The sequence below is a fragment of the Rana temporaria genome, chromosome 1 (genome assembly GCF_905171775.1).
Source record: "Rana temporaria chromosome 1, aRanTem1.1, whole genome shotgun sequence".
Taxonomy (NCBI): Eukaryota; Metazoa; Chordata; class Amphibia; order Anura; family Ranidae; genus Rana; species Rana temporaria.
Window position 1 is genome coordinate 411,747,205 of NC_053489.1, and position 58,313 is coordinate 411,805,517.

General features: G+C 44.7%; 1 protein-coding gene across 1 annotated transcript; it reads right to left on the reverse strand.

Moving 5' to 3' along the window:
- Positions 1–1,368: 1,368 nt before the first annotated feature.
- Positions 1,369–31,394, reverse strand: DCTN6 (dynactin subunit 6). The gene is made up of 7 exons (XM_040324607.1): positions 31,276–31,394; positions 28,431–28,495; positions 27,845–27,950; positions 22,881–22,969; positions 19,038–19,085; positions 5,913–6,055; positions 1,369–1,633 (listed from the first exon to the last, which is right to left on the reverse strand). Exons 1-7 carry the CDS (start codon positions 31,314–31,316, stop codon positions 1,535–1,537), a joined length of 591 nt encoding a protein of 196 aa, XP_040180541.1. The 5' UTR covers positions 31,317–31,394; the 3' UTR covers positions 1,369–1,534.
- Positions 31,395–58,313: the final 26,919 nt, after the last annotated feature.

A 58,313-nucleotide genomic window follows, 5' to 3' on the forward strand; every position in this document is an offset into this window, starting at 1 on the left:
TACACCTGTACAGTACATGCTTCAGCTATACTTTTTATATTCTCCTTGATCTTAAAAAAAAAATCCAACTGATAGAAGCCCACTTACAATGGCCACAGGGAGTGTACAGACCTAAGAAAATAAACACCACCACTAATAGAATGCCGATAGGTAGAAGACATTTTCTGGTGGTTTAACTCCCCAGCAACTACTAAAATATGAAATATCATGAATGGCTGAAGTTTGCTATCCCTCATTACAATGCGCCTAAATAAAGAATACATCCAATAAATTCTGTTATTATTGTATTAAAGTATATCCTCCACTGACCTCATTATACTGCGCAAAAAGAATGGGATGGGGTGTAGTAAAAATAAAAAAAATCCACAACCAGCATTCTGTGCAAAGCATTTTCTGATTGGAGAAGGTAGAGAGGCAGGGTGGTGCAGTCACGATCTCCACTTTTTCCAATGAGAGAATTGTTTGTATTCATTAAGAAAATCACAGTGCATTCTCTGAATGAGTGATCAATCCCCTCTGGTTACTATGAAGCAGGGCAGTTGCTCAGCATGGGACCCAGAAGACAGAGAATCAATGTAGTACTGGTGGCTACTACAATGATTTGCCCGTTTCCCAGGGATTAACCAGGCATAAAATATCTGGTGTCAGATCCCTCATCCACTTGGATGGATGGATGGATGGATGGCTTAGTTGCCTGACCAAAGAGTACAATAGGCTGCCCGGGGTACAGACCTGTGGACAAGTAACCTGCTGGCTTATGGAGCAAGACACCTGAAAGTCCGAGCTGAGATCCGAATGAGCGATGCCGGGAGTGGAGCCAAGGGGGATGATCCAGGGACCGGGATTGTCAGGAGCAGTTGCAGTGTAGAGGTAGAAACAGAACACCCCTGTGTGAGCACCAGAGGTGTGTGATACACGTTATGCACAAGGAACTCTTTTTTTTGGAAGAACCAGTCTCAAAAAGGAAACAAATGGTGTAAGTTTAAAAGTGTTAGCTGGAGTTCAGATTTATTTTGTTTAATCAAGTCCTTATAAATCCGTGTACCTAATCCCAATAGCGACCAGCAGCTTTGGATCCATGAGCTGACAAGATGGCTGCTCGGCAACTTCCGGGACCAGCGTGGAGCAGGAAGTGACGTCACACCGGAAGGGGCGGTAATGCATTTCCGAGCATGCCCAGTTCGCTCTTTTGTCAAACCGGCGCTCTTTTACAGCACATGCTTGTGAATGCTTTCAATCTGAATTTTATTGTAATAAACTTTTCGCTAACGCTTTTCCTTTTTTATATACCGCATTTAAGGACTAGTAAACTGCATTACCATTTATGTTTCTGGGTTTGCTTTAAAATATTGCTTCTATCAAACAGTGTGCAATTTCAGCAATTCATGTGCTTTATTTTAAACCCATCTTTAGACACATAGAACAGAAAAATATAAATAATTAGTATTTCAACAAAACTTAAGAATATTATGTAAAAGATAATGGTTAGGGAAAGGCAACCCACATAAAGCACATAGAGTGTTTTAGTGCATCTTCAGTTTTTCATTGGAGCTGAACTTATTTTTGTGGTCTTCTTAAGATGGTGATAGTTCGGTAGAATCTTCATCAGGAAGTCCAGCTGAAGGGTCTGTGGCTGCATTGAGGAAAGTGATAAGTGTGACTGTATAAAACATTACAGTCAATTGTGTTTAAAAGGCATTAGGCTCAATTTATAAAACTAACAAACCGGGATAAGAATTTAACAGGAAATTACAGTTAAAGTGACAGTTATTTTCAGCTGACTCCGATAAGAGGTTGATCAGTAATGTGGGGGTACACACCAAGCTGGTCTTTGTTCAACCCGATGGGCTGAACAAAAAATAAATAAAATACAGATAAGCAATGTTAGTGCGGCGATCTTCCCCGCTGTGCTATTGTGTTCCCCACCCCACCAGAACACACCGATTAGTGCTCACAGCCATTGGCTTGAAAAAAATAAATAAGGGAAGGGAAGGGACTGCTATTATAGAAAAGCAATACCCATAATGCAAACAGAGCATAGTTTGAAGCTGCTTCACTGCCAAGTGGTGTACAGTGAAAGGTGCTGGCTGAGGATTTTCCATCCCATCACAACTGAAGCACTCTACTTTATTATGGTTTTTGAAGCCCAAATCTGGACCCCCGACTTTTTTTTGTTAACTTACTGTACCTTTGCCAGGTGTCTCAGGTCTGTCATGTGATGCTTTAGGGTCCTCTTCCTATTCTAATCGGTGGCCCACAATAACAAAGAGAGCAGAGCGAGTCACTATAGTGATGCACCCTCAAGGTGTGTGTGTGTGTAGGGAGGCATATTGACAGCATGTGCTCATTCTGCCAGGTTGAATGACGTCTGGTGTTTTTCAACCTGGCAGTGAAGACATCTAGCGGTGAAAAACGATAACTGTGGGGCACATAATTGGAGAGAAAGTGAATAGTGTAACTGTAACGGGAGGGACCGTGGAACCCAGAATCTCTTGTAAAGTATGAGATATTTTTGTTTCAGCTCCCCATGCACCTCTTATGTCTAAATCACCCTATATCCATTAGGGGCATAGGGTGAATGAGAAAATATATCTTGGACTACCTCAAATGGCACAGTAATATTCATTAACCTCTTGACCACCGCCCCATGTCAAAAATACGTCCTCTTTTTAAAGATGGATATCTCGGTAACGGAAGCAGCTGCTGCCACAACCGAGGTATCCATCTCTTCAGTGGGCGGTGGTGTACACGATAACGGCGGTCTCCGCAGCAGATTTGCCGCGAGATCGCCATTATTGGTGGCGGGAGAGGGCCCCCCCCCTCTCGCCACTCACCGGAGCCGTCTGTAGCGGAGGAGGCGAACGGCTCCGTTCGGCAGCTGACTGGGGATGCGAGTGAGGAAAAAAATCGCCCCCACCCCTCCCCATAGCTCTGCTGGGCGGAAGTGACGTCAAAACGTCAGTCCCGCCCAGCGTCTTAAAGAAACATTTTTTTTTTGTCATTTGAAAAAATGACAGTTTCAATTATTTTATTTTTTTTGCATTTAAGGCTAAATATGAGATCTGAGGTCTTTTTGACCCCAGATCTCATATTTAAGAGGACCTGTCATGCTTTTTTCTATTACAAGGGATGTTTACATTCCTTGTAATAGGAATAAAAGTGATAAAAAAATTTTTTTTATTTCAGTGTAAAAAATTATAAAACTAAATAAAAATAAATAAGCAAACAAAAAAAATGTTTTTTTAAAGCGCCCCGTCGAGCTCGTGCACAGAAGCGAACGCATACGCGAGTAGCGCCCGCATATGAAAACAGTGTTCAAACAACACAAGTAGGGTTGTCCCGATACCACTTTTTTAGGACCGAGTACAAGTACCGATACTTTTTTTCATGTACTCGCCGATACCGATACTTTTTTAAAAATGTATCCATTGGTCCCCAAATGCAGCTGTATGTCCCCAAATGCACAGCACCTGCAGGGCACTAAATAGGAAAGCTGCTTGGCCTGCATTCCCCAGCGAATGACAGCTTAGTCAGGCTCTGGTCTTACAGGGCATGAACGATTCTGACTGACACTGCATCTGCTGTGAAAATCATTTGCCCAATGAACCCTGATGGATGAGTTATTATGGCACACTGATTAACTGCAAGAAAATAGCTGCCCCCCCCCCTTTTGTTTTATGGGTGATAATTTTAAGTTTTTGCTTTGGGGGTTTCCCAAAGCACAGCTTGTCCCTGGCTATCCGTTTTTGGAGCTGCTGATTGCAGCACACTGCTGCATTGTTTGAAAGAAAAATAAAAGTGAAAACAAAAGTGGAAGAATGGTGTGCAATGTAAACATTATATTATATCACTAGCACACTTTGTCCTGTTCCCATAGATAAAGTTAGGCCTATTATATTTATATATGATTAAAGCTGACCTGCTGCTGGTCACTGCTGTAGCCTCTGCGTCTAATTCATCAGCGCTCGGGGGAACATACATACCAGCTTTCATTTGAATAGCTGTGTGTTCCCCGCCGCGCGTTATAAATAGCCCCTCCCCCTTGTCCAGGCACTTTGACAGACAGATCACCTGTCCAATCCTGGGACGGGTTATCTGTCTATCAAAGTCCCCGGACAAGGGGGAGGGGCTATTTATGACGACGCGCGAGGGGGAACACACAGCTATTCAAATGAAAGCTGGTATGTATGTTCCCCCGAGCGCTGATGAACTAGACGGCGGCAGCAGCAGCAGAAGCAGCTCTCCTCCATTAGTGGTATGTAGTAGCCTGTTTTACATACCGGAGGACTGCTCTGCTCTCCGCCTCCTCAGTCCGCTCTCCGCCTGCTCGCCGCCCCCTCTCCGCCCACTCAGTCCGCCTGCTAGCCGCCGCACTCCGGCCCTTTCAGTCTGCCCTCTGCCTGATAGCCACCCCCTCTCAGCCCGCTCTCCGGCCCTTTCAGTCAGCCCTCCGCCTGCTAGCCGGGTGAAAAAAAAAAAGTATCGGATCTGGCATCGGGAGCATTTGCGCGAGTACAAGTACTCGCGCAAATGCTCAGTATCGGTCCCGATACCGATACTAGTATCGGGACAACCCTAAACACAAGTGAGGTATCGCCGCGATCGTTCAAGCAAGAGCAATAATTCTAGCCCTAGACCTCCTCTGCAACTCAAAAAATGCAACCTGTAGAATTTTTTAAACGTCGCCCATCAAGATTTTTAAGGGTAAAAGTTTGACGCCATGCCACGAGCGGGCGCAATTTTTAAGCGTGACATGTGGGGTATCATTTTACTCAGCGTAACATTATCTTTCACAATATATAAAAAAATTGGGCAATATTTATTCTTGTCTTATTTTTTAATTCAAAAAAGTGATTTTTTTTCCCAAAAAAGTGATTTTTTTCCCAAAAAAGTGATTTTTTTCCCAAAAAAGTGCGCTTGTAAGACCGCTGCGCAAATACGGTGTGACAAAAAGTATTGCAATGACTGCCATTTTATTTTCTAGGGTGTTAGAAAAAAATATATATATAATGTTTGGGGGTTTTAAGTAATTTTCTAGCAAAAAAAAATGTTTTAGTCTCGTAAACACCGAATTTGAAAAACAAGCCCGGTGGGAAAGAGGTTAACAAAATCTCTCAAGAAATATGAAGATGTGTCCCCTGTATGCTGTGAGGTCTATGCACAGGAAGTAACTCCTAATATGGGCATTCTAGGATATGTAATAACTGACTGATTCATGCTGTTAGAAGGTGCTGATGTCGTCGACTCCGGCCACCTGTCTGCCTGTAGTAATGTAAAGAGTCCAGGCTAACTTCTAAGGTTCTTTTCATTGTGGCTTGTGCCAATTGACCCTGTATTGTATGAAGGAGTCCTGTGATAATGTCTATTGTAGTTTAGGAGACAGCCAGGCTGCTTAAAGGGATTAGTTAATTAGGTCTGGTCACAGGTGTATTTTCAGAGTAATATGAGCAGAATATGACTGTGTATAAAACTTGTAGTCTTTTCAATAAAGATTGTCAGTCCTGCTTGAACCTCAAGACAGAGCTTCGTCTCGTTATTGAGGGAGAATTATTCTTATGGGTCTTGTTCGCCTGACTGGAGTGTCGGTAGCTGCCTTGGTGTTCGGAAAGGGAATGTCCTAAACAGCTTTAACCCCTCTCATACTCGGGGTGTCATTACAGTAACCCGAGCTGCTTTTCTATGTAAACACCTGCTGGGAAACATTTAACAAAATGAGTTGGGTTTTAATGCCGAGTAGGAAGTTCCCAGGTTTCAGTATAAAAGGTGCATATGAGATGAAGCCCTGATAATGCCCCAGTGCATACACCTTTAAACACACAGCAACCACACATAAATTGGTTTAGTCTAATAATCCTAAAGTTCACAAGCACATTAGAAATCACATAGATGGGTTTTGGGAGGTTCATACTGACCTGCGGACGCTCAGTCTGTACTCTGCGCAGACAGTCAGATCCATATATGACCGTGTTCTCTGTAATGACCTCACAAGTGTCCACCTGACAGCAAGCACCAATGATGCAACCACTGGTCAGAATGACGTTCCTGCCAACAAATGCTACCAACACAAATACAGGTAAAGAGACTGTTCAATGAACACAATGGATGCCACTAAATATGCACAAACATTTTAATAAAACAACCATGGCTGTATTTTTTTTTTCTTTTTTAAAGGAGTGTAAAAAGCCGATTTCAAATATAAAATAATGATTTTCAAGTTTTTATACACTTGAACAAATTCAATTTACAGTTTATCTAACATGGCTTCCTAGACATTTTACAGAGCAATCCTTTTTAATTTCATGCATAAAGATAAGGGATGGAACGTTTGCATCATTCACTATAAATCTATAGCGCATACAGAGTTTAGAGAGTATATCAATGTTCCAAAAAGACACTAACTTATGCACCATTAGAGTTTGCGCTGTCAGAACACAAGGGGACATGGGAGATACAATTTCCAATTTGATTTAATGATATAGGCATGGCTGAAATTAAAATTTAGGAATAGTGGCCCATTGTTTGTGTCAGTAGTAGGAATATTGCCCCACTGTTGATGTCAGTGGCAGCAATTATGCCCCATTTTTGGTGTCAGTGGGCAGAATAGTGCTCCAAGGGCTGGCTAAAGGAAAGCAAAGGGTCACATCTGGCCCCCAGGCTGCAGGTTGGAGACCTCTGTTCTATAACACAGTTAGTCTGGTTGAAAAAATACACAAATTCAACATGATCTCGCTCTCTCTCTACAGGGAGTGCAGAATTATTAGGCAAATGAGTATTTTGACCACATCATCCTCTTTATGCATGTTGTCTTACTCCAAGTTGTATAGGCTTGAAAGCCTACTACCAATTAAGCATATTAGGTGATGTGCATCTCTGTAATGAGAAGGTGTGTGGTCTAATGACATCAACACCCTATATCAGGTGTGCATAATTATTAGTCAACTTCCTTTCCTTTGGCAAAATGGGTCAAAAGAAGGACTTGACAGGCTCAGAAAAGTCAAAAATAGTTAGATATCTTGCAGAGGGATGCAGCACTCTTAAAATTGCAAAGCTTCTGAAGCGTGATCATCGAACAATCAAGCATTTCATTCAAAATAGTCAACAGGGTCGCAAGAAGCGTGTGGAAAAACCAAGGCGCAAAATAACTGCCCATGAACTGAGAAAAGTCAAGCGTGCAGCTGCCAAGATGCCACTTGCCACCAGTTTGGCCATATTTCAGAGCTGCAACATCACTGGAGTGCCCAAAAGCACAAGGTGTGCAATACTCAGAGACATGGCCAAGGTAAGAAAGGCTGAAAGACGACCACCACTGAACAAGACACACAAGCTGAAACGTCAAGACTGGGCCAAGAAATATCTCAAGACTGATTTTTCTAAGGTTTTATGGACTGATGAGTCTTGATGGGCCAGATGGATGGGCCCGTGGCTGGATTGGTAAAGGGCAGAGAGTTCCAGTCCGACTCAGACACCAGCAAGGTGGAGGTGGAGTACTGGTTTGGGCTGGTATCATCAAAGATGAGCTTGTGGGGCCTTTTCGGGTTGAGGATGGAGTCAAGCTCAACTCCCAGTCCTACTGCCAGTTTCTGGAAGACACCTTCTTCAAGCAGTGGTACAGGAAGAAGTCTGCATCCTTCAAGAAAAACATGATTTTCATGCAGGACAATGCTCCATCACACGCGTCCAAGTACTCCACAGCGTGGCTGGCAAGAAAGGGTATAAAAGAAGAAAAACTAATGACATGGCCTCCTTGTTCACCTGATCTGAACCCCATTGAGAACCTGTGGTCCATCATCAAATGTGAGATTTACAAGGAGGGACAACAGTACACCTCTCTGAACAGTGTCTGGGAGGCTGTTTCTGCTGCTGCACATTGCAATGTTGATGGTGAACAGATCAAAACACTGACAGAATCCATGGATGGCAGGCTTTTGAGTGTCCTTGCAAAGAAAGGTGGCTATATTGGTCACTGATTTGTTTTTGTTTTGTTTTTGAATGTCAGAAATTTATATTTGTGAATGTTGAGATGTTATATTGGTTTCACTGGTAAAAATAAATAATTGAAATGGGTATATATTTTTTTTTTTTGTTAAGTTGCCTAATAATTATGCACAGTAATAGTCACCTGCACCCACAGATATCCCCCTAAAATAGATAAAACTAAAAACAAACTAAAAACTACTTCCAAAAATATTCAGCTTTGATATTAATGAGTTTTTTGGGTTCATTGAGAACATGGTTGTTGTTCAATAATAAAATTAATCCTCAAAAATACAACTTGCCTAATAATTCTGCACTCCCTGTATATTGTAAGGGGTTAGCTCAGTAGCGGGGTGTGTGACCCCTTGGATGGGTTCACTACACACTGAATTTATACAGACAGGCAGTCGAAGACGGTTGAAAACAAAGATTTTGGTTTGTTCTTCCATCTTGCTGGAAACAAGTGCAAGCATCCAAACAGCATAAACAAAATCAAACATAAAATAAACCCTGGCCACTTGGGGCGTCTACCTTCACCACACGGGAACCTATCTAGGGAGTCTGGCACAGCCTAGTGCTGGTCATACAGCAGAAAAACAATAGTCTTTTGATTTTTATCACACAGAAAAATCAATCCTCTCCTCACCTCCTCACAAGACTTTCAGTACTGCTCTCCTTACTCACAAAGCCTCAGGATGCAGCAAATCAGTGGTAATCCTCTGGACTACTTATAGAGGCCTTAATTGCCTCATTCTGAACAGCTGAAGTTTTCCAACGCCCTTAGACCTTTTCTGGCTACTTTTGCAGCCGACGCCTAATAACAATTGGTGTATTGTCTAAACAAGGCAGAAATATATGTCCCATCTGTGACAACACCCACAGATTTACCTGACTTCCTGTCACAATATATATTATATATTAAATTTTTACCATGTATTACATTAGTGAGAAATAGCTTACACTACCTCCCTGTGACATCATCCTTAGGTTTGTAAGTGTTTTGCTGCTGGTAGACAAATAACTATGTGTGGAGAGTGTCAGACTGGGTCCAAGTTCTGCTATCCAGCAGGGAGAACTCAGGCAGGGCTGACACTATTACTTGAGATTTAGGTACAACAGAGGCAGCGATGTGAGCCTGTAACCAGAAGTTAGGAATTTGCTGGGATTTCTGCAAATATTGCCAGGTATTATTCTGCACCTTAAAAAGGGATAAAATATGGGAAATGCGCATAAATTGCACTATTTTTTTTTTCTGTCCAAACATACACTTTAACCACTTAAGCCCCGGACCATTTTGCAGCTAAATGCCCAGGCCCAGGTTTTGCGATTCGGCACTGCGTCGCTTTAACAGACAATTGCGCGGTCGTGCGATGTGGCTCCCAAACAAAATTGGCGTCCTTTTTTCCCCACAAATAGAGCTTTCTTTTGGTGGTATTTGATCACCTCTGCGGTTTTTATTTTTTGCGCTATAAACAAAAATAGAGCGACAATTTTGAAAAAAATTCTATATTTTTTACTTTTTGCTATAATAAATATCCCCCAAAAACATATAAAAAAAAATTGTTTCCTCAGTTTAGGCCGATACGTATTCTTCTACCCATTTTTGGTAAAAAAAAAAAAAATCGCAATAAGCGTTTATCGATTGGTTTGCGCAAAATTTATAGCGTTTACAAAATAGGGGATCGTTTTTTTGCATTTTTATTAATTATTTTTTTTTACTAATAATTGGCGACGATCAGCGATTTTTTTCGTGACTGCGACATTATGGCGGACACTTCGGACAATTTTGACACATTTTTGGGACCATTGTCATTTTCCCAGCAAAAAATGCATTTAAATTGCATTCTTTATTGTGAAAATGACAGTTGCAGTTTGGGAGTTAACCACAGGGGGCGCTGTAGGAGTTAGGGTTCACCTAGTGTGTGTTTACAACAGTAGGGGGGTGTGGCTGTAGGACTGACGTCATCGATCGAGTCTCCCTAATAAAAAGGATCACTCGATCGATACGCCGCCACAGTGAAGCACGGGGAAGCCGTGTTTACACACGGCTCTCCCCGTTCTTCAGCCTCGAGGAGCGATCGCGACGGAGTGGCTATAAACGAATAGCCGCGCTGTCGTCCCGGATCGCTCCCCGAGGAAATCCGCCCGCCGCTAGAAGGCAGGGACGTATATATACGCCCATCTGCCTGTCCGTGCCATTTTGCGGACGTATATAGTCGTGCGGCGGGTGTTAAGGGGTTAAAATGTACAAAGCTAGTTGTATCTGGCTGCAGAGTCTGAGTTCTAATTTACCCGGCTGCATGCTTGCTGGGTCAGAGAGCTAAGAAAGCACTTAAAGGGGTTGTAAAGGTTCGTTTTTTATTTTCTAAATGGGTTCCTTAAAGCTAGTGCATTGTTGGTTCACTTACCTTTTCCTTTGATTTCCCTTCTAAATGCTTTTTTTCTTTGTCTGAATTTATCACCTCCTGTTTCTCCTCAGTAAGCTTTCCACCATCATCCGAGCGGTGGAAAGTCATTTAGAACAGCTTACCGAGGAGGAACAGGAAGTGAGAAATTAAGACAAAGAAACCAAAGAAAAAAAACATTTAGAAGGGAAATCGAAGGAAAAGATAAGTGTACCAACAATGCACTAGCTTAAAGTAACCCATTTCGAAAATAAAATAACGAACCTTTACCACCCCCTTTAAACCAGCGGACCAGGAAGACTACGAGGAAACTAGCATTTTCAGGAGTTCAGTGATGGCAGTCAACTTTCATCTCACATGTCCGAATTGACTTCACTGGCTGAAGGCCTATTACGGGTCAAAAACAAGATGGCAATGGCAACACTTTTTATCCTAAAAGGTTAAATGGGCATTTATTAGGAGTAACTTTATTTTATAGGACTGTTGATAAACACATTTATAAACAGTATTTATTGTGATTAAAATATCACAATATTTAAATCTACATGGAGTTTCAACGAATATAGTTTCTACATACAGAGGTTTCAGAAGAATTTTGAACTACAAGATAAAATTGTGACCATGTGGATGGCGATTTTCCTGCATACAGCAGACTTCCTGCTATTATTCTTATTAAATGACTTGATAACAGAACAACTGCATGCACACTACTACAGAACCATATCAAAAACAACATATGTTCTGATGAGGTATGGGAAATAGTATATACGTCTGAAAATCGAATCAGGAAACAAATCGCACAAGAGCAGCTCTTTCATAGTCTGCATCGGCTCCAGGTTCTGCAGATTTTAAAAATGTACATATAATGAGAGCTATATATTATCAGACCTACTTTTCAAGCACATTTCCACAGTGTAATATTGTACAAACATTGCTCAGGAATTTCCGTACCATTATAATACTGTGATTACAGCATTTATGTTGATGATATTTTTTCCAGGCTTCCTGCTTTTTGTCTGAACAAAGCTTGCTAATTGAATTGTAAGTGCACTTTCCTGCTTAAAGCAACCCTGCCATGATAAAAAAAAAAAAAAAAAAATCCTATTGCAAGATCCCTTCACTAGATGAGCTCTTATGCTCACCTCTCTGGCAGCTTGTGTTTTCTACCTCCCATCCATTCCAGCACTGTAGCCTCTTCAGTATTACACTTCTGGGAGCGCTGGTCACCAGTTTCCCCCACCACATGCTGTGGCTCCTTCCTCTGACACCTATGTCACTATAGAACACAGCAGTGATGGTGGGGTTGGAGGATGGAACCACAGTGTGCTGCAGGGGGCACAGTCATCCAACATTATTGGAAGGGCAGAATACACAAAAGTCTAGTGGAGGCTGCAGTGCTGGAATGGAAGGAAAGCTAGAAACCCACTAGGGCAATTATAATAGTTTTTGTAATTGTTTTTCCCCCCCTGACAAGTTGCTTTAAAAACAAACTTTTTGATATTTTAACATGCTGAGGGGAAAAAATTATTTTGTCAAGATGGAAAATGATAAGAATAAAAAAATAGAAATACATTCGGCTATCCACCAGCAGAATTAGACTGCCAGATGGCTGTTTTATTAAATTTGGTCATACAGATGCATTATACTAATCCCTTGCAAAATATTTAAACTACGGGGACAGCACAGGAATAGACTGTACTGTAACAACATACACTCAGGCCCGGATTTACTCCTTTTGCCGCCCCAAGGCCGGGTCCTTCAATGCCCCCCCCCCCCTTGCCTGCGCAGTACAGGGGGGACATTATTCACCGGGGGACTTTTTTGGCAGGACACTGGGAAGCAGGGGGGGTTCTGCTGCCGAATATGACATTGAGAGGCTGGGGGGGGGGGGGGTACTGCTGCCGAAAATTACATTGAGATGGCCTCCTCTTCCCTCTGTTTTCTCTCCTCTCACCATCCGTGACATGACGGGGGAGCTTCCCGAAATGAAAGTGTCCTCTCCTCTCAGCTGCAGTGCCGCCCCTGCACCCACTGCCCCCCCCGAGGCCTGGCCTTGCTGGCCTTGTCTGGAATCCGGCCCTGCATACACTGCCTTACAAAAGTATTCACCCCTCTTGGCTTTTTACCTATTTTGTTAGATTACAGTCTTTAGTTTAACCACTTCCATACCAGGTACTTACGCAGCTTCCCGCCCAAGCCAATTTTCAGCTTTCAGCACTGTCGCACTTTGAATGGCAATTGCGCGGTCATGCTACACTGTACCCAAACAAAATTGGCGTCCTTTTTTTCCCACAAATAGAGCTTTCTTTTGGTGGTATTCGATCACCTCTGCGATTTTTTTTTTTTTGCGCAACAACTAAAAAAAGGCTGAAAATTTGGAAAAAAAATTACGTTTTTATTTTTTTCTGTTAATTTTTTTGTAAATAAGTTTTCTCTTTCAATTACGGGCACTGATATGGCGGCACTAATGGGCACCGATGAGATGGCACTGATGGACATCGATGAGGTAGTACTGACGGGCACAGATGAGGTGGCACTGATTGGCGGCGCTGGTATGCGACACTGATGGGCACACATAGGCGGCACTGATGGGCACACATAGGCGGCACTGATGGGCACACATAGGCGGCACTGATGGGCACACATAGGCGGCACTGATGGGCACACATAGGCGGCACTGATGGGCACACATAGGCGGCACAGATGGGCACTCATGGGCGGCACTGATGGATACTTATGGGTGGCACAGATGGGCACTGATAGGTGGGCACTGTGGGGTGGCACTGATGGACACTGGGGTGGCACTGATGGACACTGGGGTGGCACTGATGGACACTGGGGTGGCGCTGATGGACACTGGGGTGGCGCTGATGGACACTGGGGTGGCACTGATGGACACTGGGGTGGCAGCACTGATTTTTGCCAGGTTGCCAGTCAGTGCCCATTTGTGGGCACTGACTGGCATCTTTTTTTTTTCTTTATGCTTTTTTTTTTTTTTTTTTCTGTCATTTTTTTTTTTTTGCCCACCCTGGTGCTCCAGGGTGGGCATCCCTGGTGGTCCAGTGTGGCGATCCGAGGGGGGGCTGCGCTGATAAACAATCAGCGCTAACCCCCCGTCAGGAGAGCCGCCGATCGGCTATCCTCTACTCGCGTCTGTCAGACGCGAGTGAGGAAGAGCCATCGACGGCTCTTCCTGTTTACATCGTGATCAGCCGTGGTTGGACACGGCTGATCACGTGGTAAAGAGTCTCCGCCGGAGGCTCTTTACCGAGATCGGAGATGCAGGGTGTCAGACTGACACCCCGCATCACCGATCGCCGCGATGCGCGCCCCCACGGGCGCGCGCGGCATGAAATCCTGCAGGACGTTCTAGAACGTCCTGTCAGGATTTCATAACCACTTCCCGGACGTAAATCGGCCATAGGCCGGGCGGGAAGTGGTTAATGTTTATCTGAATTATATGTGATGGATCAGAAAACAATTATCCAAGTTGGTGAAGTAAACTTAGAAAAATATATACATAAAACTATTTTTCAGAAATAAAAAAATGATAATTGGCATGCGTGTATGTATTCACCCCCTTTGTTATGAAGCCCATAAAAAGCTCTGGTGCAACCAATTACCTTCAGAAGTCACATAATTAGTGAAATGATGTCCACCTGTGTGTAATCTAAAGGCCGGTGCATTGCCACGAAATGAGATTTGCCATCGGATGAGATGGTCCGCCTCCATCACATCCTATTGGCTCACTCCTGTCACGTGACATATTTAAACGTCAAGTATCGACGCGAACATCAGTCTCAGCTAGGCTATCATAGGGAGAGGATCTCCTCTCCCTGTGATAGCTGAAGCTGCACGGAGCTGGTGCACGGAGCTATTTGCGTAGTTTACCTGCACCCGATGCTCTACTTTCTGTTCCCCGTTCCCTGAGCCTTAACGGGGGACGGGGAGTAGAGCTGCGGGCGCGGGGTGTAGTTAGCACTGGCGGGAGGCACGCTGACAGCACTATCGGGCATTGGGATCCCGATAGCGCTGTGGATCTATCGCGCTTGCGGGGAGGCATGACAGCGCTATCGGGCAGAGGGATCCCGATATCGCTGTAGATCCCGAAGTGACATTGTAATGAAGGAGAACATTTATTAGCCTGACATTGTAATAAAAGGAGAACATTTATTAGCCTAGTAAATGTATGAGCTTCTGTGGCCCGATTCCGCTCTCGGAATCGGGCCACAGAGGCCATGTGAGCTCCGTGCACCAGCTCCGTGCAGCTTCAGCTATCACAGGGAGAGGAGATCCTCTCCCTATGATAGCCTAGCTGAGACTGATGTTCGCGTCGATACTTGACGTTTAAATATGTCACGTGACAGGAGTGAGCCAATAGGATGTGATGGAGGCGGACCATCTCATCCGATGGCAAATCTCATTTCGTGGCAATGCACCGGTACACACAATCTGACTTTTTGACAACAACGACAATTGTTTTCGGTTTTTCAACGGACAAATGTTTGCTGTGCATGCTCTCAAACTTTGGACAACAAATATCCGATGGAGGATCATCCAATCGTGTATACACAAGTGCAATCGGATGAAAATCCAAAAAGTACAAACACACATGCTCAGAACCAATGCTAAACATCAGACAACAATAGCAGAAGTTGGCGGTAAAGAACTGAAAAACCAAGTGGTTTAGTGAATGTTGGCTGAAAAAGTTATGCCGTGTGTATGCAGAACAAGTTCACGGCCAACGCCCTTTGGACCAAAATCCACGGAAAAGTCAGATGGAGTTCCGATCGAGTGTATGAGGCTTAAGTGTCACATGATCTGTTATTACATATGAACACCTTTTTGAAAGGCTCCAGAGGCTGCAACATCTAAGCAAGCGGCACCACTAACCAAACACTTGCCATGAAGACCAAGGAACTCTCCAAACAAGTAAGGGACCATGTTGTTGAGAAGTAGGGTAGGAAGTAGGGAGGGTTAGGTTATAAAAAAAAAAAAAAAAAAAAAAAAAAAAATATATATATATCTTTGATGATCCCTAGGAGCACCCATCATAACCAAATGGAAAGAACGTGGCAACCTCAAACCTGCCAAGAGACGGCTGCACACCAAAACTCAAGGACCGGGCAAGGAGGGCTTTAACCTCCCTGGCGGTATGATTCTTTCAGAAAAAAGATGCTGAAAGCGGTACCATTATTTGCAAGGAAATTTGGCGTTTTATACTGTAGGCCTGTAATTTTTAGGAATAACTCACTTAAATCTGACCAAACAAGAGTCTTGTAGGCATCCCGGGTATGACATTTTTTTAAAAACAAAATTATAAATTATAATATAATAAAATAATTATAACAAATAATAATATAATTATAATAAAAATTATTCAATAATGTAATCAACTCAAAATCACTGAAATTTGCTCAGTTGCAGAATTGTTGCTGTCATTATTATTTTTTTTTTAATGACGAATTTCCCCACAAATCGCTATCGCACAATTCTGCAAGTGATTCTAATTTATTATCGCCGTTTTCTAGCTGATCTAAAACCACTTTTGACATAAAGGGACACTTTTGGTTGCTATGGACAATCTACACAGTTTGCAGGCAGAACAGTTTATTATTATATAAAAGAACATGCAGGACACTGGGCAGACCACTAGGGACAAGGGGGGTGTGTATTTTTTACATACAGTACTGTAATCTATAAGATTACTGTATGTATAGTGTTTGTTTACTTTTTTGAATTTGGCGCCGATCTCCGCTCCCGTGCATCGTAACGTCGCAGGGAACGGAGATCGGCGGCACAGGAGGACACTGTGTGAATCGAGCAAGGTCCCGCTCGCTCACACAGCGCGGTGGCATCGCTGGATCCAGGAGAAGGTAAGCCAGCACACGCTGCAGGCTCTGCATAGCTACCCCGAGCGTGACTCGGGGTTACCGATTTTAGCCAAAAAAAATCAACCCCGAGTCACGCTCGGGGATACCGCCAGGAGGGTTAAACGGAGAGGCAGCACAAAGACCCAAGGTAACCCTGGAGGAGCTGCAGAGTTCCACAGCAGAGACTGGAGTATCTGTACATAGGACAACAATAAGCCGTACGCTCCATAGAGTTGGGCTTTATGGCAGAGTGGCCAGAAGAAAGCCATTACTTTCAGCAAAAAACAAAATGGCATGTTTTGAGTTTGCTCTGGTCTGATGAGACTAAAATGTTGGCCATCAAAGAAAACACTATATCTGGCGCAAACCCAACTAATCACATCACCCAAAGAACACATGGTGTCGGCAACATCATGCTGTGGGGATGTTTTTCAGCAGTTGAGACTGGGAAATTGGTCGGAGTTGAGGGAAAGTTGGATGGTGCTAAATACAGGGATATTCTTGAGCAAAACCTGTACAACTCTGTGAGATTTGAGACTAGGATGGAGGTTCACCTTCCAGCAGGACAATGACCCAAAACACACTGCTAAAGCAACACTTGAGTGATTTAAGGGGAAACATGTAAATGTGTTGGAATGGCCTAGACAAAGCCCAGACCTCAATCTAATAGAAAATCTGTGGTCAGACTTAAAGATTGCTGTTCACAAGCGCAAACCATCCAACTTGAAGGAGCTGGAGCAGTTTTGCAAGGAGGAATGGGCAAAAATCCCAGTGGAAAGATGTGGCAAGCTCATAGAGACGTATCCAAAGCGACTTGGAGCTGTGATAGCCTCAAAAGGTGGTTCTACAAAGTATTGACTTTAGGGGGGGGGGGGGGTGAATAGTTATGTACATTGACTTTTTCTGGTATTTTTTCCTATTTGTTGTTTGCTTCACAATAAAAAAAAAAAAATGAAAAAACACATCTTCAAAGTTGTGGGCGTGTTCTGTAAATTAAATGATGCAAATCCTCAAACTTTCTTTTTTTTTTCAGGTTGTGAGGCAACAAACACATGAAAAATGCCAAGGGGGGTGAATACTTTTGCAAGGCACTGCATATGAAAGATGGCATCCATATAAGAACATCTTTATCATGTCTGTCATTCGATTTAATATACGTCATTGAGGTAATTTCAGCACTGGATTATATAAATTACACTTTTAGACAAAGATGGCAACAAGTAGGGTTCTCTTCCAGAGGGCAGGATTTTTGGCAACTCATTTGGTTTCAGTCCAGTGCTACACACATACTACCCAAACTCCAGTAATATTAAATACAAACCGACAATAAAAAAAATGAAAAATTAGCACTAATCTGTATGCTTACCCCTAAGAATAAATTGCTCCTTCTCCCAGGACAAATCCACCCCTACTGCAATTGCCTCTCCCAGCTCAAATCTTTGCCAAAATCACCCCTTTCCTCAAATCCCCCCCCCCCCCCCCCCAAAAAAAAAATCACTCTCCTAGCACAAATCCTATACCCCTCAAATGTTGCCTCCGAGTATACATCCTCTCCACCCCACTTTAAACTCCCCTTCCCAGTACAAATTCCACCTAAAATTACCCCTCCTAGCACAAATACCCTACAATCATCCCTGCTAGCACAAATTCCCTCCATAATAATTTCCTCTCCCAGCACAAATCCCCTCTACCATATCACTTCTTCTAGCACAACTCCTCTTCCCCCTCCCAACGCAGATCCCCCCAAATCACCTTTCCTAGCACCAATTCTTACTCCCTGCTGCCCGCCAAATTCCCCCGCCCAACACAAATCCCCCCCATCTCACCATGGTGCCCCCTCCCTCTTCACATGATACTACAGTGCCCAGGGCAGCCACCCCTCTTGCCCACCCTTTGTCCTGGCCCTACCCATGAGCCACAAGCGTTGTGCACACCCACCCATAGAATCATTTCCCCTTTTTGCAGAAGTTGTATAGATCACAAATACAGTACATGTGGATGTTCAACTCACACAAACGTCTTTGTTTAGGTATTTGCCAAGCCACAGCAGTCATTTTACAAGCAACAGATAACAAAGACACCAGGGTTGATTTACTAAAACAAACTGGAGCGTGCAAAATCTAATGCAACTGTGCATAGAAACTAATTGACTTCCAGGTTTATTGTCAAAGCTTAAAAGTGGTACTAAAGGTTAAAAAAAAAAATTTAAACTAACAAACATGTCATACTTGCCTCCACTGTGCAGTTTGTTTTGCAGAGTGGCCCTGATCATACTCTTCTGGGGTCCCACGGTGGCTCTCTCGGCTCTTCCATGCAATAGCTAACTCCCTCTGTAAAGCTCTCTCCCAAGGGGGTTACCTTGCGGGCGCGCTCCTGTGTCATACACTCGGCGTCCATAGTCGCTGAGTGTATGACTCGGACCCCCCCCCCCCCCCCCGGCGGCCGCGTCATTGAAATTGATTGACAACGGGAGACAATGGCTGTGCTGCCATCAACTTATCTAATGAAGAGCCGACAGGATGTGGGGAAAGCGATGTGGGATCGCGCCCACGGAAATTCGGGGCTCAGGAAGTAAAACGGCAGCTTAGTGGGGCCAGACACAGCAAGGTGCTTTTTCACCTTAATGCATAGTATACAACCCCTTTAATTGAACAAGCTGAAGTTGGATGCCAATTGGCTACCATGCAGAGCTGCAGCAGATTGTGCACTCTCCAGATTTAGTAAATCAACCCTAATATTTTACATTCTATAAACAAGTAATAATGGATAAAAAGTAACAGCTTACCTTTTGATTCAATTACATTGTTGTCTCCCATCTTCATTGCATGAGAATCTAGATGTTGTTATTAAGGTCTATTTAGGGGTATTGTGCATTTACAAGCTATTTTCGAAAATCAGTAAAGCAATAATCTCCATCTACCCAATATGTGTAAAACACCTGCTTTAGAGAAGACCTTTGCCAACAAGAATCATACGATTATGCTCAAAGAAACAACTTCACGAAAAATATTTTTCATTAGCTAGTACAAATATCTTACCCAAACTTTTTGTTTTTGAATAGCCTAGACTGGATCTGCTCATTTAATGCGCCCCGTTGTCTTCTTTTCCTTAAGAGAAGCAACCAGCAGAGCCAAATGTTCCTGTTTAAAGAATGTTCTAGCATTTCTCCTGCAATGTTGACGGCTCTTCTACTGTATACTGCAATCTATGATGGATGTTTGCCAACTAAAGTGTACTTCTTAACTACAGTGGAGAAAACTAGGGTCAGCGACCTGGATTTGTTAAAAATAAAATTACACATTTTTGATAAGCAAGTTACACAGTTCAGCATCCATCTACTATTTTGCTTTAAACAACTCATAGTAACATTAATTTGTTAGTTATTTATTCATTTTTTAATAGATAATTGTGTAGGTAGAGCAGGGATAACTCATTCATGCTCACCAATTGGACCAGCCATGTGTGGGCAAGCTCCCATTCACTTGCATTGTTTTTCTCGACAGCGCGACTTGGGACGACTTGAGGCGACTTCAAGTCGGATCCCAAGTCGCCCCAGTGTGAACCGGCTCCGATTTGTTAGTTATTTCTTCATTTTTATTAGATAATTGTGTAGGTAGAGCAGGGATAACTTATTCATGCTCACCAATTGGACCAGCCATGTGTGGGCAAGCTCCCATCTCTTATTTACTGCTAGTAGCCAAAAGACGGTGATCTTCAAGCTAAATCACCAGCTATATACATATTTTTCTATTATATATTTTTTTTATTTTACAGCTGTGCTACAGTATAGCTGTAGCAACAACATACAGTAAAACCTTTGCTTGAGAGCGTTTTGCAAGACAGGCAAAAATTTTCAATAAATTTTGCCTTGATATACAAGCGATGGCTTGCTATAAGAGAAGCGTCATGTCACAACTGAGTATAAAACAGAACAGAGGCCTCCAAGTGTAGCAATATGGTTACATTTAAAAGCTGACCTTCAGTCATTTTTCAATCCATCTTCTGCCATTGTTGTTTTAACTTTGGATAGTAAAAAACGTTTTTTTCCTGCCAGTAAATACCTTATACAGCCCACTTCCTGTTTCTTGTCTGGTAAAAAGCCTAGGCTTATGACATCATGCACAGCTCTCTCTCCAACCCTCCTGAGGCCCCGTACACACGACAGAGTTTCTCGGCAGAATTCAGCCAGAAACTCGATCGGAGCTGGATTCTGCCGAGAAACTCGGTCGTGTGTACACTTTTCACCGAGGAAGCCGACGAGGAACTCGTCGGGCCAAATAGAGAACATGTTCTCTACTTCCTCGTTGTTCAATGAGAAAAGTTGGCCCGCCGAGATCCTCGGCGGCTTCAACACAGAACTCAATGTGTTTGGCACGTCGAGTTCCTCGGACGTGTGTACGGGGCCTGAGAGTTTGCCAGGAAGGGAGGGGGATGAGCTGAAGGTGTGTCTCTGTGTAAATCCAGGAAGTGAACATGCAGCAGCTTCAGCTGCCCACAGTTAAAATGGCTGCAGCCAGACTCAGTGGAGGGAGATTTCTGCAGCATATTTGGCAAGTACAAAATCACAGTATATATAAAATATTATGCAAAGATGTTTTCATTACAAATTATGTGAGCAGACTGCAGTTCCTCTTTAATGAAGGTGCAACATTTAGCAACTCACATGGTTGATGAATAAAACAGACACATCTAAGTATGCAGACATCCGGGGTAAAGCTGTCCACATAGACCATCCTCCGCGCCGCCATGGACGTCGTTCCATCCACGCTGCGCTGTACGAGCGGTTCAATCGCTCTACTGCAGGGTAGTCTTCCTGGTCACGATTGCAGACTGACAGAGGTGAGAGCCAACAGTGTGGAGGATGGTCTATGCGGACAGATTTACCCCGGATGCCTGCATACTTAGATGTGCCTCTTTTAATCATCAACCATGTGAGTTGCTAAATGTTGTACCTTAATTAAATGTAAACATATTCCTACACTTAGAGGCGCCTCTCTTCTCTTTTTTACACTGTAGCTCTTGCTTCTAATCCTCTTGTGAAAAAATAAAAAAAATCATCCAATAAGACGCAGCCGCTGTTTGGGTACTCTGACAGTTGCCGCTGCCAGGTATCAGAATACAATATGCTTAGCAAAGGGATTCAGAGGGATTTATTATATTTTTTTCATTTAACCCAGGCTGAACAACATAAAAAAGCAAAAATCTTTTATTGCAAGGCAGCCTTTCTCAATCGGGGTGCTGCCTGAGGTTGTCAGGGGTGTCGTGACATCCTGGTAGAGAAATGCTGTGAGATAAGAGCAGACTCCCAATTCCCAGCCGAACTCTACATGATGACTGTGGGAATGTGAAATCAGGGGAGGTATCTTCCTGAGTGTGTGCTGTGCAGTACCACCTAGCTTGAATTTGTGAAGCTGTGTATATGAGATTGTGTGTGTGTTTTATGTGCATAAATGTGTGCACGTTTATATGCAAGTATATTGGTGTGTGTGTGTATATATATATATATATATATATATATATATATATATATATATATATATATATATATATATATATATATATATATATAAAACTTTTAATCCTGACCCCAATTGCTGTACAAGCACTTTTAGTACTTTTTTAGAGCTTGTTCGTAATAGCAACAAGGACTGCCGCTCCTCTCAAAAGCGGTCCATGCTCAGATAGAGGCATTTGACAGGTGGTGAAAAGGCAACATGTCACCTCCTCACCCCCTGTTTTAGCCACCTAAATGCAGCATCACCACACCACAACAGCATACAACGCACACAGCTTCCTGGCATTTACCAGGGGGTAATACTTCTAGCCACGGCATGTGTTCATCCCCAGTTGCTGCCTCTGAAGATAAAAAGCAGTTGGAGGTGGTAAAAACAGCTCAACAGCATGGTTTTACTAACCCTCCCCCGCCCCAAACTCACGTGACCAAGGCTGCATCAAGGGCAGCTTATTCATTTCAATGGGCTGTCCTACCTCCAGAAATGCAGCGAAGGAAATACCAGACCCTTTTTGTTTTTTAAATTGCGCGGCACCAAAAACACCAAGTGTTTGCCAATGTATGGCCTACCATTAAGAATTAATGGCACCACTGAGCTTCTGCTAAAGAGCAGCACGGTTGTCTGCGTGTCAGGAACGTGCACAGTTTTGTCCGTGTTCCTCGACACACAGTAATGTGAACCAAGACATAGGCTGGGGTGCCTCTAGACCGAAAATACTTTTTAAGGGTGACTTGACTAAAAAAAAAGGTTGAGAAACACTGGTATAAGGCCAGCTTTATTAGTTAAAGTGGAACTTCAGTCCCCTCAAAAAATTTAAAAAGCTACAAATACTCTTAAAGGACACTTACCTATCCGGGGATCCAGTGCTGTCCTCACTCGAGCCGAGTCTTCGGGTCCCCTGACCTGGTATGTTTACTAATGGTTTCCAGCTGCACTTTCTGAATGGTCCTGCAACCTTCTGGGACCTGCGACGTGTCCTGGAAGGCTGCAGGCAAAGAGGGAGTAGGGGGTGAACTTCCGCTCTGATCGCTTAGGCTTTTGGGAAAAGTTCCACTTTAAGAATAGAGTAAAGCTAATCTCACACACAATTTAACTGATATTTGCTTAATGGATACAGCATCCAACTTCAAACACATTGTTGGTACCGATGACCATGGTTTTTGGCTCCACGTCTTCTGAGTCAGGTGCAATATTTTCAGGATAACTGATAAAAAAAATAAAAAAAAAAAAAAAAAACACACACACTTTAGGTTTAGGTAATGCCATCTGGGAAAAATTGACACAACGAGTGAAAAATTATTATTGGCATTATAGGGGAATTTATCAATACTGGAGTAACCAGAATCTAGAGCAGCTGTGCATGGCAACCAATCATTTTCTACGATTGGTAAAGATGAAAGATAAATGCTGACTGGCTGTTATGCACAGCTGCTCCAGATTCTGGCTGCTCCAGTTTTACAATTAACACAGAAAGAAGAGACAAATGCCCATCAAAGTATCAACCCTTCAGATTCAAAACACCCAGCCAACCGCAGAGAAGGCAAGTAATAATAAAAAAATAAACCATTAAAAAAAAAAAAATAACCACCATTAGTTATCTGAGAACTTAGTTTTCAAGAATCTTTCAGGACAGAACATTACTGTGTGGATCTGTCCACCTATAAGAGAAAACACAAGACTCATATCCCAATAAAAAAAGCCCCAGCTACTCGTTAGGCCTCGAACACACGATAGGTTAACCAGAGAACAACGGTCTGAAGGACCGTTTTCATCGGTCAAAACCGATCGTGTGTGGGCCCCATAGGTTATTTAACCATAGGTTAAAAAAAAGTTAGTAGGCACGACCATCGGTTAAAAATCCACGCATGCTCAGAATCAAGTCGACGCATGCTTGGAAGCATTGAACTTCGTTTTTTTCAGCACGTCGTTGTGTTTTACGTCACCGCGTTCTGACACGATCGGTTATTTAACCTATGGCGTGACGGACCATCAGTCAGCTTCATTGGTTAACCTAGGACAACGGTCCTTCAGACCGTTGTCCTCTGGTTAACCTATCGTGTGTACGAGGCTTTAGTCTAAGTAATACAAGAGAACTGAAGGCAAAGCTTAACCACTTCAGCTCCAGAGATCGTTTCCTCTGTACAGAGCCCTGTGTTGATTGTCAACAAAAGGCTCTGGGCTGTGATTACAACCGATCAGCAGGTACCGGCCATAGATCATTGGCCGGGACTTGCTGACAAACACCTGCTGTGTCAGAAGAAACCAGGCATGTACAGGTACGTCTCTGTGTCTTTAGGAGCCGCCTGTCAACAGTACAATGTGGGCGGGTGGTCCTGAAGAGGTCAAACTGCAACTATTAGGAAAAAATATATACTCAAAATACACAGGGCCAGATTCACAAAGAGATACGACGGCGGATCTCCTGATCCGCCGTCGTATCTCTGAGATCCGACTGATTCATAAGAATCAGTTCCGCATAGATCTCCCTTAGATCCGACTGGAATAAGTGACTTACACCGTCGTATCTTAGGCTGCAATCTCCCCCCGGCCTTTTACGTGTCGGATATGCAAATGAGGAGAACCGCCGATTCAGAAACGAACGCCCGCCCGTCGCTTTTTTTTAACGTCGTTTGCGTTCGACTTTTTCCGGCGGATAGTTACCCCTGCTATATGAGGGGTAGCTAATGTTAAGTATGGCCGTCGTTCCCGCGCCGAGTTTCAAATTTTTACGTCGTTTGCGTAAGTCGGTCTGGAATACGGATGTCCGTAATTGACGTTGCCGCCGAAAACAATGACGTCCTAGCGACGTCATTTGGAGCATGCGCACTGGGAAATTTCGCCGGCGGCGAATGCGCAGTTAAATCGGCGCAGGAACGCGCCCGATTTAAATTGTACACTCCTCCTAGCCGCGGAATTTGAATTCCCCCGGGGTAGTTACGATCCGACAGTGCAATTTTCGAGGTAAGTGCTTTGTGAATACTGCACTGGCCTCGCTAAATTGCACCGGCGGATCGTAAATCACATAGATTAGCGGATCTTTAGATCCCCGTAATCTATGTGAATCTAGCCCACAGTCTGCTAAAGATTCTTGGAAATTAAGTTACTAACTTAATTTTCCCCAATCATCTTCCAGGAAAATACATGAGAGAATAAGCGAGAAATCAAAACTTACTTAGGATGGGACCACTGCTTACAGGACTTTCCTGCAAAGTCTGGTCCTGACTGGAGATCAAGTCCTCTAGACAAAAGTATGACAAATCTGCTCTAGTGTTGCCCTCAAATTTTCTGCCCAAGAAGCTGTGAGGGCTTTTAGTGTTCTGATGTTTCCTGGAAAAGCTAAAATTAATATTCCTCTTACTACATACCTTATGTACCGTTGAGATAGAGCTTTTGGATCCTCCATGCCACTTTTTTAGCACCTGCCTCCAATATAAAAAAGTTGTTCCGAGTTTCTCCATTCTTTAGTGATCTCCAAGTAGGCTGACTGACTTTGACTTACAGCAGCGGGAGCCAATGGCACCGTGCTGCTGTCTCAGCCAATGAGGAGGGGGGTCCCGGGCAGCCGAGACAATCCTACATCGCTGGATCTAGATGGACCTCAGGTAAGTATAAGGGGGGCTGCTGCACACAGAAGGCTTTTTATCCTAATGCATAGAATGCATTAGGATAAAAAATCTTCTGCCTTTACAATCACTTGAAGTTATAATGTGCTAGTATGCATCGCATACTAGCACATTATGACAGACTTACTGGAAAACGAAGCACTCCAGCATCACACTACCAATGCTTCCATCTTCACCCGGTCTTCAGCGATAGAAATGGCCGCGCCAGCGATAACTTTACTCCTGCGCATCCGCCCGGAAGTCACTGTTTACAGCACGCCACTGAACGAACGACATGGGTATGCCATTCCATCAGAGCACATGCGCTCCAATTTGCTATAATTGTTTCAATCACTTGATCTGATAAATGTAGTGCCTGTGAATGTTTCTATTAAGGCACTGGGCTTGGCTCCTGCACCTTGGGGTGCATTATTGGCCCATGATAAAGTAAGTCTTATACATTGACCAGAATTTAAAGCGGATGTGCGCTGAAAAAAAAAAAAATTAAAAGCCAGCAACTACAAATACTGCAGCTGCTGACTTTTAATATTAGGACACTTACCTGTCCTGGAGTCCAGCGCCGTCCGCAGCAGAGGACGAGCGATCGCTCGTCACTCTGCTGCTCCCCCCGCCATCCTCGGTGAGGGAACCAGGAAGTGAAGCGCTCCGGCTTCACTGCCCGGTTCCCTACGGCGCATGCGCGAGTCGCGCTACGCCTGCCGATTGGCTCCCGCTGTGTACTGGCAGCTGAGTGTTCCCAGAACACAAGGGGGGGCGACGTCATGCCCGCAATCTGCCCGAGACTGTGTGGCCGGAAGTGGGTGCAAATACCTGTTTAGACAGGTATCTGCACGCCCCTCCCCCTGAAAGGTGTCAAATGTGACACCGGAGGGGGGGGGGTTCCGATCAGCGGCAGTTCCACTTTAGGGTGGAGCTCCGCTTTAAAGAGGATTCTCACTTAATCAATAGAGACTTTCACCTGTGCCCCTAGTGGCCAATAAGGGGCAATCAATATTAACATGGCTCTGTCATTCCAGATGTTCTGGATTACTTTGGACAGTAGAGGGAGAAGGAGGAAGGAAGGTATACCATGCTGGAATGTCCAAAACCTGTAAAATGGCTCCATACACTGGCAACTATTTTTCTCTTGTAGAGATTGGACATTTTTCAGTTGGGTATTTGCACTGGAATTAAACAAATCTACATTCAATGTAAAAAACTTCTCTTTTATTTTCTGGAAAATTTGGTGATTTAGCTGCAGTTCTGATTGCTTCAACTCTTTCCAGACTACAAATTCTGCAAGGAGTTTAATGTACCTTCTAGGTCAAACGCTGAAAATGAGCGGCAATGCTCCTCTGCAGGAAGCATCAGTTGAGGAGATCCGGGGCCCCTTTGTTTCTTTATGTAAGCTACAGCTGTTAGGGCTTCCCCTACTGCTCCAAGTTCTGCAAAGAAGCTGCTTGCAGGACTTTTTTTCACGCCCTGCCAGTGCGAAAGCACTTGGGCTTTCAGATTGGGATTGCCGATGAGCCATCTTCCAGGCGCTTTTTTTAGCGCTAAGGCGAAAGGGGTCTAAGGCTGGGTTCACACCATTGCCTCATGCGGCTCCCAGCAAGGGTCCGGTGCATCCTGGTTCACCATTTCAGCCCGAATATTTGGCTGAAAAATTAAAGTCATATGCCGTCTTCTAAGGCCGCGTACACACGGCCGAGAAACTCGACGGGCAAAACACATCGTTTTGCTCGTCGAGTTCCTTGTTCGGCTGTCAGAAAACTCGTCGAGCCAAATGTTCCCATTGCCCAACAAGGAAATAGAGAACATGCTCTCTTTTTGGCTCGACGAGTTTCCCGACGGGTTTCTCGACGAAAAGTGTACACGCGACCGGTTTTCTCGGCAGAATACGTCTCCCATCGAGTTTCTTGCTGAATTCTGCCGAGAAAACCGGTCGTGTGTACGGGGCCTAACAGTTGTATTGGTTTCAAGCCAAATCAGATCTTAGAACTATGGAACGTTTGCCACCACCAACTTGGCATGTGCCGTATAGTCATAAATCCTATCTGCACTAACTTTACCAGGGATCTTCAAACTACGGCCCTCCAGCTGTTGCGGAACTACACATCCCATGAGGCATTGCAAGACTGACATGACTAGGCATGATGGAAATTGTAGTTCCTGAACAACTGGAGGGCCGTAGTTTGAGGACCCCTGAACTTTACAGTATCAAAATCTCAAGCTTTTCTGACGGGCAAAGATTCAGCATTCCACACACCCTGGAAATATGTTGGATGTGGAAGTTCCAGAGGGAGGGAAGATCAGAGTCACCTCCTAGTGAACTGGTATAGAACAGAACTCCTCTTTTGCAATGTGGCTTACATTTTTTTTTTCAGGGTGACTGAAGCACTTTAACAATTACTTCCTTCTATACCTTCTATACACACACAGAACAGGAATATCATCTTTTATGCCATATACTTTACCCATTTCGTATAACAGCCTGCTCTTCTATTAGATTGCCTTCACCAATAATAATTGGTCCTGCTTCAGCATATATCCGCGCTTTGGGATGAACCACAGTTCTTGGACCTGTGTGAGAGGCAAGGAGACAAGGATAACAGAATATGATGAGATAGATGGGATAGATCATCCCAACACATTTTTAGCCTAAAAACCTAGTTTAAAATTAAGTCAACCGTAAACCTCACAAAACACACAATTCTATATAGAAAATTGATAAAAAGCAAGCTAATCATATAACACAAATATTAATAATAATCTATATTAGCAACTGAAAATATAAAATGATGACCAGTTGCTGATAAATCTGGCTTTACAATATAGGAAAAACCATGACACAGCAGTGTCGCTCAGGTGTGAAGGGTGCCTAAAACAAGAGGTGTGCTATTGGCCACATCATTGGGTGTAAAAAAATAAATAAAAAATAAAATAAAAGGATGCAGCCACCACATTCAAGAACTAATAAGCTGCAATATATTATATATATATTTTCAGGGTCTAATACTGTTTTAAATAACATGTAGCAGAGAGAATTAAATGTGTACTGACCTATTGTCACATCCCCTTTGATTTCACTTTCCACGCACACAACAGCTCCTGGAGCAATTTTAACACTGAAGACAAAAAACAAAGATTAGGATGACGGTTTTGACACAACGCCCATAAATCATACGTCTTTTATTTTACCCAAATTTCAAAGTCTTATTTTAGGAAACCTTAAAGTGGATGTAAACCCAATTTTTTTTTTTTATGTCACAATGTAGAGAATAAGATTTCCTATCATCTGTGCCCAGTCTTGCCACACAGAGTTAATCCAGCGCTGAGCAATCCTCTTTTATTGTTCAGTGAAAATTACCGTATTTATCGGGTTATTGCGCGCTCCGGCCTATAGCGCGCACCCCTAAAGTGGACCCGACATTCCTGTAAAAAAAGATTTTGGTGTCTTGCGCAGCGGCCATCGGCGGCCTCGTCGGGTCCGGCGTCCGTCTGCGGCTTCGGGTGTCCTCTTCATCGGGTTCGGCATCCTTCTGCGGCGTCCTCCCCGCGCCAAGTTAGAATACTGCGCCGGCAATTGCAAATACCGAGCGTAGTACACTCGTGTATAGTCGGGCAGGCTCGGCTACTCTCGCGCTCACGTCCTGTACGTCCAGGACGTGAGCGCGAGAGGAGCAGAGCCTGCCGACTATACACGAGTGTACTGCGCTCGGTATATGCCGGCGCAGTATTCAAACTCGGTGCGGGAAAGCGGGTATCGGCGTATATCGCGCACCCACGATTTTGCCCTGATTTTCAGGGCAAAAAAGTGCGCGGTATACGCCGATAAATACGGTAACAGACTTCCAGATAAAAACCTGTCTTAATAAAAAGTCCTTTCCTCTCTCCTTGCTTTGAGTGACAGGTTATTTACATATCTAGATTGGACATGTTTATCATATGTTATGTTAATCATAATATGAGGTGATCCACAGTTCATTGTATATTACCAGGATGTGTTATGTGGGGGAGGGGTGGATTTCTCACTTTTTATACTGTGGATCACCTCGTATTATGATAAACATACCAACAGGAGGATAATCCGGAGGATAATGTGTGGCAGCAGGGCAGGGAAAGTATCTGCTGCCTATGATTGGCTGTCAGATTTGACAGCATCCTGGCAGAATAGGTGGGTTTGATCTAGTGTCTGAATACACCTGTACCCTGGTGTGTGACCAATCCAGGGTCTAATCTTTCTGTCTGTGTCTCAAATGAACAGATGTGCTGAACTAGCAACCTACTGCTACAGTGCAATGACCACAAACACCAGAGATAAGCTCTTAAGCTAACCATAAACTATACAATCTTCTTTAGATCTACTATATAATGTAAGGGCCTGGGTGTTTTGATTATATAAGACTATACAAGGATTGTGCAATCCGGTTGTTTTGTGTATGGTCACCCTTAGACTGCCGGGGTGATGTGGGGACCCGTCAGAAATTGTAAACAGAAGTGAAGTTTTCGTCGCCGCCATCTTGCTACACCCTGCACTCGTCCATAGTAAGGATATACTGAGAAGGGGGTAGTTGGCCATCTTGCTACACCCTGCACTTGTCCATAGTAAGGATATACTGAGAAGGGGGTAAGTGGCCATCTTGCTACACCCTGCACTCGTCCATAGTAAGGATATACTGAGAGGGGGGTAAGTGGCCATCTTGCTACACCCTGCACTCGTCCATAGTAAGGATATACAGAGAAGGGGGTAGTTGGCCATCTTGCTACACCCTGCACTCGTCCATAGTAAGGATATACTGAGAAGGGGGGTAGTTGGCCATCTTGCTACACCCTGCACTCGTCCATAGTAAGGATATACAGAGAAGGGGGTAAGTGGCCATCTTGCTACACCCTGCACTCGTCCATAGTAAGGATATACAGAGAAGGGGGTAGTTGGCCATCTTGCTACACCCTGCACTCGTCCATAGTAAGGATATACAGAGAAGGGGGTAGTTGGCCATCTTGCTACACCCTGCACTCGTCCATAGTAAGGATATACAGAGAAGGGGGTAAGTGGCCATCTTGCTACACCCTGCCCTCGTCCATAGTAAGGATATACAGAGAAGGGGGTAGTTGGCCATCTTGCTACACCCTGCACTCGTCCATAGTAAGGATATACTGAGAAGGGGGGTAGTTGGCCATCTTGCTACACCCTGCCCTCGTCCATAGTAAGGATATACAGAGAAGGGGGTAAGAGGCCATCTTGTTACACCCACCGGAGTTTTGCATTCTACAAGTTTTTTTAACAGTAAACTGAAATTATATAGTGAAATACAGTACTTACAATTCCGTCTTAGTGTTTATTACATTTTAAAAGCTGCGGCAAGCGTGTTGATCTTATAGGTTTGTCAATCTGACAGAAGTTCGCAGCTTTTAAAATTCAACATCTAAACATTTACACAGAGTTCTAAAACTCTGGTGGGTGTAACAAGATGTCTGTTTACCCCCTTCTCAGTGTATCCTTACTATGGAGGAGTGCAGGGTGTAGCAAGATGGCAGCAACGAAACGTCACTTTTTGACAGGTCACCTAATCTGATGAAACACCAGTGTCGCCAAACAGAACCAAGGATAGTAAAATTGTATGGAATCCTCCATGTTATGATAAATACCTTCATTTTCCAGGACCGGCTGGCACAACAATTTTTTTTACACACAACCAGCAATCATAATCCCCTATTTGAATATTGTCATAGATCACCATCATAGTCCACACAACAGAAACCTTCATCTTCAGAATACAAAGCAAATGTATACATAGTAGGTGAACAAAGATAGCTTTCTATTAAAGAGGAATGCCTTTCTACCTATTCTACGAATTACACATGCACACTCATCACAGTATTTGTAAATGATAACAACTGTCACCTCTTCTGCTGCAAATGAGCTTGCTTCAGTAGATCCGCCATCTTTCCGGGGAAGGAGTGGCAGCTCGGCGATCAGCTTATTCCCCCTTACCAACATCAGCTTTAGAACGCGACGAAGGCACTACTAATCAAATGGAACGCAAGAAGAGAGTTGGAACGCGGAAGTGCTGCGGCAGGAATTGTTGACATCACGAGTTTCGGAACACGTGCCACAGCAGAGCTGTTTAGGGTTGTCCATTATAGATGTGCTGTGTGGTCCTTTTAGAAATAATCATCGGCAACTGCTAGTTCTAAATGTGTATTATCACAAGCACGTGCACTTGTACATAGTCAGTGTAGTTAGTGGAATTCGAGACAGAATATTTTTTTTAAATGGGGAAAGGTTTGAATGTCTGTGATGTTTTCTTTTTTGCAGTCCTGTTACCAGTACAGAAAATAATGGGGAATCCTTCTGACCTGCACAAAACAGAGATGAAACAGCTTTTAGGATCAGTTCACACCGGATGTAAACCATTGCGTTTCTACGCTTCATCAAAAACACATAGACTGCACCGCAAGTGCACTTGCTTCAGAGCTTAGTAAATGAGAAAAAGCTCTGACAAGAATACCCAATCACGTGCGAGCAAAATGAAAAAACAGCATCCACGTTTGGATGATAGAAATCAGCACATGCGCTGAAGCAACGGCACAAACGTTGCTTCAGCTGACGTGCCAGTACCGGCGGCTCCCGCGGGAGTGATGTCATTGCAGCGTCAGCCAGTCACAGCGATACCTGGAAGTAACTCCGGGAGAGCCTGCTGTGGGGGCTTTGATATGTTTGAGATGTCAACCCTCTCAGCGGTGACCGGGTGCTGCTGAAAGGGCTTCATCCTAAGGTAAATATTTCATAATGTGCTAGTATGCGATGCATACTACCACTTTATGACATTCTCTTACATGTGCTTTTTTTTCTGCAGCGGTTTACTACTGCTTTAAAGGATAAGTACACTTTTAAACAAAGCACACAGCTCTAAGCTAGTCCACCCCATCCCTTTGCAGATGAATACTTCACTTAAAATTGCATCCACTGTTGTATCCCACAGGTAAATCTTCTGGGCTAGATTCAGCAAGAATTTACGCCGGCGTATCTATTGATACGCCGCGTAAATTCAAAGCTGCGCCGGCGTATCTTCTTTTTGTATTCAGAAAGCAAGATACGCCAAAATTAGGCTAAGATCCGACTGGCGTAAGTCTCTTACGCCATCGTATCTTAGTTACATATTTACGCTGGCCACTAGGTGGCGCTGCTGTCGATTTCAGCGTAGAATATGCAAATGAGCTGGATACGCCGATTCAGAAACGTACGTGCGCCCGGCGGATTTTTTTTACGTCGTTTGCGTAAGACTTTTTCCAGCGTAACGTTACTCCTGCTATATGAGGCATAGCCAATGTTAAGTATGGACATCGTTCCCGCGTCAAATTTTTAAAATTTTACGTCGTTTGCGTAAGTCGTTCGCGAATAGGGCTTTGCATAAAATACGTTTACGTCGAAAGCATTGACTATTTGCGACGCGATTAGGAGCATGCGCACTGGGATACGTTCACGGCCGGCGCATGCGCCGTTCGTGAGAAACGTCATTTACGTGGGGTCATGTTTTATTTACTTCAAACACGCCCACCTCTTGAAAATTTGAACTCTCTAAATTGTGGTGGCGTAGCGTAAATAAAATACGCTACGCCCGCACAAACTTACGTCCCCCTACCTGAATCTAGCCCTCTGTCCGCTAGCTGTGCCTGCACAATAGCTTCCTATAAACGTCTATAGGACTGCTAGTAACCTCAGGACAAGACCTCATAGGAGTTTATAGGGATCCACTGTTCGGCATAGCTAGCAAGCAGAAGTTTTGACTGCAGGATGTAAAGAAACAGCGGAGGATAGAGCCACAGTTTGGAAATAATATGCATCCAGGAAGGGGTTGGGTGATCTAGGTTGGCTCCTTGGGTGCAAAAGTATAAGTGCAATTTGTTTGAAAGAGCACTTACCCTTTAAACCGAGGGGCAACCCCCAACACACATGCCAGGGGTGATATGTGACACTTTTTCTGCTGGCATGCAACTTCCCCCCATATGCATAGCAGTGCAGAGAAGCAGGGGTGAGACATAGCTTATGACACACTAGTGCCCACCAATCCATCTATTCAAGGTGCTTGGTGCTACATCAATTGCACCTGAGTTAGGTGTGAAAGGTGGATCGGCAGGGACCAGCATGCCAGAACAGGTACGTATGTGTCATTGTCCATCCGCCACTCTGCATTTCAGGGGATAGAAACAAAATTTGTTTTGATGGAGAATTACAATGGTGGCACTGGGGTAACATAATGGTTGGGTTAGCGCAGGGTCACTATTAATAATAAGTGGGGAGCCTGTGGGGCAGCAGCAGAACTTACCCAGTGCGGAGGGGGCATGCTGTGTACATGAGAAAACTGTTAGCTGGGCACAGAGATAACAAGTCAGGGTAAACGGGTGTACTTTGGGTGTTGCACATAAATGGCCACTGTTTGCATTTTGCATTACTTACTACTAACCCCTGAACTCTGCCTTATCCACTCTTGACCCTTGGACTCTGTGTTACTTACGCTTGACTGCTCTCTGCCTCATACTAATGACCCATGCACCCGTGTTACATACTCCTATCCTCTGAACTCGGCATTACATACTACTTCCCCTGTCCTCTGCCTTACAGGCATACCCCGCTTTAAGTACACTCACTTTACATACACTCGCGAGTAAGGACATACCCGCGAGTGTATGTTAAGTGCCTTACAAGTACTGTACAGACATTTTGCAGCTACAGTAGAAGGAGCTGAAGCGCCAAGATCATACCCCACCCTGTTCCAGTGTGCCCACGACACCCCCACTACAGCCCCTGGGACCTCAACTACAGCTTTTGACACCCCCACTACAGTCCCTGACCCCCTAGAAGTGAAAAAAGGTGTTGTTTCACTTTAAGTACATTTTCGTTTTACATACATGCTCTGGTCCCATTGTGTACTTAAAAGTGGGGTATGCCTGTATATACTCCTGACCTCTTATTTAATTGCTCCTGACCCTGCACCCTGCGTTACATACAGTACCTCTCCTGTATCCTGCGTACAAACTGCTGACCTCTGAACTATGCATTACTCAATCCTGACCTGGTGCACTCTGCATTACATGGTTGCTTACTGCTAACCACTGAACTCTGCCTTACTTACTCTTGACTCCAGCACTCTGCCTACTACTACTACTACTGACCCCTGCAATTTACATTTCCTTCTCCTGACCTCTGAACTCTTACACCCTACTGACCCTGTAATCTGCATTACATGCTACCGAGCTCTGCTTAACTTAATCCTGACCCCTGCTCTCAGTGTTACATTCTACTGACTCATGCACTCTTCATTATTTACTACTGACTTCTGCACTGTGGTTTACATACTACTGATAGCTGAACTGTGCATTACTTTCTTCTGACCTCTGATCTCTGTGTTACATACTGCTGACCTCTGAAATCTGTGTTTCTTACTACTGACCTCTGTGTTGCTTTCTCCTGACCTATGCACTCTGCAATACTACTGTCCCCAAAACTCTGCTTTATTTAATTCTGATTTGCAGAGTAAGACCATCACTTACTTTTATTATTTTCTGACATCTTGGGTTTAGAACACTCCGGTCCCTGTTGCATCTGCGCACTCTCCACCTCCAACGGAATCGCATCTGTGCACTCTCCACCTCCAACGGGATAGCATCTGCGCACTCTCCACCTCCAACGGGATAGCATCTGTGCACTCTCCACCTTCAATGGGATCGCATCTGTGCACTCTCCACCTCCAACAGGATCACCTCTGCGCACTCTCCACCTCCAACGGGATCACCTCTGCGCACTCTCCTCCTCCAACAGGATCGCATCTGCACACTCTCCACCTCCAACAGGATCGCATCTGCACACTCTCCACCTCCAACAGGATCGCATCTGCACACTCTCCACCTCCAACAGGATCGCATCTGCACACTCTCCACCTCCAACGGGATCACCTCTGCGCATTATCCACCTCCAATGGGATCACCTCTGCGCACTCTCCACCTCCAATGGGATCACCTCTGCGCACTCCCCATCTCCAACGGGATAGCATCTGTGCACTCTCCACCTCCAACGGGATCGCATCTGCGCATTTTCCACCTCCACGGGATTGCATCTGTGCACTCTCCACCTCCACGGGATTGCATCTGTGCACTCTCCACCTCCACGGGATTGCATCTGTGCACTCTCCACCTCCACGGGATTGCATCTGTGCACTCTCCACCTCCAACGGGGGATAGCATCTGTGCACTCTCCACCTCCAATGGGATCGCATCTGTGCACTCTCCACCTCCAATGGGATCGCATCTGTGCACTCTCCACCTCCAACAGGATGAATATGAACGGTACTCGTTGGAAATCATGGGATACGACTTGTCATGCGACTTTGCAGTCCCAAGTCGCATGACAAGTCTCACTAGTGGAAACCGAGCCTAGTACTTAATATACATTTTATTTTCTACAATGGAAGCATACCCAGACTATAACCATGAAAAGGGGAATTTCATGGCAACACTAAGCAAGTTAAATCTTAATAAGAATTTGACCCCCACAAGTCTCTAAAAAAGTTACCTTAAACAGTAATATCTGTATATTAGTATAGCTTAGCCTCAGGTACTCAAACTTTCCATGATTCTAGAGAAAGCAAACTAAGCAAAAGATAATCCAACAATAAGCCTAGGCTCACATTGGAGCAATTTGGCATGCGATTTGACATGTTAAATTGTATGCCAAAACGATGGCAATTTCCGGCAATGGCATTGTCCGAATTGGTGCGGCGCCGCAATGATTCCCAAAAGTAGTTTCTGTACTATTTTTGGCGACTTCCGAGTGCGATTCCCATAGACATCTGTGCATCAACCCGCACAGATGTCCAGGGATGGACTGGCCATTGGGACTACCGGGAGTTTCCCGGTGGGCCGATGGCTCAGTGGGCCGGCTTCAGTGACAGCGGACTGCCGCCCCCCTCTGCTCCTTTGTCTCTCCCTCCCCGCAGCGCTCACCTGGGGGGAACAAAGAAGCAGGGGGAGGACCAGAGGAGCATGGGGGAGGGGACAGACAGCTGATTCAACAGCTATGGCCTGGGAGTTTCTCACTTCTGCCTAATCTTGTCCCATAAGAGGGGCACCGAACTGATTCTTTGCCCCACTGGTACTGCATATAAGAGTACCAGTACCAGCCGTTCTACTGTATTAAAGTAGAACGGCTAGTGAAGGGGGAGAGGGGGCTTGGGTGGCCGGGGGGGTGCAGGAGTTGCCCGGCTGCCATGGGAGAGACATGTCAAAGTGGGCCAGTCTGAATGAAGTCCAGGGCCAAATTTTTGTCCCAGTCCAGCCCTGCAGATGTCTCTAAAATCACCCCCGAAGTCAAGACTGACATGCACGAATGAAATCATGCGAGTTCAGCTAAACCTAAAATCCATACCAAACCTAAGGGCCTGGTATGCTCATGGAGGGGAATCCATGACGGTTTTTTATTTGAAATTTGGCTTGGAGTTCCCCCTCATGATAACAGCGGCGAGACTTCCCTCCTCTCTCCAAGATCATCAAATCCGCAGCTAAAACGCAGTGGATCCGCTGAACAGCTGATTGAGAACTTGGCAAAGAGATCGGAGCTCAAAAACGCAACGCACAAGTGTGAACCTGGCCTGAAGGTGTCACCTCATATTATATGTATCTTGCTGCTCAAAAGAACCAATGCATCAATACAAAAAATAAATCCCTGAACACCTCCAAATGATGCAAGTGTTTTGAGTAAAAATCCGTCTCAACCACACTAGTAGATCTTTGCAAACTTGACTCAATTTCCTAAAACTTGAGCTTGCAAAATATGGTGCAGATGTGCATAGAAACCAATCAGCTTCCATTTTTTTTTGTCAAAGCTTAATTGAACAAACTGACGTTAGAAACTGATTGGCTACCATGCACAGCTGCAGCAGATTTTGCACTCTCCAGTAGGGTCTGGTTCAGGTGCAAGTTCAGACACCTGAACTGGTGAACAGAAACACCCCGGACTGCAAGCCGATGCAGGAATGAAATCATGCGAGTTCAGCTAAACTTGCACGATTTCATTCCCGCTGTCAGTTTAAACCTGGGCTAAGGGCTAGAGCCATCTCTCTAGTGCACCTGGAGTAAGGGGCACCATATGATGTCCGGAAGGGGCGCATCTCTCCTTAAAGCCTGGTTCACACCTATGCAGGTGCAGTTTGCCTTTTTCAATACACATTTTTGAGGGGCACAGTAGCTGCAATTGATGGGCACACTGGCAGCATCTGATGGGGCACAGTAGCGGCAATTGATGGGCGCACTGGCAGCATTTGATGGGGGAAGGTAGTGGCAATTGATGGGCACACTAGCAAGATCTGATGGGGCACAGTAGCGGCAATTGATGGGCACACTGGCAGCATCTGATGGGGCACAGTAGTAGCAATTGATGGGCACACTGGCAGCATTTGATGGGGGAAGGACGTGGCAATTGATGGGCACACTAGTAATATCTGATGGGGCACAGTAGCGGGAATTGATAGGCACACTGGCAGCATCTGATGGGGCACAGTAGCGCCAATTGATGGGCACACTGGCAGCATCTAATGGGGCACAGTAGCGGCAATTGATGGGCACACTGGCAGCATTTGATAGGGCACAGTAGTGGCAATTGTTGAGCACACTGGCAGAAATTGATGGGTACAGTGTCAGCAATTGATGAGCACAGAAGCGGCATTTGATGGGTACAGTAGCTGCATTTGAAGGGCACAGTGGCGGCAATTTATGGGTACAGTGGCTGCATTTGATGGCACAGTAGCTGCAATTCATTTTTTTTTTTTCATTTTGTTTGCGCCCCCTCAAAATTTTTGAGCACCAGCCGCCACAATTGATGGGCACAGTAGCGGCAATTGATGGGTACAGTGGCTGCATTTGATGGGCACAGTGGCGAAAATTGATGGGCACAGTGGCTGCATTTGATGGCACAGTAGCTGCAATTGATTTTATTAAATTTTTTTCATTTTGTTTGCGCCCCCTCAAAACTTTTGAGCACCAGCTGCCACTGACTATCACAGTAATGCTCATCTCTAAAACTCTCAAGGAGATTTATCACGCATTATTCCAACAGAATAGGACCCCATACACACTATACAACTTTTGTCTGTTTTCCTTAAGATTTTCCAAAACCATGTAGTGCAAGGGCCTGCCTGATTGCATAAAAATTTAAACTCTTAGGCCGGGTTCACACCTATGCGAATTGGTTGCGGCTTAAACCGCATACAATTCGCATAACATAAAATGCATTGATTTTAATGAGGCTGGTTCACATATGTGCAATGCATTCGCACTGCGCATTGCCGAAAAAAAATGTGTGTTTTCTAGGCATTGCGGTGCGGCTCAGGTGCGAATTTCGGCCCAGTATCTTCTATGGGTATGCATCTGATTCGCACATGTGTTGCGTTCTGAACAGGGATCATGAGGGGGAACTCCACGCCAAATTTAAATAAAAAAAACGGCATGGATTCCCCTCCATGAGCATACCAGGCCCTTAGGTCTGGTATGGATTTTAACGGGAACCCCTACCCCGAAAAAACGGCGTGGGGGTCCCCCCCAAATCCATACCAGACCATTATCCAAGCACGCAGCCTGGCGGGTCAGGAAAAGGGGTGGGGATGAGCAAGTGCCACCCCTCCTGAACTGTACCAGGCTGCATGCCCTCAACATGGGGGGGGTGCTTTGGGGCAGGGGGGCGCCCTGCGGCCCCCCCACCCCAAAGCACCCTGTCCCCATGTTGATGAGGACAGGGCCTCTTCCCGACAAACCTGGCTGTTGGTTGTCGGGGTCTGCGGGCAGGGGGCTTATCGGAATCCGGAAGCCCCCTTTAATAAGGGGGCCCCCCACCCCATGTGAATAAGTATGGGGTACATCGTACCCCTACCCATTCACCTGGTGGAAAAATGTCAATAAAAAAAACACTACGCAGGTTTTTCAAGTAATTTATTAGGCAGCTCTGGGGGTCTTCTTGCGACTTCGGGGGTCTCTTCCGACTCTCCAAGCCTCTTCTCCGCGCTCCTCCCACTCTCCGGTGCTTTCTTCCTTCTGCCGGGCACCACCGCTTTCTTCTTGCAGCTCTTTTTCGAGCGGGGGCCTGGTCTTCCTCGCCGCCTTCTTCCCTCTTCTCTTCTTGAGATGTTAACTCAACACTCCGTCCCGCTGTAATGCCGGTTGCACGGTGCGCAACGATTTATGTAGGCATGGGGCGTGGTCACTGGGTGATGCCACCTGGTGACCACGCCCCCCATATGACCTCGCAGTCCAATCATTCCCTGGGACTGTGAGGTCATATGGGGGCGTGGTCCCCCCATTCCTGACCGCCCAGGCTGCGTGCTCGGGTAAGTGTCTGGCATGGATTTGGGGGGGACCCCCACGCCGTTTTTCCGGCGTAGGGAGTTCCCGTTAAAATCCATACCAAACCTAAGGGCCTGGTATGCTCATGGAGGGGAATCCATGACGGTTTTTTATTTGAAATTTGGCTTGGAGTTCCCCCTCATGATAACAGCAGCGAGACTTCCCTCCTCTCTCCAAGGTCATCAAATCCGCAGCTAAAACGCAGTGGATCCGCTGAACAGCTGATTGAGAACTTGGCAAAGAGATCGGAGCTCAAAAACGCAACGCACAAGTGTGAACCTGGCCTGAAGGTTTCACCTCATATTATATGTATCTTGCTGCTCAAAAGAACCAATGCATCAATACAAAAAATAAATCCCTGAACACCTCCAAATTATGCAAGTGTTTTGAGTAAAAATCCGTCTCAACCACACTAGTAGATCTTTGCAAACTTGACTCAATTTCCTAAAACTTGAGCTTGAAAAAGCTTCCATTTTTTTTTGTCAAAGCTTAATTGAACAAGCTGAAGTTAGAAACTGATTGGCTACCATGCACAGCTGCACCAGATTTTGCACTCTCCAGTAGGGTCTGGTTCAGGTGCAAGTTCAGACACCTGAACTGGTGAACAGAAACACCCCGGACTGCAAGCCGCAGCCGCACATATGTGAACCTGGCCTAAATCATCCCCAATGGGTCAATAACACCCCGACCAGTAGAGCCAGCATCTTTTCAAAAGATAAAAATAATAATTCATTTTTGATGCATGTTAATTAATTACCTGTCACATCTTTTCCATAATGTGACTCACTGCTTCTGTTTTGTTTTGTGTGGCAAATTGACTCATGGCCACTAGATGGCTCTGTACTACAACCAAAAATATCCTTTTACATTATGTGATACTTGGAGCCCTTGCCGCACAGTCATCCAATTTTTTTTTTTTTAAATAATTTCTAAAAAAGTTTATATTAGCATCACAAAGGGCCAGATTCAGAAAGAAGTTACGCTGGCGTATCTATTGATACGCCGCGTAACTTCTAGGATGCGCCGGCGTATCTTTTTTCTGTATTCAGAAAACAAGATACGCCAGAATTTTGCTAAGATCCGACCGGTGTAAGTCTCTTACGCCATCGTATCTTAGTTGCATATTTACGCTGGCCGCTAGATTTACGCGAGGAATATGCAAATTAGGTAGATACGCCGATTCACAAACGTACGTCCGCCCGGCGCATTTTTTTACGTCGTTTACGTTAGGCTTTTTCCGGCCTATAGTTACCCCTGCTATATGAGGCGTATCCAATGTTAAGTATGGACGTCGGGCCAGTGTCGAATTTTCCGTTGATTATGTCGTTTGCGTAAGTCGTTCGCGAATAGGGCTTTGCGTAAGTTACGTTCACGTCTAAAGCATTGACGATTTGCGGCGTAATTTGGAGCATGCGCACTGGGATTCTTTAACGGACGGCGCATGCGGCGTTCGTAAGAAACGTGGGGTCATGATAGTTTAACATAAAACACGCCCACTACCAGCCAAATTTGAATTAGGCGGGCTTACGCCGACACATTTACACTACGCCGCCGTAACTTAGGGCGCAAGTTCTTTCTGAATACAGAACTTGCGCCCTAAGTTACGGCGGCGTAGTGTATCTGCGATACGCTACGCCCGCCAATAGATACGATAATGTATCTGAATCCGGGCCATAGGCTGTTTCTGGTTCTGTGTGAGCCTTGAAATATGTACATATCGGAACAATAGGTTATTTTCCAAATATGAATATACTCTATGTTGGTGTGATTTTTACCATTGCTGTTAAATTAGCCCTGTTGGAAACCTGGACAATTCAATTGAGCATATGGTGAAAAAAATTACTTTAGACTTTAGTGAAATCTGCCTAGTGTAATGTTCCAAGATATAGGCAGTTGAAGTTACAGTGCCTTGAAAAAAGTATTCATACCCCTTGACATTTTCCAAATTTTATCATGTTACAACCAAAAATGTAAATGTGAAAGTAAAATTATAAATGGTTTTAATTTTTTTTTTTTTTACAAATGTGGCATGCATTTGTATTCGATCCCCCCCCCCCCCCCCCCTATAATCTAATACTCCTAACTAAAATTTAGTGGAATCAATTGCCTTCAGAAGTCACCTAATTAATATAGTCAACCTTATTGAACAAATAGCATCATGAAGGCCAAGTAACACACCCGACAGGTCAGGGATACAGTTGAGGAGAAGTTTAAAGCAGAATTTGGTTATAAAACAATTATCACAAGATTTTAACATCTCACGGAGCATTGTTCAATCCTTCATGCGAAAATGTAAAGAGTATGGCACAACTGCTACCAAAATATGGCCGTCCACCTAACCTGACATGCCAGGCAAAGAGCGCACTACCGGTAATCAGAGAAGCAGCTAAAAGGACAATGGTAACTCTGAAGGAGCTGCAGAGATGCACAGCTCAGGTGGGAGAATCTGTCCACAGGACAACTATTAGTTGTGCACTCCACAAATCTGACCTTTATGGAAGAGTGGCGAGAAGAAAGCCATTGTTGAAAGAAAGCCATAAGAAGTCCTGTTTGCGAGAAGCCCTGTGGGGGACATAGCAAACATGTGGAAGAAGGTGCTCTGGTCAGATGAGACAAAAACTGGAGTTTTTGGCCTAAAAGCAAAACGTTATGTGTGGCGGAAAACTGCGAGGAGAGCTTTTGGCCGGGAATCCTCGCAGTTCTTCTGACAGGAAAGCTGCCCAAAAAACGCCGGAAAAAAAAAAGAGAACCAGCTCTCTTTTTTCCCACTGGGAAAACCGGCGGTGTGTAGGGGGAAAGACTGACCGAGCAGGTTCTTAGCTTTCCTGTCAGAAATCCTGCACGTGTGTATGGGGCATAACAATGCACATCACCCTGAACACACCATCTCCACCGTGAAACATGGTGGTGGCAGCATCCTGTTGTGGGGGCGCTTTTCTTCAGAATGAACAGGGTATCTTACCTGGCTCTATGTCGAATCCAGGAAGATTTTGCACCGTAAGTTACGGCGGCGTAGTGTATCTCTTGTCGCGTATTTCAAATTGAGCGGGTAGGGGGCGTGTTTAATTTAAATGAAGCGCGTCCCCGCGCTGATTGAACTGCGCATGCTCCGTATCGAAATTTCCCGCCGTGCTTTGCGCGAAATGACGTTGCAACAACGTCATTTTTAGAAATTCGGCGTGACTTACGTCCATCCCTATTCACGGACGACTTACGCTAAAAAAAAAAAAATAATAATTTCGACGCGGAAACGACGGCCATACTTTAACATGGCAAGTCTATCCGCAAAATAGCAGCTTTAACTATACGCCGGAAAAAGCAGACTAGAGACGACGTAAGAGAATGCGACGACCGCACGTACGTTCGTGGATCGTCGGAAATAGCTCATTTGCATACCCGACGCGGAAAATGACGCAAACTCCACCCACCGGACGCCGAAGTATTGCATCTAAGATCCGAAGGCGTACGAAGCTGTACACCTGTCGGATCTTACCCAAATGTCGTCGTATCTTGGTTTGAGGATTCAAACTAAAGATACGACGTGGGAAATTTGAAAGTACACCGGCGTATCAGTAGATACGCCGGCGTACTTGCTTTGTGAATCTGCCCCTAAGTGTCTGTGGTGGGTAGGCAAACCTCAAAGATGTACAAGGGAAAAAAAACGGAGGGATGGGGTTCCAAGGAATCCACCAGAAAAAATCAGAGGAGAGGCAGGAGAGCTCTACAAGTTTAGTACAAGTATGTAGACAATATTGTTATTGAAAAGATTAAAGAATAAAAAATTAATTTACATTATGTGAGGTTGCAAATGATCAAGTTATGTGGTAGATGCAACCTTCCAAGTACATGTGGGGAGTCTCCACACAGGGAACAGGTAGGTCGCACTCAATGCCTCAGTAAACCCAGTCCTGGGTCCTCAAGCAGGACATCCATCAAGGGGAGATGAACCAATTTGGAGGGGGGAAAAAAGCCCCATTAACCACTTACCGTATTTATCGGGGTATAGCGCGCACCCCTAAAGTTGCCCGAATTCCTGTGGAAAAAAAGATGTTTTGTACTTACAGTTTTGGTGTCTTGCGCGGCGGCCATCGGCGGCCTCGTCGGGTCCGGCGTCCGTCTGCGGCTTCGGGTGTCCTCTTCGTTGGGTCCGGCGTCCTTCTGCGGCGTCCTCGCGTCCTCCCCGCTTGTTTCCCGCGCCGAGTTTGAATACTGTGCCGACATATACCGAGTGCAGTACACTCGTGTATCGTCGGGCAGGCTCGGCAACTGTCGCGCTGACGTCCTGTACGCTCAGGACGTCAGTGCGAGAGGCGCCGAGACTGCCCGAAGATACACGAGTGTACTGCGCTCGATATATGCCGGCGCAGTATTCAAACTCGTGGCGGGAAAGCGGGTATCGGCGTATATCGCGCACCCACGATTTTGCCCTGATTTTCAGGGCAATATAGTGCGCGGTATACGCCGATAAATACGGTAAATGGCAGAGGCACCTGTAGAAGTATGCAATACTATTTACTGTATACAGACAGGCTAGTATATACAGACTCACCTGACACCACTCAGGAGCATGTGTGAGAAATTTCCTCCCGACTCCATATCTATTATATGGGCGGAGCAAGGAGGAGACTTGCTCTTACACTGATCTGATCTCTGGCTTCTGGCTGTCACTGAGATATCGGGCAGGCAGTCGGTCAAGGAGTGGTAAAACCATGCCTGTTTTTACTGCCCCCTGGCTGCCCACGTAAAAGGAATCATACAGGATAGTTTTGTGCATAATTTTTACTGAGGATCACCTCTGCTTATTCATTTTGTCACCATGTGTAAATTGCCCAGTTTTGTGGCATATAAGATATGTTTCATAAATGTACTTTAGTGTATTTTATTGCCTATTTCTATTTTGTAGTTCTGATTTCTATTTTAAAAACAGTATGAGCAGTTGTATGCATATAGAAGATAGTGCAAGGTCAGTTTATACCCAAAGGTCCATACCCAGAGGTCACACTGAGGTCATTTTGCAGGAATTTACACAGGCTCTGAGGTCACTCACACTCATGGACTTAATTTGGAACATTTAAAAAGGTATTTTCTACATGGCCAGCTCCCATTACAGTGTTAGGATGCAGTACAGTATAAAAAAACATGCATGCATTTTGCTTTATACCATAAGGCTCATAATTAGTTCCATGGAAAAAATGATAAATGGTAAAACCACATGTGGTTTAGTGTGTTTTTAAGACCTGAGGTTTTAAGACAACAGACGTTGGAAGAGGTTGAACTTGATGAATACCATTTTTTTTCAACCTTATTATTGTGTTATTGCACCTTTGGTGCAGTTACATGTTTATTGTAGTTCCCCCGCCTGTCCCCAGCCCTCTCACAGGTTTATAATTGCCTGTTCCTGATCCAGCAAGATGATTATTGTAGTAAAATCCCCTTTATTGGCATTACATCTACATGTCACAAACTGTAACCACACAGGGTCCTGTATTTGATATGCCATTTTATTATCAATAGAGGTGATTTTACTATAAGAAGCATGTTGGTAAGTTGGCGGCAAATCTTTCTGTGGTGACATCCACTTGTTGCTACGAGCACCCAAATAGGGGACTCTGGTCTGATGTGTGATGGAAATATTTACCTGATCCAGCAAGATATCACTGACGAGATCATACAGTGGCTTGTAAATGTTTTGCACCAGGTCCTCTGCATGCATTACGCACTCCCATTCACTTTTGTGGAGAGTTAAAGGGATTTTAAAAGATCTAATTCACAAAAATAAAATAAAAAATATAAGAACATTTTATACTTACCTGTTCTGTATAATGTTTTTGCACAGAGAATCCCCAATCCTCCCATCTACCACCCCACGTCGGCGCTCCTGGTTCCTCCCCCACCACCAAGTGCCCACCATAGGAAGCTTATGGGGACACATGTGCGGGCTCACTACCATGCTGGCTCTATATGTCCATAGACACACACAGTGCATCTCAGCCCCACCCCCTTCTCACTAGCTGTGAATGGCTCCAGTATCTGCTGTCAATGAGAAGGGAGAGAGCAGAGAGAGCTATTGCTCTCATGCACATTGCTGGATTGAGATCGTGCTTAGGTAAGTATAAGGCCTAGTACACACGAGAGGATTTATCCGGACCGTTTCCGCGAATAAATCCTCTGGCGGATTTTGATCTCATGGTTGTACTAACCATGAGATCAAAATCCGCGCGGAATTCCCTCCGCTGTGACGTGTCGCGCCGTCGCTGCGATGATGACGCGGCGACGTGCGCGACGCTGTAATATAAGGACTTCCACGCATGCGTCGAATCATTACGACGCATGCGAGGGATGGAATCGGACGGATTGATCCGGTGAGTCTGTACAGACCATCGGATCAATCCGCTGGACTGGATTCCAGCGGATCGATTTCTTAGCATGCTAAGAAATTTTGATCCGCTGCAAAACCAGCGGCCCAAAAAATATCCGCGGATAAATATCCGCTGGGTTGTACACACCAGCGGATCTATCCGCTGAAAGTGATCCGCGGATAAATTCCAGCGGATAGATCCTCTCGTGTGTACGGGGCCTAAGAGGAGAGGAGCTGCATGGAGAATGTTTTTACCTTGACACCCCGGTCACACTGATTGCGAAAATTAAATCATGCTACTTCACTTGAAGTAGCACCAGGGCTCAAGTCCTGCTGGAACGCGTGGGAACGGAGTTCCTGCACTTTTTTCACAGCAGGAACGCAGTTCCCTTTGCAGGACTAGACCAGCCGAGCCGCCCAAGCCAATCCTTCACCAAGTGGCGATGCCCAGCTCGAGTCACTGTCAGGGGCAGGCGAACCTTAGTAATCCTTTATGTTACTGGCCGCTTCCTGTATATGGATTCATCAGGTAGTATTCCGTCACTTCCTCGATGCCGCAATGTCTCCTGGGAGCTTTTGTCATTGTTCCCAGGAGACATTGCGGAGGTCTGCCGCGAGTTATCACGGGATTTAGAAAGAACTTGCGGTTTAGTAATTATGCATATGAGCGTATCATTTTTTTTTTTTGGTGGGGGGAGTGGATCTTGGGTGGGAGTTTCCACACTTTTTTCCCCAGGACTTGACCCCTGAGTAGCACTATTTCAAAAGTAGCATTTCAGTGCTACTTCAAATGCGACTTGGAAGACATCTGTGCGGCTTCATGCACAGATACTAAAAGAATGGCCTCTGGTATTTGACAAACATTAATTAAATGTGAAGGGGTACCATAGATGTCTATGCAAGTCGCACCTGAACTTGCAAAAAGTAGTGCAGGAACTACTTTCAAAACTGGTGCTACTCAGTCTGAGTCATACCAATTTGCCTGCTTTCAATACGGACAATAGGGTGCGACTTGTTATGCAATTTGAAACCATCAAATCGCTTGACGAAGTCGCATCGGTGTAACCAGGGGATAATGCATGGAATGCATTAAGGTAAAGTGCAGATGTCTCTCATTCAGCCAACTGGATTGAACGAGAGAAATCAAAAGATTTCTTCATCCTTGTGTAGCGCCCTGCGCCTGTTGAGTAGGCGCTATTTGTAAATTTAGTTATCTGAGCTGTAGTTTAGTTCAGAATTGTATGCCAAATTATGGGTTTCTGTTCCAGCTCGGCTGCGTTGCGCATCTTCCACCTGACTGTGGGTGTCGCTGTCACCAGGGGTCAAGGTTGGAACTGCAATAGTCTGTGTGTATTGGGTGCCTCTTGCACAGAAGCCGCTCAGTGGCGTGGTCCCCGCTGCTGTGCATTCTGGGAAGGGGTACTTAAGGGCAGACACCGTTCTGGTGGGGTCCTCCGATCCTGACCTGATGGCCCTCCTGGCCTCTGGGATGTATTAGCAGCTTTTGGTCTCAGGGGCCTGCTGGCCCGAGGTTCCGTTACTGAGAGTAGGCCCAGAAGTTTCTGGGGCCTACTGGACCAGGGATGGTCCTGTGCTGTCTTCTCTGCAGGAAGAAGCCAAACAATTGAGGATTCAATTAGAGGACTCATCCTGGCCAATTTATCTCACAGTGTGGCCGGTTTGGCTGGAAGATCCTGGCACCGTGAGCTGTGTAACTTCTTTGGAACTTTGCAAAGTGCATGTGTGGTTGCATGGTGGCAAAAAACAAAAGAACAAAAGCTGGACAGCCGCACTCCAAAATTTTCTTTAAAAGAGATGTCTTTATTTTCAACTGTGCAAACAGTCACTGCAAGCCCACAAAAATCAGTATGGCCAACGTTTCGCACTGGCGTCAGTGCTTAGTCATGGCATGACTAAGCACTGACGCCAGTGCGAAACGTTGGCCATACTGATTTTTGTGGGCTTGCAGTGACTGTTTGCACAGTTGAAAATAAAGACATCTCTTTTAAAGAAAATTTTGGAGTGCGGCTGTCCAGCTTTTGTTCTTTTGTTTTTTGCCATTATCGCATTGCCAGCACCCTGGTGGTTCAACAACCCCTGATCATCACGAGGCTCACCTGGAGCGGTGAGAATTCTGTCTGTGTGGTTGCATGGTCCTGTGGCAGAGGACTGTGTAGTCTGTGTCAGAGACTTTTGAACGAGCTTCGCACCAGCTGCTAGGTCAGTGAGAGAGGCCTATCCGGTGGTCGCTGAATCCAGTGTGGCAAGAGTTTGTCCTCTGGATCCAAGATCATACCCACAATCCGCAAAGCAAGGAACCTGAATGTTACCTGAATATTTCCTAACCCTCTAACAGAGCTTGTTTAATAAAACCCTTGAAGAAAAGGAAAGTGTTGGTGCAGACATTTGTAACTCTTCAAGAAGGACCCCTAGGACAGACATGGTGAACAGTAAGGTAATGGCAGGCCCAAATCGAAACCAGCAGCTCCTTTGGGGGTAGTGCTACATTTGCTAAAGAATGTAAACACATAAATCTCCTGCTGCTGACTATTGTGTTCTGACATCACCCACATCTGTCAGGATACCCAAACGGTGACTGCAGCTGACTGGCTACATTACTGTTTGGCTGGCTTCTTTCCACTAAGCTCCTTCAAATTCTCAAAGTCAAAAGTTTGCCAGTTGGTGTCAGCAGGGCTACCCATGGCTGGAATTGTGCATAATTTAAAGGATATCATATTATGAAACTATTTTAGGAAGGAGCTTTTGCATCCTTATAATATGAACAAAGTAGTGTCTTGTCTCTTGTTAGCAGTAATAGGGGGTTCCTGCACAAGAAGATATATCATTAAAATGTTGTACTGATATTTAACTACCCAGAGGACCAATTGCAAATAGCACTTGGTCTAATTTAAATCTGCCCCTTAGTTTCTAAGCAGTCATTTCTAATAGTCAAAAACCCCCCCCCCCCCCCCCCTTTACCATCCAAAAACACCACTAGAAAGGAGATGGATTTGTGAATGACAGCTTTGGTCTCTGGCAGCAGGGGTTACTCTGAAGATCAGCACTGCTATTCACAAAAAAAAACACACAGGGGGGTAATTAACTAAGATTCCTAGGAAATACTGGGCGCTCTACATGCAATAGTGCCCATTTCAGGCAATTAGGAGTTCAACTAGGTGAACACATGAATGAAAATTGTGCTATTAGCCGCAACATGCCTTAGTAAATTCTGAATCTGCGCTAATTGGCAATTCCGTGGAATAGTGGGTGCCAATTGCTACCAAGTTATTATATAGCACTGCACTGCAACCATGATCCATGTACAGTATGTGTAGAAAACATTTTTATGTGAGATGTGCTCTACCTCGTGTGCATCTACTGATGTATATTTCAATTAGTATTCCTATTTTTTTTTCTTCTTTTGCTAATGAATGCAGTTATGAGCAAGTATTGTAGAGTAATGTCTGCTGTTCTGTAAAGTTACATGTATTGAAAATTTACAGTTGCATATCTGTAATTTTATTCATGTTGTTTTTTTTTATTTCGGTGACTATAAAGCAGTAATTATTTATGTTCATTCTTTAATTATACTACACTTTTATGCAGGTCTCAGCATACTTACGGTAGCACAATGGTGCTTGGTGGTCTGCTCAGATGTCTCCAAATCACTCAAGTTAAAATAAACAAACAAAACATTTTTAAACTGCTCGTTAACTAGTGTGTGGTGTTTTTGAATTCCACACCATAATATTAATGAATACTTGCATACCATTTCATGCATATGACGAGTTAATATAATCAACCAAACTAAAGGGCATTAGCTAATTGGCCTTCGCCTATTTTAAGCATATTCTGCTGAATCCAATGCAATCTTTTAGTAGGTGATACCCTCACTGGGATTTGAACCCATGAGTCCTTCATGGCCTAATTCTTACAGCCCAGGTTCACACTTGTGCGAACACAGACATTGCATCGCTGAACTCACATTGGATTTGCAGTAAAATAGTGCAGGGACTTTTTTCCCCCCACACTAGAATTAGATCGCATGGTGTTCTCACCCATGCGATCCGATTTCTGTGCGAGTTCACAGTTCACACTGTGATCTGAACTAATCTGCGGGTGTCATTAACATTGTATTGACACCCGCAGCGGTTCGCAGAGGGCAGTGTGAACTGCAGGGAGATGCAATGCGGGAAACTGCGCTGGAATCACGGTCTGGTATGGATTTTAAGGGGAACTCAACGGCAAAAAAAAAAATGGCGTAGGGTCCCCCCCAAAATCCATACCAGGCCCTTTGTGTCTGGCATAGGTTTTAAGAAGAACTCAATGCCAAAATAAAAAAAAATATTGGGGCCCCCCATAATCCATACCAGACCCATATCCGAGAATGCAGCCCGGAGGAAAGAATAGGGGGGGAAAGGGGGAAGGGCACCCCTCCTAAACCATACCAGGCCACATGCCCTCAACATGGGGAGGGTGCTTTAAGGTGCCCACAAAAGCACCTTGTCCTTATGTTGTTGGGAACAAGGGCCTCTTCCCGACAACCCTGGCGGGTGGTTGTCAGGGTCTGCGAACAGGGGCTTATCGGAATCTGGAAGCCCCCTTTAACAAGGGGGCCCCCAGATCCTGCCGCACCCCTATGTGAATGGGTAGCAGATACATTGTGCCCCTACCCATTCACCAAAAAAAGTGTCCATAAATACAAACCACAAGAGACAGTTTTTGACAAATCCTTTATTAAATAAATAAAAATTGAAAAAAGTGTCCCATGATGTACATCCATCGTCAATCACAGACCCAACTGACAACCGACAGACCAGAAAAATTGAAAAAAATCGAAATGCTCCGCCTCGATGGGATTTTGTACACACGTTTCAGTGCATTTTCTTATTCCTTTTTTTGGACTTGGATGCTGTTACTATGTGCTGCAGTTCATTGCAATGCATTATAGTATTTCTCAATGGGATGTGCACAAATGCAAAATATTTTTTTAGCAGCACATTGGTATGAACAAGAACAATAGGGAATAAAGCTATATGTCTTGTCCTTGCGTTGCAAGTGTGTTGGCCAAGGCAGCTTAGTGCTGTTGGCATTAATGATGAGCCCTAAGGACCATTCTTTACTTTGGACATCTTGCTTCACTTGAATTGTTTAATAATGTGTGTTTCAACTGTGTAGTTTGGCTGGATTTGCCCTGCAGCCTTTAAAAAAATGATTATACAGGAGATGAATATAATTATGGTAATAATTCATGCATTTGTAAAGTGCATGTTCCCTTTAGGGCATTTAACTGAGTATATTCAGATTATGGTATCATGTATTATTCTGGCTTGTTCTGTGCAGAAGAGTAGTAAAACCTCTTATTGACATTGTACATTCTGAAGCATAGGCTATATTTTTCTGGGTCATGCTGACCTTACACAGATAGTCAGCTGCAAACATCGACTACAAAGGCACAGCTAGCTAGAATGTTTGCATCAGTGAGAGATTATTTATAACAAGAAATTAAAGTTGTAAGCAGTTAACGAGTTTGTAGGATCTCTATGGGTGAGGTTAACTAAAAATAGTGCAGCTGTGCATAGTAACCAATCAACCTTGAGCCCTGGTTCACACTGGGTACGATTTGGAACGATTTGAGATGCGATTTGACATGTCAAAGCGCATCTCAAATCGGCGGCAATTGTCGGAAATGGCACTGTCCTAATCAGTGCGATGCCGCATCTGCGATTTCAAAAAGTAGTTCCTGTACTACTTTTTGTGATTTCGGGCCACGATTTACATTAAATTGCGGCCGAAATCGTGGCAAAATCGCGGAAAAATCGCAGCCGCGAAATCACGGTAAAATCGCGCATTTTACCGCGATTTTGAATTCGCAGCAGTGTGAACCTAGGCTCAGTTCAATACATTTTTTTCCCCAATAAACCTGGTTGATTGATTACTATGCACAGCTGCACCAGATTCTATGTGCACCAGTTTTAGCGAATGTTCCCCTATGTGTTCATATTAACAGTACCAATGTATGAGAACTGTTTATTTCAAAACCCATTTGGAAGCTTTAAAAAAAAGAACAGATGTTTTTATTAAAAGATTTAAATATCCAGTAAATGATAACACATGTTGTCTAGACCTACTGATTTCTTTATAATTTATATATGTATGTTAAAGTTTTACAGCCCACCTGAACCTAAAGCCCAACACAATCTTTTACTTTTAAAACTACTTTTAAATAAATAGTGCATATGTAATGTGTGTAATGCATTTGTAATTGGAATGGAAATACTACGCGCCAAAAGTGTTAAACTAAAAGTAAGCTGCTACCCAAAATAATCAAAGATTATGCAGTTATGTGTAAAAATAAGGTGCGCTAAATAAAGGTAATAATAGTATTAAACAATATTTAAAACTAAATATGAATACTAGACATCAAAAAGAAACAAAATATTATAGTGTATCAGTATATCCAGACCCTGGATATTAGTGATATTGTAGTGATAATCAAAATGGTGATAAACAAATATGAGTCCACAATCAAAAGAAAAAAGTAAAAGAGTCCAGTGATGACGTTTTTAAAGCTGGAAAATTGAATTCCCATAAGTGATTTCTTAATTGAAAGAAGTATCGTGTTTTCAATCAAAATGATCCACCTTCACCGTGATTTTGTCAAAACACCCAATGTGAATGAATAGGCAGGCTCCTTACCAGATGGAATTGCCCCCAATTTTGGTATCAAAAAGGGAGGACAATTAAGGCTTTGACAGGATCACCTGTATATGAATGGGATACGTCCTGACAGCAGTGTTGGAAACAGTCATGGATTCTCGGATCTTTGAAAGGGTTTTATTATCTTGCTCCGTAATTCAAATTTCAGCAGATGACCACTGCCCTTGAAAGCCTTCAAAACACCAAGATTTCGATTTTTTTTAAATGGCGCCGTTTACATCTGGGTAAACCGAAAGTGATGTCATGTCATCGCTTCAGCCGATCTCGATGGAAAATCTTTAGATATTATTTGTTTATGGTTGTCAGGAATGTCACGTCTACCCCAATGTAGGTGGTCAGACACTATAGCTGGCTATTGTGCACTTCACCTATAGCAGCCCCCTTTCCCTTAAGGCAAGCAGGCCTACTGGTACTTGGTTGCCCCAGGATTTAAACACAATGCTACAGTATCTAGATGGGCAGACGCAAACAGAGCAAACAACAGGTTACTTGCAGTTAGCAGACAGCGTGGTTCAAGACCAGTGCAGGTAGAGGCAGGCTGAGTTCAGGGCATAATCCAGTATTCATTACAGGTAAAGGAAGGCTGCGTTCTGGGGATAATCCAGTCCAATCTGGGTCAAACAGCGGATCCAACAACAAACAAGACAGACTAACAGGGGCTTAGTCTAGAACAATACAGACAGATCTACCTGTATTGTTCTAGACTAAGCCCCTGTTAGTCTGTCTTGTTTGTTGTTGGATCCGCTGTTTGACCCAGATTGGACTGGATTATCCCCAGAACGCAGCCTTCCTTTACCTGTAATGAATACTGGATTATGCCCTGAACTCAGCCTGCCTCTACCTGCACTGGTCTTGAACCACGCTGTCTGCTAACTGCAAGTAACCTGTTGTTTGCTCTGTTTGCGTCTGCCCATCTAGATACTGTAGCATTGTGTTTAAATCCTGGGGCAACCAAGTACCAGTAGGCCTGCTTGCCTTAAGGGAAAGGGGGCTGCTATAGGTGAAGTGCACAATAGCCAGCTATAGTGTCTGACCACCTACATTGGGGTAGACGTGACATTCCTGACAACCATAAACAAATAATATCTAAAGATTTTCCATCGAGATCGGCTGAAGCGATGACATGACATCACTTTCGGTTTACCCAGATGTAAACGGCGCCATTTAAAAAAAATCGAAATCTTGGTGTTTTGAAGGCTTTCAAGGGCAGTGGTCATCTGCTGAAATTTGAATTACGGAGCAAGATAATAAAACCCTTTCAAAGATCCGAGAATCCATGACTGTTTCCAACACTGCTGTCAGGACGTAGCCCATTCATATACAGGTGATCCTGTCAAAGCCTTAATTGTCCTCCCTTTTTGATACCAAAATTGGGGGCAATTCCATCTGGTAAGGAGCCTGCCTATTCATTCACATTGGGTGTTTTGACAAAATCACGGTGAAGGTGGATCATTTTGATTGAAAACACGATACTTCTTTCAATTAAGAAATCACTTATGGGAATTCAATTTTCCAGCTTTAAAAACGTCATCACTGGACTCTTTTACTTTTTTCTTTTGATTGTGGACTCATATTTGTTTATCACCATTTTGATTATCACTACAATATCACTAATATCCAGGGTCTGGATATACTGATACACTATAATATTTTGTTTCTTTTTGATGTCTAGTATTCATATTTAATTTTAAATATTGTTTAATACTATTATTACCTTTATTTAGCGCACCTTATTTTTACACATAAATGCATTTTTAATAGAAAGTACATTTTTATTGTAAAAAAAAATCAATAAAGATGAAAAAAGTTTATTAAGGTGCTTTGCAAGCGCTATAGCGATAAAAATAGCGCCTGCAAAGCGCCTTGAAAGAGCCTCTCATTTCACTCCAATGTGAAAGCCCTGAATCGGTGCGCTGGCAGGACAGTAAAAAAAGTCCTGCTAGCCGCATCTTTGAGGCACTGTAGGAGCAGTGTATACACCGCTCCTACAGTGCCCCTGCCCATTATAATCAATGGGCAGCACCACCGAAAAGCCGGCAAAGAGCGGCTGCAGCGGCACTTTATCGGCGGTTTTAACCCCTTTTCGCCTGCTAGCGGGGGTTAAAATCGCCCCCCTGTGAAGGATTAGCGGCTGAATAGCACTGCAAAAATTACAGTAAATCACAACTTTACCGCCGACGCCCCCCTGCCTCAGTGTGAAAGCAGCCTAAAGGTTAATTACTTATAAAGGGATGTAAACACTGCACCTTTCCCCATTGGAACTCTACAAGTGCATTAACTGATTATATTGAACACAGACACTTTGATTCAGGAATCAGTATTCCAAGGACATGCAACTTAGGGCCCTTTCACACGTCCGTTGCGGATGAAAACGGGACATACATGGGTCCCTATGTGATTACGGGTGTCAGCGGATGACCATCCGCTGAAACCTGTAATTGTCCGCCTCCGCAAACATCCTATTTTTCTTCCGTCTGCCGGATCAGATGAACACAGACATACGGTCCGTGTTCATCCGATCCCCCATAGGGGAGAGCGGAGGAAAGACAGGGCGGTCCCTGCACAGTGTATGGGGACCGCCCTGTCAGCTGCCACCTCAGCAGGGATTTTACAGAGGATCCCCGCTGAGCTTTTGCAGACACAAGGAGGCGGATCATTACTGATCCGCCCGTGTGAAAGGGCCCTTATTCTTAAAGGAGAAGCATGGGCAAATCTCTTCTCTTGTGGGTCACAGGGGTGCACTTAGCTCTGCACTCTTTTGACCTGTATTCTCCAGACAGCAGGCTAAACCTGCTGTCGGCTGATGTCACAGAGCCAGTCCAGACTTAGCAAGGCTTCCATCAATAATCTAGGGATCCATTCAAATGACTGACTGGCAGCTGGCTCAGTCTCTCGATAAACCACTGAGAGCCTGAGTCAGCTGCTTCTGCCTCCACAGCCCAGCGCTGCAGTGAGTGTTGGAGGGGCAAAGCAGAGAGTCGTGACTGACATTCCTGGGCAGGCCAAAGAACTAAGCGATCAGTGGTCTTTGATCACTCAGTTCTCGGTGTAGAGCCAGTGGGGGACAGCTTCAGCATATGATCGATGCTGCAGCCATCCAGGTGAGTATAATTGTTATTTTTAATTCTTGCACTTCGCTTTTAGGCTGGGTTTACATTGCTGTGCACATTGCATGCAAAATGTCTGTGTGATGTAAATTCAGCAAAACAGTTTGTATAGCTAAATTGGCATTGCATTTGGACCAAAATTGTGTAGGACCCTTTTTTGGTCTGCACTGGAATCAGATCGAATGGGTGTTCAGGCCCATGCGATCAGATTCCTGTCCAATTCCACAGTTCGCTCTGCATTCTGCAAATCAATTTGGGGGTGTCATTAACTTTGCAAAATAATAAATAGAAGCAGCTGAACACTCAGGGTCAATATATCAAATCCCAGCATGAAATATAAAAGTAATAGTGCAGCGCGAAGAACAATGAATAGCACACAATAAAATATAAAAGTTCATATAAAGCAGGGAAAACAGGTTCCCAAAACCCGTATTTATCGGCGTATACTGCGCACTTTTTTGCCCTGAAAATCAGGGCAAAATCGCGGGTGCGTGATATACGCCGATACCCGCTTTCCGGCGCCGGATTTGAATACCGCGCTGGCATATACCGAGCGCAGTACACTCGTGTATAGTTGGGCAGGCTCGGCTCCTCTCGCGCTCACGTCCTGGACGTACAGGACGTGAGCGCGAGAGTAGCCGAGCCTGCCCGACTATACACGAGTGTACTGCGCTCGGTTTATGCCGGTGCAGTATTCAAACTTGGCGCGGGAAAGTGGGGATCGAGCGGGGAGGACGCCGCAGAAGGACGCTGGACCCGACGAAGAGGACACCCGAAGCCGCAGACGGACGCCGGACCCGACGAGGCCGCCTGTGATACATTTGCCTATATGTCTCAGTTTACTGCTCCCTGCTAGCCATATGGATTCATTCCTCTGACAGGTTATTGACGTGCTAATGTCCCCTCACTATTTCTAAAGGTTAATTGATCTATTGTGTTGTGTGAAGGAGAGCTGGGTTTAAGTGGCTTGTGTTAATTATTCTGATTGCTTCATTGTGGTAATTATCTCTCTATATGCGGGGTCGAGCGGTCTGGTTGATGTATTCAGTACAGCTAGTGCTCAGCGTCATTGATGTCATTGTCTAAAGAAAATGTGTTTTCAGCATCGGCCCCGTCGTGTCTACCTAGTCATCTGTATGGAAGCCCCAGTGTGAGGGGGGCGGAGATTTGTCATTGTAACAGTTTTGGAAATGACATATAAGCTGTGTGTGTTATAACATTAAAGTCTGTGTTGTTCAAGCAGTAAGCTGGACTAATGTGTGGCTTTCTGGGCGATTCCAGGGATGTCCCTCCTCGTGGAATATTGGGGTGATTTTCGTTATGGGAAGAAGGGAACGTTGACTGGGATATCATACCGATACCGTCACAATTGGTTGGCAGCAGTGGGATTTTTCCCTTCTATTCCCCTTCACACCCGGATTCCAAGCAGACACTGGAAGAACTACTGGAAGTTCGTGGAAGGATTGCTAGCAACAAAACCAAGCGGGTCATCATAGCAGAATCAATGGAGCTAGACCAGGAGGACGGGATTGCAGCAACGCCAGCAGTACAAGAGATGGAGACACCAGTGATTCAGGAGGAGGAATCGCCAGCCAACAAGCTAATGAGAGAGAAGCTAGCGTGGTTCGGCCCGAACCCAACGGCAGATGTGGTGCTGAGAGTGATGGACCTGTTAGCGGAGGAGGCTAAAAAAATAAGGGACGCAGAACTACAGTTAAAACTGGCAGCAGTCCAACAAGCAGCCGCACATTCTCCAAACAGTGAGTACAGCACAGCAGACGCAAGGAAGATTCCGTTTAGCGCTTTTAAAGCTTTTGATGAAAAGGACTGTGAGATTGATAACTTCCTGGCGGATTTTGAGCGACAATGTAACCTGCACCGAATAGCTAGAGGAGAGTGGGTTGCAATATTGTCAGGCAAACTGTCAGGCAAAGCTTCTGATGCTTTCCGTACCGTGCCAGATCAGGATATCCATAGCTACGCCCGGGTTAAAGAAGCGCTCCTGGCTCGTTATGCAGTAACCCCAGAGTCCCACCGACAGAAGTTCAGGGACTCACGCAAAACCACGAAAGACTCTTATGCGGAATGGGCATGCCAATTGTCCCGGTCGGCCTCTAACTGGGCTAACAGCAGCCAGGCCACCACCGCAGAGGACATTTTGCAACTAATGCTCCTGGAGCAATTTTACAATCACATCCAGACGGACGTCAAAGACTGGGTGAGAGATCGCAGGCCCATGACTCTACCAGAGGCCGCTAAGTTGGCGGATGAATATGCAGATACTCGCAAGACGAACCAGGTCACACCACAGGAACAACCTCCACCACAAACGGTGCCCTCACACCCACCAACCGCTAGATACCAACC

Excerpts from the sequence above, each read along its gene's own strand:
- DCTN6 (XM_040324607.1), bottom strand. The coding sequence starts at position 31,316 with ATGGCGGATCTACTGAAGCAAGCTCATTTGCAGCAGAAGAG. Across the intron at positions 28,496-31,275 it reads GCTCATTTGCAGCAGAAGAG|TGTTAAAATTGCTCCAGGAG; the intron begins GTGACAGTTGTT and ends TTTTGTCTTCAG. Across the intron at positions 6,056-19,037 it reads CAATGTAATTGAATCAAAAG|CATTTGTTGGCAGGAACGTC; the intron begins GTAAGCTGTTAC and ends TTGTGTTGGTAG.